Below are 72,089 nucleotides of genomic sequence, written 5' to 3'. Positions count from 1 at the left end.
TCTCTCCAATTTTATAAAGGCTTGGAGAGGTGGAAAGCTGTAGAAAAAAGTGTGAAGCCTGCAGAGATTGGTTCATGAGATTTAAGGAAAGAATCATCCCCATAACATAAAAGCGTGAGGTGAAGCAGCAAGTGCTGATGTAGAAGCTGCACCAAGTTCTTCAGATCTATATAAGATAATTAATGCAGGTGGCTACACTAAGCAACATATTTTCAATGTAGATCAAACAGTCTTATATACTGGAAGAAGATGCCATCTAGGACTCTCATGGCTTGAGAGGAGAAGTCAGTGCCTGTTTAGAGCTTCAAAGGATAGGCTGACTCTCTTATATGAGGCTATCACAGCTTGTGACTTTGAGTTGAAGCCAGTGCTCATTTACCATTCTGAAAATCCCAAATCCCTTAAGAATTATGATAAATCTACTCTCTGTCTCCTATAAATGGAATAACAAAACCAGGACAACAAGATTTACTGAATATTTTTCAGCCCACTGTGGAAACCTACTACTCTGAAAAAAAGATCCCTTTTGAAATACTACTGATCATTGGTGATGTACCTGCTCACCCAAGAGCTCTGATGGAGATGCACAATGAGATTGATGTTGCTTTCATGCCTGTGAATATAACATCCACTCTGCAGCTCATGGATTAAAGAGTGATTTTGACTTTTAAGTCTTACTCTTTAAGACATACATTTTATAAGGCTTTAGCCGCCATAGATAGTATCCCTTTGATGGATTTGAGCTAAGTAAATTAGCTCAGTAAACTTAGCTAAGTAAATGAGCTAAGTGAAAACCCTCCTTCTGAAAAGGATTTAGCATTCTACATGCCATTAACAACATTCATGATTCATAGAAAGAAGTCAAAATATCAAAATTAACTGGTGCTTGGAAGAAGTCAGTTCCAACCTGGGTAACTTTGAGGGGCTTGAGACATCAGTGGAAGAACTAAGTGCAGCTGAGGTGGTAATACCCAGAGAACTAGAATTAGAAGTGGACCCTGAAGATGGTACTGAACTGCTGCAATCTCATCGTGAAACTAAAGATGAGGATTTGCTTCTATGAGTGGACAAAAAAAGCAGTTTCTTGAGAGATGGAATCTATTCCTGAAGAAGGTGCTGTGAAGATTGTTGAGATTACAACAAAAGACTTAAAATATTATATAAACTTAATTGAAAAGGCAGTGACAGAGTCTGAGAGATGCCTCCAATTTGGAAAGTTCTGTCGGTAAAATGGTATCAAATAATATTGAATGCTACAAAAAAGTTGCTTATGAGAGAGAGATAAATTCATGCAACAAATGTCATGGTTTCATTTGAAGAAATTTCTACAGTCTCCCCAATCTTTAGCAACCAGCACTCTGATCAGCCAGCAGCCATAAACATTAAGGCAAGACCCTACACCAGAAAAAAAAGATTACAACTTGCTGAAGGCTCCAATGGAGCATTTATTAGCAATAAAATATTTTAATTAAGATATATTTATTTTTAAATATATAATACATTATTTTAATAAACTAAAGGTTAGTGTAATTGTAACTTTTATATGCACTAGGAAATCAAAAAACATATTTGACTTTTTTATTACAATATTCACTTTACTGTGGTGGTCTGGAACTGAACCCTAAATATCTCTGAGGTATGCCTGTACAAAACCACAAACTTTATGAATAAAGGGATAGCCTAAAATTTCTTGTATCCCTACCTGGGTTTGAAGCCCAATTGTGGCTCAACAAAACTTGATCTTTTAAGGAAGATGTCAATATACGGTCTGGAGTTCTGGGATTTTGTGAATACACGTTTCCTCCTGATATGAAGTGCAGACTGTAGAAAGCAGCCACTTTGAGGTGATCATTTTTCAGTCTGTGTTTTTCCTGCCTTGGATATGGAAAATGAAAGGCTTGGAACCCTGTCAAGTCACGCTCTGTGTAGGTGCTTCTCAGTTCCCAGGTTTGCATTTATAGAAATAAGTTCTAAAGAAACATTGAAATTGAGCAAGATCAAGTATTCACTTATGGGTTTATGGAAAATTGCTTTTTATGTTTTCCTCTTCAGTGGCTTGTTGAATATCTCAAGCTGCCTCACTTGGGGATATTTGTGCATTAAGTCAAAAATATTTTATAATTCATATTTCTACCTATTCTCCTGGCCTTCATCACACAGACAAACTTATTTGCATTTTCTATAATTCCTCTTTTTGCTTTCTACTGTTTCAGAAAATTGCAACATCCTTTCTTTTGAGTCTTGCAGCCTGTGTCTGTTTTAAGTCAGGTATATAATTATGCCCAGAGTAGAAAAAAATTGCAGCGGCTCACATGGGAGATGCCTTTCTATACCTCATTAGCATCTTCCCCTACATTTCAAATGCTTGAATTGAGAGCCAGAATGAATAGTAGGTGTCTAAAGGATTTGATGACAAAGCCTTAGTACCAAGTATCAAGTACAAGCCTCTCTTCCAGGAGTTATTCTTAGCTTGATGATTTTTTATATAAACATTGGCATAACTGTGAGGAAAGATTCCCCTACTGTAGAAGATGTTTTTCTAGAAGAAGTCATTTTCCTTTAGAAGCAATATTAATTCTTCCAGACCAAAGAAAGGACTTAAACATTTCAAACTTTTAGCTTGTAAGCAGAAACCTATTATTCTGAACATTTTTGAAGCATTCATAGCTATTTGAGGAAATTATTTATATACTGTAAAAGTCTAAATAATTAAATGCTCTGATAAAAACTATTTCCCTTTACCTCTTTGTCTCCATATTAGTGGAAGGCCAAATATTAAGCTGTCCTCTGGCATTATCCCAAAGAGTCTCTTGCTAAGTTTGATGGTGAAATTCAGTCCATTGTCACTTCAGGGCCAGAGAAAAGAGGATACTGTGCTCTGCACAGTAGCCTTTTTTCTGCTTCCAGTGTCCTGCTATATCTTGAAGGAAGTATGTAATGCTACAGACATGCATTAAAGAATCCATGCACTTATTAATTCAACATGCAATATCTATATGCCCCCAGTATGTGGGGTGCTGAGTTAACTCTTAATATTTAAGAATTAAGAGTATAACTGGTCAAAATAGCAAGATGGTGGTGGAGTTGGTGGAAGTTACATTTATGGCCTCCCAGGACCAAACTAAAATATAGATGAATCCAAGTGAACAACCAACTGAAGACTAGTCTTAAAACCAAGGATTTACAGAAGAAGCCACAAGAAGACTGACATATTTAAAAGCTGGGCCCACACCCATGTGCAATTGTGGAAAATCCAGAGGGACATGTCAGTTGCACATGTTCACCCTGAGGAGTGTGGGGTCTCAACCTCACACTGGGCTCCCTAGCCCAGAGCACTGGAGCTAGGAAGAGGAGCCCATATAACATCTGGCTGTGAAAATCAGCAGGGATTCTCTTTGCCAGAGAGAGAGAGAGAGGAGTCTGTCAGAAACTTAGGCACACTTTTAAAAGACCAGTGCAGAAAAACTTGTCCACAGCTACTTACTTGGGGTTCAGCAAAGGGAGGGTGGTTCAGAGAAGAGTAGAGTTGAGTGAGGAGAGACTAGGTTGTGTGGTTCCAGGGAGAGAGCTGATACAACAGCCACCAGAGTTCCTGTGCTGAGTCCCTTTCCCAGACATTTTATAGATGCCATCTTTCTATGGTCAAACACTCCCTCTTACAGGGCATCAGTCCAGGGGAATGTACCAGCCCCAAACTCCCAACTTCCTGTTGCTCTGTCCTGTGGAGATCATGACCTGTTGAAGAGTGAGCTGCCAGGGCATGGGTGTTACAGATCTCTGTGGAGCATGGACAGAGGGTGTGTTAGATACTGAATTGTGTGGTTTTGGGATGGGGGCCATTTCCACCTTTTCCCTTGAGTATGACTGGCACACTACCCATGATATATCCACCAGCTCCACCTCCTGGTTCCCAGAGGCCACACCCTGCTGAACTTGGGTTTGTCAGGAGGTCTAAGAAGAAACCAAGTCAGAAGAACCACAGAATTGTGTGGTTCTAGGACAAAGCCAATTTCCTTTGCACAAATGACTAATGCAGAGCCTACCTTTCAGATGCTTAAATCTTAGTCTGTTAGGATCTGAGAAATTCTGCTACCCTGCTCCTGATGACTCTCTGAGACCCTGCCACACCACAGATAACTGCTATGTCTTAGCTGCCCTGATGTAATCTGGAACTTCTGCTGAGTGGCCTCAAACCCAGCATAGGAACCAATCTGAACCTGTATCAACCTGGTGAACATCACTCACCCCTACAAGGTGATTCACTGAGAAATTACCTCACTTGAGTATTATCAGGAGCTCTTTCAATAACTGAGTTCAACAGACAGTGGATGCAGGTGGAGGTGAACCTCATGGTGTCTTGGGCATTTTGCTAAACAGTTCCTCCACTGGTGCTGGTGGAAGCTGGCTTTGGTGCACAGCTTGGCCCTTCTCATGCACATGGAGGCACAGCAGAGCAGCAACAAACTGTGGATTTCTTTGTAGGTTTAAATGGGTTGCTCAGGGCCAGTCAAAGGCAGCGTCTAATATTGACCTGAACCAGAGTGTTTCCCAAGAGGCCCCAGAACCAACAAATACAGTGGCAAACTTCAGTCAAAATCAGAGCACAGTCTAATTAGCTCCACAAGAGGCACATCCAAAAAAAAAAAGATGTTGGCAGGCATCACACCCTGCCAAGGTGAATTTCACTTCACATGGTCAGCGCCCTCACAGCAGTTCATACCTTGTGGTCAGGGTGAATCTTCAAAGCCAGCCAGTCTAGGGGTTGACCCCATGCACACACAGGCCAACAGAAATCAAGACTCAACTACTACAACAAGAGGGCCCACACAATGGATATTCCCAGAGCACCTCAGATGACCAAGGACACTGCAGGACTAGGTCTCACAAGACACCTAATACATAAAACCATCTAACCAAGACTGGAAGCTTAGCAGATCTATCTAATACACAGAAACAAACACAGATGGGCAGCCAAAATGGGGAGACAAAATCAGCATGCCCAAAATCAGAGAGTAGAAAACATCTCCAGAAAAAACATACTAAAAGAAATGAAACCAAGCAATTGACCAGATACAGAGTTAAAAAAAATGGTTTAAGGATGCTCAGGGAATTTAGTGATACCTTTAAAGGCATTAAAAAGGCCATGGAAACCATAAAGCACTGTCAGAAATGAAAATACAATATCTGAAATAAAGAATATACTAGAAGAAATAAAAGATTAGATAAAGCAGAGGATTAAATCAGTGATTTGGAGGACAGAGTAGCAGAAATAATCAGAGCAGCAAATGAAAAAAAAATAGGATAGTTTAAGGAACCTTTGAGACAACACGAAGCATAAAAACATCTGCATCATAGAGGTACCAAAAAAAGGAAGGGAAAGAGTAAGAGACTGAGAACCTATCAGAAGAAATAATGACTGAAAACATCCATAAACTGGTGAATAAAAGAGACACACAAGTCTAGGAAGTGCAAAGTGTCCCAAATAAGATGAACTGAAAGAGGCCCAAACCAAGACACATCATAATTGAAATGGCAAAGTTTAAAGACTAAGAGAGAATAAAAAAAAAGCAAGAAGCAGTTACATCCAAGGAAGCTCCCATAAAACTGTTAGCTGCTTTTGCAAGAGAAACATTTCAGACCAGAAGAAATGAGCATGAAATATTCAAAGTGATGAAAAGCAAGGACCTACAAGCAAGACCACTTTACCTAGCATGTCTATCATTTAAAATTATAAAAATAATATTAAAGAGCTTTCCAGACAAGAAGAGCTAAAGGAATTTATCACCACCAAACCAGTTTATTAAAAAAATGCTAAAGAGTATTTACTTCTTTTTTATAATACCCAAGGATATATTTGTTAATGAGTAAGAGAGAGAGAGAGAGAGAGAGAGAGAGAGAGAGAGAGAGAGAGAGAGAGAGATGGATGTGAGAAGGAAACATTGATTGGTTGTCTCCCAATGCACCCTGATGTGGGGTCAAGCTTGTAACCTAGGTGTGTGCCCTGACTGAGAATAGAACCCACCACCTTTTGGTGTATGGCATGACACTTCAACCTAATGATCCACTCAGTCAAGGCAAAGGGTGTTCTTTAAGAAGGAGGGGGAAAAGAGAAATATAGTTATAAAATATATGGCAATAAACACATCTATTAATAATCACTTTAAATGTAAATGACTTAAATGCTCCAATCAAAAGAAACAGGGTATCTGAATGGATAAGAAATAAGACCCATACATATGTATGTATGGCCTTATCCTGCTGTGTACAGGAGACACAGCTCAGAACAAAAGACATGCCAAGACTGAAAGTGAAGGAATGGAGAAAGATATTTCATAAAAATGGAAATGAAAAAATAAAGATGGGATAGTTATACATATATCAGACAAAATAGACTTTGAAACAAAATCTATAATAAGAGACAAAGAAGGACACTGCATAATGATAAAGGGATGAATCCAACAAGAGAATATAAATCTTATAAACATTTATACATGCTACACAGGTGCATCTAAATATATAAAGCACATTTTGAAGGACATAAATGGAGAGATCAAGATTAATACAGTCAAAGTGTGTAATTTTAGCACCCCATTGATATCAATAAAGAGATCTTCCAGACAGAAAATCAACTAGGAAACAGTGGGATTAATTGACATGCTATATCAGATGGATTTAATTGATATCTTCAGGGCATTTTACCCCAAAACAGAATATACATTATTTTCAAGTGCCTTTGGAACATTCTCAAGGATAGACCACATGTTAGGACACAAAACAAATCTCAATAAATTTTAGACTATTGAAATTATATCAAGCATCTTTCCTGACCACAATGGTATAAAACTAAAAATCAATTATTAAAAAAATACAAACACACAGATGTTAAATAACATTTTACTAAATAATGAGTGAGTTAAAAAAATAAGATCAAATAAGAAATCAAAAATACATTGAAACAAATAAAAATGGGAACATAAGAACACAAAATCTATGGGACACAGAGAGAGGATTCCTAAAAGGAACAAAGTGCATGACATTGCAGGCCTACCTCAAGAAAGAAGAAAATACCAAATAATCTAAACTCACACTAAAGAAACTAAAAAAAGAAAGAACAATAACCAAAGCCCAAAGTAGAAGAGATAATAAATATCAGAGCAGAAATAAATGAATGAGTCTAAAACTATACAAAAGATCAGTAAAGTCAAGAAATTGTTCTTTGAAAATATGAAGAACTTAGATAAACATTTAGCCAGCCTTATTAGGAAATAAAAGGAGAGAGGACTCAAATAAAATCAGAAATATTAAAGAGGAATTAACATCTGACACTGCAGAAATATGAAGAAGTATAATAAAACATCACTAACAAATATGTGCCTACAAATAGGACAATCTAGAAGAAATGGATAAATTTATAGGAACATATAGTCTCCCAACACTGAGTTAAGAAGGAACAGAAAATCTGAACAGAGTGATTACAACTAATGAAATTGAAGCAGTAATCACAAAACTTCCAACAAACAAAAGTCCTAAACTGGATGGTTACACAGTTAAATTTTAGCAAACTTCAAGGTAGAACTAACACCTATCACTCTGGAACTAATCCAAAATATTTAAACAAAAGAAGCCTTCTGAGCTCATTTTATGAGGTTAGTATTATCCTAATTAAAACAAACTAAAATTATAGGCTAATATTTCTGAAGAACATAGAGACAAAAATCCTGAAAAAATTATAGCAAACCAAATCCAAAAATACATTTAAAAGATTATACACAATGATCAAGTGGAATTTATTCCAGGGATGTAAGGTAGTACAATATCCACAAATCAACTAACATGATATAACAGATAAACAAAATGAAAGATAAAAATCATATCACCATATCAATAGATGGAGTAAAAGCATTTGAGAAAATCCAGCACCAATTTATAATAAAAAATTCTCAGGAAAGTGGGAATAAAGAGAGCATATTTTAATATAATAAAAGCCAAATATGACAAACCCACAGTTAACATCATGCTTAGTTGGGAAAACAAAAGATTTCCCTTAAGAATAGAAACAAGACAGGGTGGTCCACTTTCACCACTTTTACACAACATAGTACAGCCAGAGCAATCAGACAACAAGAAGAAACAAAAGGAATCCATATTGGAAGCAAAATGTCAATATTTGCAGATGACAAGATACTGTACATACAGAAGCCTAAAGATCCCACCAAGAAACTACTAGAACCAATAAATGAATTCAGGAAAGTTGCAGGATAAAAAATAAATACACCAATAATGAACTATCAGAAAGGGAAACTAAGAAGATAATTAAATTAACAATTGCATCAAAAAATACCCAGGGAGGTGAATGACCTATACTTGGAAAATTACAAGATACTGAAGGAAGAAATTGAAGGAGAGGCAAACAAATAGATGCATATACTGTGCTCATAGACAGGAAAAAATGTGCATCTTTAAAATGCCCATACTACCCAAAACAATCTATAGATTCCACATAATTCCTATCAAAATATCTATGACATACATCATAAATCTAGAAAAATTAATTTAAAATCTCTACAAAACCACAGAAGATGATGAATAGCCATAGTGCTCTTGAGAGAAAAAAGATCAAAGCAGGAGGAATCACATGCTTGGTATCAAACTATAATAAAAGATAATAGTTATCAAGAAAATCATGGTATGAGCATAATAACAGACACATAATTCAGTGGAACAGAATTTAAAGCTTAGAAATAAAGTCATGCCTATATGATCATTAATATCTAAGGAGGCAAGAATATACAATTAAGACAGTCTATTCAATAAATGGTATCGGAAAGATTATACAGATACATGCAGAAAATAAAACTAGACCTACATTGCACACCATATACAAAAATAAACTCAAAATTGGTTAAAGATTTAAATGTAAGATTTGAAACCATAAAAATCCTGGAAGAAAACATAGACAGTAAAATCTCTGACATTTCTCTTTTCTACTAATGTTATTTCTGATATAACTCCTTGGGCAAGAGAAACAAAAGAAAAAAATAAGGAAATGTCACTATATCAAACTAAAATGTCTTTACACAGCAAAGGAAGCTATCAACAAAATGAAAAGATGACTCATGGAATGGGAGAAGATATTTACCAATGATATATCTGATAAGGGCTTAATTTCCAAAATTTATAAAGAACTCATACAACTCAAAATAAAAAAAAAACAATCCAATTTTAAAAATGGACAGAAGACATGGATAGACATTTCTCCAAAGAGGACATGCAGATGGCCAAGAGACATTTGAAAAGATGTTCAACATCAGTCATCAGGAAAATGTAAATTAAAACCCAATGAGATATCACCTCACACCTGTCAGAATGGCTGTCATCAATACATTAACAAACAAGGGCTGGTGAGGATGTTGAGAAAAGGGAACCCTCTAGCACTGTTGGTGGAAATGTGTTGGGAATCGCCCTGATTCTGATCAGGGCGATCAGTGCATTATTATGCACTGGTATCAGAAGCTGAAACCCCCGCCTAGGCTAAGGCTAAGGGAACGCCCTTGGAACCGCAAGCCAGCAAGGAGACAAAAGCTTATCTCCCTGGCAGGAATGCTGCTTCTGCTGCTTTATTCATAATTGAACCCCAAAAAGCTTAGTCGGTTAGCCAAAGACGGGTAAGATTCCCCACGGGGGGAACGACCTAAGACAGGCACGATCACTTTGGGAGGCCCCCCAAAAGAAGGACTTGGGGGGCTGCAGCAAAAGGGGGTGATGGACCCTCGCTCCTTGGCTTTGAAATAGCCTGAGTTCTCATCATCTGGAAGAAAAATCTCATCTCTTGGTTACCTTGGTTCCCGTGCTCCACCTAAGCCTGAAACAATGACAGGGTGGTGCAGCTCTGTGCTGAAAAGGGCAGATTCCCTGGGTGATCAGGCCTAAGAAAGAACATGTAAATTACTGTGAAACCTTCTTTGTTAGGAATGCTCTCAGTTGAATGAGAAGGGTCCTAGGAGGAAGTTAGTTTGTTCCTCAAAGTCTTACAGCTCTTTTACCCCAACTCAAAATAGACCCTCAGATTTCCTTGCTTTCTGCCTTACTTCCCCCTAATGAGTACTGTACTTTACCTGAATTATTATGCAAAATGAGCCCAATAAAAGCAGGTATGGACTTTAAATCGGTGCGCTCCCCACTAGGGGGGATGGCCATTCCGTCCCTACTTCTCCACAGAAACTAGTTTGTCTTTGTGCATGTTTTTTTCTCGCGTGTTTTTCGGTGAGCCATCCGCAGCATTCCATGGTCACTGCTGGCCGGTGACCCACGCAACAGAAATGCAGACTGCTGCAGCCACTGTGGAAAGCAGTAGGGAGGTTCCTCAAAAAATTAAAAATGAAACTGCCCAATGCTCCAGCAATCCCACTTCTAGGTATATATTCAAAGAAACCCAAATACCAATTTGAGATAATATTTGCACGCAATATTTACTCCAACAGTATTTACAATTACTAAGCTATGGAAGCAACCCAAGTGTCCATCAATACACAAGTGGATAACAAAGCTCTGGTACATATATACAATTAAATATTACTAGGCCATTTAAAAAAAACAACACTAAAATCTTAACCATTTTTTACAGCATGGATGAACCTAGAGGGTATTATGCTAAGTGAAATAAATCAGTCAGAGAAAAACAAATACCAAATGATTTAACTTATATGTGGAATCTAAAGACTAGCATAAACAAACAAAGTAGAAAAAGACTCACAGATACAGAGAACAGACTGATGGTTGCCAGAGTGTAAGGGAGTTGGGAGGACTGGGTGAAAATGGTGAAGGGATTGAAATGTACAGATTGATAGTGACAAAGTAATCATGTGAATGTAAAGTACAGTATAGGAAATGTAGTCAGTAATATTTTAATAACTATGTATTGTACCAGGTGGTTTGTCTAACCATTATGCTGCACATCTGAACCTAATACAAAATAATATTGAGCATAAACTGTCACTGAAAATAAAAGGTACAGCTGTTCAAGGCAAATGTGTATATAAGTAAATCCACATTCTGAAGTGTTATACATTCTGTAATAGAATACGTGTAGTCACAATGGGGAGAAACAGATGAGCTCTGGCTTGATGAACCATGCCTGAGATAAGAGAGCACTTAGCATTTCCTATGTTGGTCTCACCAATGGATTAAAATAGAAAGGGAAAATTTCTTAATGCTTCTTAGCAAAGCCTTGAAACTCCTATATCCCACCTTGTTGACCTCTTAGTGCTGGTGGTATAGGAGCACCTGCTGCTGCTGCTGAGGACTGGGTAGTGTAGAAATAGGACCTGAACAAAGTCTGGTTCCCTTTAAGAGTCCATATGACTTCTGCATCACAGATATTGATATGAATAAATTAATAAATGAATGAATAACATGGGTATTTTTTCTTTAGCTTTGTTACTGTCTCATTGTGTGACCTCCTTGGGTTTCCTTTTTAATAGTTGTAAAAATAGGGGCTGATATGAAAGGTCAAGAGAGAAAACTAATGAAATATTTTGAAATATGTCAAGTTCTTGATAAAACTATACACGTAAGGAATACTATTAATCACTGTATTTTGGGAAAATGTGACAGTGAAGGCAGGAAGGAAGGAAAGAAAGAAAGAAAGAAGGAAGGAAGAAAATGAGGAAGGAAGAAAGGAAAGAAAGAAGGAAGGAATAGAAAGATGAGAGGGAATGGGAGGGAAGAAAGAAGGGAAGGAAAGGAAAAAGAGAAGGATAAAATGAAACACATATTTTGTGGATGCAACAAACAAATTTACACTGACCACAGAAGTCCTGGGGAGAAAAAGGGATGGCATGGCCACTCTCTGAGAGAGAGAGTGCCTCAACCCTTGCCTGGACAGGCTTTTATTGAGTTTTCTATAGTGTACATCAAAGAAGGGTTTCATTATGCTCAGGTTTGCTTTAGGTGATTACTTTTTACAGATAACAAAGGAAAGGAGGTTACTGATTACTTCTTACAGATTAACAAGGAAAAATGTTGCAAATGCAAGGGAATGATATGAGTGATTGGTCTGGTTACACTCCAGCCTTGGGAGAATTAGCACAGACTTTAGGAAGCTACTTTAAAAATACGCAGTAAACATTTGCAGCTTCAATTCAGGGTGAGGGAGTTTTAGCAAGAGCAAGCCTCAAATCAGCCTAGGTATAATGCAGGCCTAGTTTCCCATGGGAAAGCCAATCCATGGGTTTGGCTTCTCGAGTGCCAACTCTTGCCTATCAGTTTTCTGATAGTGCTGGGCTACATTTGCCATTCCATGAGGGTAAGTTCCCTATTTTTCTCCCTTGTTTTTAGTTAGGACTGCCATAGATCCCACAAAGCTTGCTACTTGCTGGTCTCTTACGTGACCCTGGGAAAATAATTTGCAAATTCATCAAAGTACACAAAGCATTTTTAGAATCAGTAAACAACCAGTGGCTCCAAAGACCCACACTCAGGTTAAGTACAACAAACCAATTTGGGGGATTTAGCCAGAAGAGGTTGTCACAAAGGGTTTGGAAAACCTCCTGTTTGGTTAAGCATTGAATGTCCTGCAACTGCTGATGCAGCTGCAGCTGTAATTTATCTATTTGTCCCTTTAAGTTGGTAGAAAAAGTCCCTTTTAGATGATGTTGAATGTCACTCCAGGAGTGCTGGCTGGAGTTCCACTGGAGCACAGTGACACACAGCTTGGAGAAGTCTGGACAGGGAGAGTCCAATGGGATGGAGGTGGGCTGCCACCAGGAAAGCCTTTTCTGTGATATGGCTTCACCCCCTTCACTGGTGGTGGCTCCAAAGATCCTTCTGGAGAGGAAGCACAAGCATACCCTCTTCCCCAAGTTAATAGCTCAACTGGGCCTTCCCATCTTCCTTTCCCTAATGGGTCTTTGTACAAGACCAAGGGGTGAGGGCCTCGGGCCTGTTTTGCACAAGGTGTTTGTCTATGGGTGACTTTAAATTATCTTCACAATTTAAAAATTTTTATGTATATATTGCTAGGATGGTTAAATTCCTGGGGGATGTTTCCTGACTCCCCCTTTTTTGTTTGCTTAATAATGTTTTAAAGGTTTGGTGTGCTCTTTCAACAATTGCTTGACGTGTAGGATGATAGGGGATACCTGTTTTATGCTAAATTCCCCATTTTTCTAAGAAAGCCTGAGTAGTTTGTGCAACGTATCCTGGGCCATTATTAGTCTTGATTTCTTGCGAATGGCGTAAGTGGCTGAAGGCCTCCAGTTTTAACATTCTTGGCTGATTCCCTAGTGAGGGGAGTGGCCTGTGGAGTACCTGAGTGTCTGCTTGGAAGGACAAGGCCCCCTGCTGTTTCTGCATGCTGCAATGAGTTTGAGCAGTAAGTTAATTACTCTGTTGTTCTCAGGACCTGGTAGTTCTTAGGTCTAGGATTAACTTCTGTTTGTCAAATTCAAGGTTGCAACCCTCTGGGGTTAATGCTGACAGTAGGGTGATTTGCATTCCCCATTGTGAGGAGATCTCTGCCCCCAGATATGAAGTGGGGCAGGGAGGATGCAAAGCTGAATTCATCCAACTTTCCCTTCAGACCAAAACATTTGAGTCTACATACCTTTTCTAGGTTGAGAAATGCCCCCTATTCCAGTTATGGAAATGCAAACAAGATAGAAATCCCTTTCTTGAAATTAAGCACACCAGCAGCCTCCCAAAGTGCGGGGTCTGCTGTCTCTTACCTCAGGGATGACCTAGCTGGAACTCCCCTTTATGACGTGCTGTCTGTGCCAGTTCTAAGTCTACTGCTAGGTGTTGAACAAGCCAAGGTGCCCCATGGAACTGAGGCCCCAGGGATGACTCGGGAAGCCAGGACCCACGCCTGGCACCAGGTGCGGGGGAAGGTTGCTCCCGAGTGCACAGGGAGGAAGGGAGGCGAGGGGGTCCAACCTTCCTTCCGCCACTGTCCCTCCTTGGCAGAGACCTGGTCCCTCCTTGCTTCAAGCGCAAGCATACCCGCATTCCGGCTGGGCTCACTGGGCAGGGCCGTGATGCTTGCTGCAGCTGAGGCGATCCTCAGAGAATGGTCTAGCAGGCGACCAGAGTCTTTGCCGCTGCCATCCCATAGGCCCCTTCTCTCTGCCTAAGCTTTCCTGATTATGAGGGCTTCTCTGCCCTGCTTTTCCCCATATTTCTAAATCTAAAGATGCCTTATCAGGGAGACATCGAGCAGCCTTAAAAAGCTGAATTAGCTTAAAACATTGCTCCTGTTCCTTGGAGAGCTTGTTCCCCATGGTAGAGGATTCGTAGAAACCTTTAAGGACATTTTTTCACAAATAAAAGAACCTGTTCTGAAATTTCTCTTGCCGCAAGCACGGTGGTTACAAAACCAGTTTCAGTTTCATTTTTCACTTTGTCTGCACCTTTAAATCCTACTTCTTCCAGGTGAAAAGAATGTAGTGGGTTAAAATGTGCTCTTGGTAGAAGTCAGGGAGGAGTACTGGACATTCCGGGTACCATAACCCTGCTTGTGGGTCTTGGGTCCTCCCCAAGCGTTTAGGACTGCGAGGGGGAGCTCCAAGCGCTAGGTGACCAGCCTTTATATCGCACTTTCCCGAATGAGCCAGAAGTTAGGTAAGTTGTTTCGGAGGTCCCTATAAGGCCCCTGCACGTCTCAGGAATTGATCCCAGACACCCTCGCAAGGTTCCAACTCACTTGAGAACACCCAATTTCTGGAGCCAAGGGGAGGAAGTACCTTTTGTCTTCAGAGCTTGGCACATGCCAAAAGCTCATAGAAAACCTGTGACTAACACTAAATTCTTATGGAAAGCAATCTTCAGAGTCTGGTTGAAACTGACACACTCAGTCACTATCTGCTTTTCCTTATGCAGGCAGATGGAGGGAAAAGGAAAAACCGAAAAGACCACAGGAGGCGGCTTGAAAGAAAGAATTTGCTGAGATGCTTATAAATAGCCCTGTAACTAGTTGCTGGTTTTAAAGCCGATTAAAGGGAAAGTCTTTGCTCTTTCTCCCAAGCCTAAATGTAGTTGGGGGCTGTGCCGCAGGGATGGACTTGTATTTTTTACAGCTCGACTCTCGTTGCATGGACTTCTGCTTGTGGCTGGTGGGAAACCTAGTGTTCCGTTCCAGTCTACGTCCTAGATAATCCTCTTACGGGTGCCTTCTAGCAGCCAGCACCCTTGTGGCTATTAATGGCTTCACCCGTTCCCATGAGATTGCGGCAGATGCTTGGGAGAGAGAGCAAGGCTCCTGCTTACTAAAGGGGGTGCAGATGCAAAGTGGCTGCAAGAGAGGACAACTTTGGAAGAAATCCCTTTTCCTCTGAAATCCAACACACCCTACGACCTTACCGAAAAGCACTCTGCGTCGTCTGCCCTTAGTCGGAGCTGATGCGCGCACTCCAACCAAATTGGTGTGTTGTCCACAACTGTAGCTTGTAGCCCTGGGTCCCTGTTCCTGGCGCCACTTAAACCCTCAAATTCAGGCTGTGGTCTCTGAATAATACCTAGGTATACAGGAGGTACTAGGAGAAAGAGGGAATCTGGTCAAGAAAGGTCTCATTAGCCTCAAGGGTTATAACCTGCTAGGTTGGTTCAGCGTCACTATTAATGACTAGAATTGATCTTTGCAGATCCTAAATTTGTAGCAGTTAAGGGGAATGCCTTTGGGTAAATAACACAAAACCAACTTTCACTGGTTCTTAAAATTGTTGTTTATGCTTTCTTCATAGCTTCAGAGATAAAAAGTATACTGTTCATAAAAAAACTACTAGCTGGAACATAGAGAATACCAAATGTTACACTAAAAGCAATTATTTTCATCATAGATAAAACAGAAACTTTTATCGCAGATATTCACACTGCATAACAAGACCTCAAAGGAAAAATTTAAAAATGCTATATGGGCTAGCGTTGCTTGAGCAGATGCTGTGCACTGAAAATTGTAATAGATGTTCAGGGGAGTGGTATGAGGATTTGGGAATGGGCAGGAATATGAGATCTTCAAAGAGTAGATAAATAGTTCTTGTTCTCAGTGCACTGTACTGTTTAGAAAGGATTGCACAGTATGTAGAGAATAAAAGCAAACAGTAAATGCTATGTGATATAGTGAAGAAGCTCTGGGATTCAGCAAGAGTGTGTTCTCATTCTGACTCACTATATGGATGTACAACCTTACCAAATCATGTAAACTTTCTGTCTAACAGGCCCTCTGGTCAATGAAGAGATTAAAGTAGTCTCTGAGGTTCCTGACAGGCCACACACCTTATATAAAATAAGTACATGTTTATTTAGTACCAAGAGAATATTTAGTTATAATAATAATATTAAAATATGTAATTTATTATTTTGTGCTAAAATCTTTACATATTACCTTGGTTCATTCTCATGTAATCTTATAAAATTGGTATTTTCTACCTAATTTTTAAATAAAAAGATTCAGAAAGATCCAATATTCTGCTCTTAAGCATTGCACTGTAACAATAACACAAGCTAACATTTATATAGAACTTGTCACATGCCCTGAATAACCCAAGCATTTTACATATATTAATTCATTCAATTTTCACAACATGCCTTATGAGGTAACTACTGTACTATTACAATTTCCATAATACTGCTGAGGAAACTGATTCATGGTAATTTTAAATCACTGACTTGATAAATGATAGATATGAGATTATAATTCAGGTGGTCTGGCTTCAGATTTCAAGTTCTTAACCAATAGGCAGTTCCATCCTTTTTTCTGTGCATAATTGTGAAAGAGTATGGCAGCTTTAGTACAATAATATAATGACATTATGTTTTACATAATGGCTTGAGTGCTGGCCTGACTACCAAGGAGTCATAGGTTCGATTCCCAGTCAGGGCACATGCCTGGGTTACAGGCCAGGTCCCCTCTAGGGGGCACATGAGAAGCAACCACATATTGATGTTTCTCTCCCTCTCTCATCCTCCCTTGTCCTCTCTCTAAAAATAAATAAGTAAAATCTTTTTTTTTTAAAAAAAGACAATATGCCAAGAAATTTTAGGACATTTCATATGATTGAAGGTTACAATGTGTTTGTCCCCCATAGTTGTGGATTTTATAATATCCCTTAAAATAATGATTTCTCCTAAATATTATCCTATTGCTGCATCTTTTACTGCCCTGTCTTTTCATTTTCTTTTGTTACATAAGTAATAAATTCCTGCCAACACACTCCCTGTCTCCAGTCTTGATCTCTTCTCCCTCACTCTTCTTACTCTTCTCAGCATTACCTTTCTCTGGTACCACTCTGATCTGGTCATGCCTGCTGCTCTGCATGGAGTGCTCTGCTCTGACAGCCCCTTTTCTGAAGCAAGCCCCAATGCTATAGTGTAGACCAGGGGTCCCCCACTACTGGGCAGTGGACCAGTCCCTGTTGGTGGCTTGTTAGGAACCAGGTGCTGAGCAGGTGAGTGACAGGCGAGTGAACAAACTTCATCTGTATTTACACCTGCTCCCCAATGCTCACATTACTGCCTGAGCTCCATCTTCTGTCAGATCCACGGCAGCATTTGATTCTCATAGGAGTGTGAACTCTACTGTGAACTGTGAATGTGAGGGATCTAGGTTGCATAGTCCTTATGAGAGTCTACTGCCTGATGATGTGAGGTGGAGCTGAGGCAGTGATGCTAGTGCTGGGGACCAGTTGCAAGTACAAATTATCATTAGCAGAGAGGTTTAACTGCACAGAGACTATAATAAGTCAATTGCTTGTAGACTCACATCAGAACCTTATCAGTGAGTAGCAAGTGACAATTAAGTGACATCTGATGGCAGACTATGAAGCCATCCTCCCCCCTGTCCCCATCCATGGTAAAATTGTCTTCCACAGAACCTGTCCCTGGTGCCAAAAAGGTTGGGGACCACTTGTGTAGAGAACAGAGCCTCTTTTCATTTCCCTCCTGCTTCTTTATATTTGTCTAAATTCACCACAGTACTGTATGATACCACTTATATTTGGAATCTAAAAGGCCAAACATATACTGTATTGTGTGTTTACCACCCTGAGTCAAATCTCTGTCAATCACCATTTATTTCCCCATACCATCCTTCAACCCCCATCCCCAGTAATCATCCCAGTGTTGTCTGTGTCCATGAGTTTTTTTCTCTTTTTGCTCAATCACTTCCCCCACCCAGGATCTCACCCCTGACAGCTGTCATCCTGCTCTCTATCTATGAATCTGTCTCTATTTTGCTTGTTCAGTTCATTAGATTCCACATATAAGTGAAATCATATGGTATTTGTCTTTCATTGACTGGCTTATTTCGCTTATCATAAGGCTCTCCAGGTGTATCCATGCTGTTGCAAAAGAGTACATTATGTAAATGCATTATAAGTGTCACCTCAATAAATTCAATAAAAAGGAAAAAATAAAACAAAAAGTCAAACTCAGAAACAGAGAGTAGACTGGTGGTTGCCACCAGTTGAATGAGGGTTGAATTAGAGGGGGATATGGAGAGACATTGGCCAAAGGGTACAAACTTCTAGTTAGGAGTTGAATAAGTTCTGGGATGTAATGTACAATTAACAATATTGTATTGTTTATGGTAAGTTCTTGATGTCTTCAATAGGTTCTGTGACTTTAAGTGAAATTGTGTATAATGAAACCAGTTTTATCATAGGTCAATTGATATGAGATGTTAAGTTCCTAGGGCATCTCATCAACATGACAAAATGATGTTGAGCAAAATGATGTCGAGTGCAAAGATGTAAGGGCCTGAAGTACTTGAAAGTTGCTAAAGGAATAGAACTCAAATGTTCTTACAATTGAGAAATGGTCACTATGTTAGGATAGAGCTATGTTAATAATCTTATTATGGTATTAATTTCACAATATATAATATCTCAAATCATCACATAATATACCTTAAATATGCACAGTGCTTATGTCAATTACACCTGAATAAAGATTGAACAAAGAAATATAATTAACCATTCTAGCCCTATCAAATTAAATGGAATTCTTAACACTCACTATACCATTTAGTGCTTTAGTGTCTTTTCATAACTGGCACTCTCTTTCCTTCTCTACAAAATACATGCTCCTTTTTTTCTGCCTCACCAACTCTCTGTCCATGTTTCAAGACTCAACTCAAGGATCAACCCTTCTGTGAAGCCTTTCCTGACCCCCCGCCCCCAGGACAGCTCTGGAGTGTTCATCAGCATTCCCATAGTCCTTTCAGAGGCAAGGGCTTGTCTTTTTACCTCAGTATCTTAATGTTTAATATAGTGCCTGGCATGTAGAAAGTTCTAAAATCAGATTAATAAAAATGCATCGAATGACATGGCAGTATTAGTTCTCCCCAGGCCATTTGGGAATGAATACAATAAAAGTTAAAACCATGTTTTCTGGCACCAACTCCCTTTGGTTTTTCTCAGTCTATATCACTAGGTCAGAATCTTATTACTTAGATCCCTGATGTGGTCCCCTAACAGGTTTCCTTGACAGAGTTTCTCTCCACCAAAACACACTACATTCAATCCATAAGCATATTCATCTCCCTAAAATGAATATTTATACCACTTTTTTGGTGTAAAACTTTAATGTCTATTTTTTCTACCCAATAAAGTTCAAACTCTTTAGTATATATGACAGGCATATATATATGTATATATATGTGAAATATATATATATATATATATATATATATATATATATATATATTTCACAATTTGACCATTGCCTTATTTTACTGGTTTATTTAACACTTCTTCCCAAGAAACCTTCTGTTGTCACCATCTCTGTGGCTAATGATGGTTGATAGTGACTTATAACTTCCATGTCTCTGTGTTTGCTGGTGTCAGGCTTTTTTATTTGGAATATCTGCCATTGTCATTTCCATCCTTGCCACCACAACTCTCTCTCCATATCCATTACTTGCTCTTACTTTTCTTTTGTGCACCTTGTGCTTTGTATTTGTACCACACCACTGAAAAGTAATTCCACCATTCTAATCTTCTCTCCAACACTGATTTATTCCACCCACTTTGAGTTTGTCACATTGCATTATCTTGAAAAAGGCAGAACATTTGAGTTTTAATTTATCTTAATTATTTAAAATAAAAATGATTTTGAACATTTTTGATAGAAATGGTGATACATACCTATTTAACCTTTGTTATCATATGATGAAGATCAAATATGGAGTATTTTTTTGAAAGTGATATAAACTGTTAAGGAACCTCTTGTTTTGTTTTATTTTATCTTTTATAGTGGTTTTTGAGTCTTCCAAAAGCCAGACCTGCAGTATATACAGTGGTACTTTCCCTTTGTGTCTTGAACAGTTGAAATATGATGCTTTGCTCCTTACAGGTACTCAGGAAATGTCTATGGACTGAATGATGAATAATCTCCACAGGAAAGAGAGTGAGCCAGTTAGTTGTCCTTGTAGGATTTGTTTGTTAACAAATGTGGAATCACGGAGATTCTCTGATACTCTCAAGCTTCTCTTTTCTCTACCTCCCCAGCACACTCACATTCACATCTGCCTGTTTCCAGATCTTCCCAACTGTCACTGCTGTAGGAAGTAAATAGCAGAATCATAATCACCTGGCATTCATTTTACTTTGGTCCTTGTGCTTGTGCTTGGGTGAGCCACTGGAGCCTTTGCCCAAGCCTTACATCTGGAATATGTTCTGGACCTAAGCATATATTTTTGGTTATAATAAAGATGACAAAGGCCAGTGACTTATTCCACAAAGGTATGAGGAAAGAGTAATACAGGTGGAGTTAGAAGTTTGAGACACATAGCTTTATGGCTCTTGGCTTTTAGTATTTTATAAAAATCATCATCCAAAACATGTACTCTGAAAAAGTATTTAGTGGGAAATCCAAGATGGTGGAGGAGTGAGTGGAAGTTACACTAACCTCCTCCCAGAACCAATCTGGAATTACAACTAAATTGTGGAGAAATCACCTGGAATGAACAACTGAACAATAGTGAGAGGGAAGACGTAACCACAGACAGACAGAAGAATCAGCTTCAGCACAACCTGCCTGATAGGGAGTGTAATGTGTACATGAGAGGGCTGGCTGGGTGCCATAAGGTGGCAAGTGAAGCTCCAGAGGGATATTTAAGTGACCATTTGGATCCTGCTGAGAAGAGTGGGGTCTAAACCCTAAGCTGGGATCCCCAGCCTAGAGCACCAGAGCCCCAAAAGTACACCTAGCAGTGAAAAGCAGCAGGGGTTCTCTCTGCCAGAGATATATGGCTGGAGATGCAAAGAGCCTTTTAAAGGGCCAATGCATGCATTTTCATTTTATAGCCACTTACCCTGGGCTCCAGCACAGTATGGGGCAGAGTGGACTAGAGACTCCTGAGGAGAGACTGGGGATGGAGGCTTTAGGGAAAGAACTGAGAGAGTAGTCACAGGGACTCAGTGCTAAGTCATCCCCCATATGGCAACAGCCATCCTGCTCACCCATTGGAGCAACAGCAGCCTCAGGGGAAACAATAGCCCTACCCCTAGGAGGGATTCTGCCTGCCCTATGGTGCTTAAGCCTGACTGCTGAGTGCAGAGTGACTAGATTAACAACTGAAGGAGGCAGTCATGGATAGTAGATCCCTGGAAGTTTCAAACAAGCTGCCTATGGCCAGATGGGGTCACCATCTGACATCACCAGAGGCTGATCCAGAAAGAAAAAAAAGTGGTAAATACTAAATGCTACTGAGACAAAATCCACTGTGGTCTTCTCCATGATTTCTGTTATTTTCTTTCCTGCATAGCTTTTTAACATTCATTTCTTCTTAAATTTTAAGGAGAAGTCACTCTATTTTTAACTGTATCAAGTCACTAGATTTTTAACTATAGTTAATTTCAATTCACATATTTTGCCCCTCCTTTCTCTTACCCGATTTTACCTTTTTTTCTCTCTTACTAATTTTGTTTTGTCTCTTGCTACAACTTGTTTAGATTCTGTACTCATTATTTCTCCCCCATCTGGCCTCTCAAAACCAATTTTCTTGTCAATGATCATCACATCCTTTTTCCTGCTCTTAAAATACCCATGTTGTCTCACCACCTTTAGCAATCTTTGCTTGTTTATTGTGGATAGGGTAGTTGTTGTTGCATTCTTTCAATTTTATCTCCAGATCTTCACTAATTTTATGTTTCAAATCTCAGATTTTACCAATCCCCTCTCCTACTCTTTTTTTATCTGAAATTTCAGTTTTGCTCTGTCTTAACCTGTTTTTTTCTTTTTTTCTCTTTTACCCTGTCCTTTCCCCCTTTTTTCTTTTCCTTTTCATCTCAATTTTTAATTTTCCCTCTCTTAGACTGGTTTTCATTCCTCACTCTTAGTATTCCCTCTCCATCACCTCAAAATCACTTCCCTTTCCTCTAGACATCTCTTAAGCTTTTCTTTCTTTCTTTTTTCCCTCTTATTCCCATGATACCTGCAGTAATTTTATCTTATATTTGTTGATAGTGCTGTGGTGGATCTTTCTCTCTAATTTGGTTCCTATTTTTTAAAAATATATTTTATTGATTATGCTTACAGTTGTCCCATTTTCCCCCTTCACTCCCCTCCCCCCTGCTCACCCCCTCCCACCCACATTCCCCCCTTTAGCTCATGTCCATGTGTCACAAGTTCTTTCACTTCTATGTTTCCCACACCATTCCTGCCCTCCCCCTATTTTCTACCTATCATCTATGCTACTTATTCTCTATATCTTTTCCCCCTCTCTCCTCTTCCCACTTCCCTGTTGCTAACCCTCCATGTGATCTCCATTTCTGTGGTTCCGCTCCTGTTGTCTTTGTTTGCTTAGTTTGCTTTTGTTTTAGGTGTGTTTGCTACTAACTGTGAGTTTGATGTCTTTTTTTTACTGTTCATATTTTCTATCTTCTTTTTCTTAGATAAGTCCCTTTAACATTTCATGTAATAAGGGCTTGGTGATGATGAACTCCTTTAACTTGGCCTTATCTGAGAAGCACTTTATTTCCCCTTCCATTCTAAATGAAAGCTTTGCTGGATAGAGTATTCTTGGATGTAGGTCCTTGCCTTTCATGACTTGGAATACTTCTATCCAGCCCCTTCTTGCCTGCAAGGTCTCTTTTGAGAAATCAGCCGACATTCTGATGGGAACTCCTTTGTAGGTAACTGTCCCCTTATCTCTGGCTGCTTCTAGAATTCTCTCCTTCATTTTTATCTTGGGTAATGTAATTATGATGTGCCTTGGCATGTTCCTCCTTGGGTCCAACCTCTTTGGGACTCTCTGAGCTTCCTAGACTTCCTGGAAGTCTATTTCCCTTGCCATATTGGGGAAGTTGTCCTTTATTATTTGTTCAAATAACTTTTCCACTTGTTGTGTTTCCTCTTCCCCTTCTGGTGCCCCTATAATTCGGATATTGGAATGTTTAAAGGTGTCCTGGAGGTCCCTAAGCCTCTCTTCATTTTTTTTTGAATTCTTGTTTCTTCATTCTTTTGTTGGGTTGTGCCTTTCCTCCTTCTAGTCTCTTCCAGTGATTTGAAACCCAGTTTTATTTCCATCACTATTGGTTCCATGTGCATTTTTCTTCATTTCACTTATTGTAATCTGCATTTTTTCATCTAATTTATGACTAAAGTCCACCAATTCTGTGAGCATCCTGATCACCAGTGCTTTGAACTGTGCATCTGATAGGTTGGCTATTTCTTGGTCGCTTAAAAAAATTGGCTCTGGGGCTTTTAACTCTATTTGAGCCATCTTTTTTATTTTATTTTATTTTTTTCCTTTGGTCTGGTTGTTCCTGTTACATATGAGGGGTGAAGCCTTAGGTGTTCACTAGAGCGGGCCACCTCAGTCACTGAGTTGTGACGTTGTTTGTGGGGGTGGGGTCCAAGAGGGAACAATGGCGTCCACTCCGCTCTCACCAGGACTCCAGTTCCCCTTGCCACTTCCCACAAGCAAATTGGTTCCCTCTGGTGCTGGCTCCCGGGCAGGTGGGCTAGTGCACTCTCTCAGACTCTGTGGGTTTCCCCTAGGAGCCTCCTGTGAGGCTGAGAGAATCTCCCGGCCTCAACTTCCACAGGTGTTTTCAATTGGTGCCTTCAGGCTTTGTTTCCCGGTGCTGGGTCCCTGGGATGCACAGTCTGTGTTGCACTGCCTGTTTTTGCTTAGTTCTGCACGAATGTGTGGCTGTGGACAGCCAGCTGCCTTGCACGCCTCACTGGGTCTGCTTGTTGCCTCCCCTGCCCAGGGTCTGCCACCGGTTCATCAGCTGCCGTCTGTACCCTGCGTGCACGCGTCCTCCGGCCACCAATTTTTCCTGCTCGTACCCCTCGACCCCTCTGCATAGCTCTCTGATTCCACCCTTCCTTACCGGACTGGATGTATGGTATTCAGACTTTCATTCGGTTCATTTCTCTCTGTTCTGGTTGTTTTTTGTTTGTAAATTCTTGTTGTCCTTAGTTTTGGTTGTGTGAGGAGGTACAGTGCGACCACCTATGCCTCCATCTTGGATCCTCCTCCTGGTTCCTATTTTTAATTATTTATTCACTTTTTCTCCATTTTATTTCTCTCACTATTTCATATCATTTCATTTCATTTCATTTCATTTCATTTTCTGTGCAAACCTAATACACTTCCCTTCTCTTACTCCATTCTGCCTTCTTCATTCCCTTTTTTATTTATGATGTAAATTTTACTTTCTCCTTTACTATTGCTCTGATTCCCTACTCTTATTAGTGCTCCTCCCTCTACCCTCTCAAAATCATTTTGCTTTCAGTAGGTCAACTCATATTTGCTTTCCTTTATTAACAATAGTCTTAATCTCTTCACACCCTAGTCAATACTGGTTCATTTTCATTGATAATGGGATTACAGGTGGGAGTTACTTTTGTTGGTGGGGGTTTCTTTTCTGGGATATGTGTTTTTTTTTGGCAGCACCTGCACAACAGCATATAAGACATGGTAGGTGGAGTGACACCCATTCAACCAGCTGGAGGGAAGAACCCACCAAAGAAAGACCCAACATCAATCAAAACCCAATTACATCCAGAGAGCTAACATAAAAAGTATAAAGGGCATCCCAAGAGCATCAAGTTCAAGAAATCAAAAAGACTGCACTACTAAATCCTACAGGTCTCCTACCATAGAAGTTCACACCACAAAGACAAGGAGGCAAACAGACCAACTTAAGGAGCAGAAGCAAACAAAAAGAGTCTCCCCAAAAATGAGAAGACAAACAACCCCTAATTCAAAGGAAAAGAGGAATCTTCAGGGTGCTAAATGAAATAGAGGCAAGAAAGCTATCAGATATTGAGTTCAAAGCAGTGGTTATAAGGGAGCTCAATGAGCTCAGTGAGAATTACCCAAAACTAGAGAGAAGCTACAAGGAATTTATTGTAAACTACATCAGCATAAAAAAGGACATAGAAACTATTAACAAGGGCCAGGAAGAAATGAAGAATACATTTTTTGATTTCAAGAACATAGTAGAAGGAATCAAAAGCAGGCTAGATGAAGAAGAGGGTCAAATCAACAAGCTGGAGAACAAGGTGGAAAAAAATTCCCAGAAACAGCAAGAAGAAAAAAGACCTAAAAAATTATGAGGACGTAAGGGAACTGCAAGACACCATGAAACATGTTAATATGCATATATTAGGAATACCAGAAGGAGAAGAAGAGGAGCAAGATAGAAAACTTGCTTGAAAAGATAATGATGGAAAACTTCCCTAATCTGATGAGAAAAAAGTCACACAAGTCTAGGAAGCACAGAGGGTCCCAATCAAGAGGAACCCAAAGATGTCCATTCCAAGACACATTGTAATTAAAATGGCAAAAGTCAAAGACAAAGAGAGAATCTTCAAGACAGCAAGGGAAGAGTAGGAAGTAACATAAAATGGAGCTCCGATAAAGCTAGCAGCTGACTTCTTAACAGAAACACTATAAGCCAGAAGGGAATGGCAAGAAATATTCCAAATAATGAAAATCAAAGACCTGCAACCAAGATTACTCTATCCAGCAAGGCTCTCATTTAAAATGGAACACTAACTAAGGAGTTTCCTGAACAAAAGAAGGCTCAAAGAATACACCTCCACCAAACCAGTATTGGAAGATATGCTAAAGGGACTGTTTTAAGAAGATGAAGAAAAAGAGTGATAGAGAGAAGAACACAGCTACAAAATGGAAAAATGACAATAAATAAGTACCCATCAATAATAACCTTAAATGTAAATGGATTAAATGCACCAATCAAAAGGCATAGGGTAGCTGAATGGATAAGAAAATATGACCCACACATATGCTGCCTACAAGATACACAACTCAGAACAAAAGACCTACACAGATGGAAAGTGAAGTGATAGAGAAACAAGTACTCCAACAAATGAGCAGGAAAAAAAGCCAAGGGAGTAATACTTCTATCAGACAAAATGGACTTCAAACAAGGGCCATAAAAAGAGACACAGAAGGAAACTTCATAATACTTATGGGAAGAATCCATTAAGAAGACATAAACATTGTAACCATATATGACCCAACATAGGAGCACCCAAGTATATAAGGAAAATCTGGAGGGCTTCAAGGAAGATATAGACAGCAACACACTCTTACTAGGTGATTTTAACATCACACTGTCAACAATGGATAGATCTTCAAAACAAAATATGAACAAAGATATTGTGGCACTGAACAATGCACTAGATGAAGTGGATTTAACTGATATAGAATCTTTCATCCCAAAGAAGCAAAATACACATTCATTTCAAATGTACATGGAACATTTTCAAAGATACACCACATGATAGGACACAAAACAAGCCTCAACAAATTCAAGAAAATTGATCAATTGTATCAAGCATTTTCTTAGACCACCAGGAATTGAAAGTAGAAACCAACCTCAAGTGAAAAAACTCAAAACATTCAAATTTATGGAAATTGAATAGTATTGTATTAAACAATGTCCTAAGGATGAGATCAAGGAAGAAATCAAAAAGTCTCTGGAAACAAATGAGAATGAATATCCAAAAGTGCAAAACCTATGGGACACAATGAAGGCAGTCCTGAGAGGGAAGTTCATAGCAATACAGGCCTACCTAAAAAAGATAGAAACATTTCAAAAAGCAGCCTAACCCTACATCTACAAAAACTGGAGGAACAACAACAAAGTACAGAGTCAGTGCAGTAAGGAAATAATCAAGATCAGAGCAGAATTAAATGACATGGAGTCTAAAAGAACAATTCAAAGGATCAGTAAGTCCAGGAGCTTGTTCTTTGAAAAGATAAACAGAATTGACAAACCTTTAACCATACTCATAAGAAAAAAAGAGAGAGGATCCAAATAAATAAAATCAGAAATGAAAGAAGAGAAATTACAACTGAGACCACAGAAATACAAATAATTGTCAGAAATTACTATGAACAACTCTATGCCAGCAAATTTGAAAACCTATGTGAAATGGACAAATTTCTAGAAACATATAATTTTCCAAAACTGAATAAAAAGAAGCAGAAAGGCTGAACATACTGATGATAGCTGATGAAATTGAAGTGGTAATCAAAAATTTTGTTACACAAAAGTCCTGGACCTGATGGTTTCACAGGAGAATTTTATAAAACATTTAAGGAGAGCTAACCCATTTCCTTCTCAAACTACTCCAAAAAATCCAAGAAGAAGGAAGACTCTCAAACTCTTTTTATGAGGCTAGCATCATCCTAATCCCCAAACCAGATAAAGACACAACAAAGGAAGAAAACTGCAGGGCAATATTGCTAAAGAACATAAATGCTATAATCCCCAACAAAATATTGGCAAACCACATTCAGCAATACATTAAAAAGATCATACACCATGACCAAGTGGGATTTACCCCAGGGATGCCAGAAGGTAAAATATTCACAAATCAATAAATGTAACACATCACATAAACAAAAGGAAAGACAAAAATCACATGATCATATCAATAGATACAGAAAAACATTTGATAAATTACAGCACCAATTTGTGATCAAAACACTCAGCAAAGTTGGACTAGAGGGAGCATACTTCAACATAATAAAGTCCATATATGTGAAGCCTACAGCCAACATCAAATTCAATGGGCAAAGCTAAACATTTTCCCAAGATTAGGAGCAAGACAAGGGTGTCCACTTCACCACTTCTACTCAACATAGTATTAGAAGTTCTAGCTACAGTGATCAGACAAAAACAACAACAACACAATTTCTTATTATATGAAATGATAAAGGGACTTATCTAAAAAATAAGAAAAAATGTGAACAGTAAAATGACAACAAACTCACAACGATCAACAATCGAACCTAAATAAACACAAAAAGAAAAATAAACTAAGGAAACAACTAGAACAGGAACAGAATCACAGAAATGTAGATAACCTGGAGGCTTACCAGTTGGGGAGGGAAGAGGTAGAAAAAGGGAAAAGGTACAGGGAATAAGAAGCATAAATTGTAGGTGGAAAATAGACAGGGGGAGGTTAAAAATAGTATAGGAACTGTAGAAGCCAAAGAACTTATATGTATGACCCATGGACATGAAATAAAGGGTGGAGAGATGTGGGTGGAAGGGGTTTGCAGGGAGGTGGGGGATAAAGAGGGGGGGGGAATGGGACAACTCTAACAGCATAATCAATAAAGTATATTTGAAAAATTGGAAAAAGAAATAAAAGGCATCCAAATTGGAAAGGAGGAAATAAAACTGTCATTGTTTGCAGATGACATGATAGTGTACATAGAAAATGCTAAAGATTTCACCAAAAAATTACTCGACTTAATAAGAGAATTTGGCAAAATGGTGGGATACAAAGTCAACATTCAGAAATCAAAGGCATTTTTGAACACCAATAATGAAATATCAGAAACAGAAATTAGGACAAAAATCCCATTTGCTATAGCAAAAAAAAAAATAAATAAATAAATTACCTAGGAATAAACCTAACCAAGGAGGTAAAAGACCTGTACTCATAACTACAGAACTCTGAAGAAAGAAATTAAGGAAGACACAAATAAATGGAAGCAAACGCCATGTTCATGGATTGGAAGAATTAACATCATCTAAATGTCCATGCTACTCAAAGCAATTTGTAGATTCAATGCAATCTCTATAAAAATACCAATGACTGCCCTGGCTGGTGTGGCTCAATGGATTGAATGGTGGCCTGTGAACCAAAGGGTCACCAGTTCAATGCCCAGTCAGGGCACATGCCTGGGAATGTGCCCTGTATGCCAGGTCTCTTCAAGGGGCATTCAATAGGCAACCACACATTAATGTTTCTCTTCCTCTCTTTCTCCCTCCCTTCCCCTTTCTCTAAAAATAAATAAATAAAATCTTTTAAAACTTACCAAAACACATTTCACAGATATAGAATAAATATTTCAAAAATTTATATGGAACCATAAATGACCCCAAGTATCCTCAACAATTTTGAGAAAAAAGAACAAATAGGAGGGGTCACAATATCTGATATCAAACTATACTACAAGTATGCCAGTCTGTTACTGACATAAAAACAGACACATAGATCAGTGGAACAGAATAGAGAGCCCTCAAATAAACCCACATCTCTATGGTCAATTAATATTCAACAAAGAAGAGCATAAACTGGAGTAAAAATAGCCTGTTCAACAAATGGTGTTGAGAGATCTGGACAGCCACATGCAAAAAAATGAAACTCCATCTCCAACTTACATCATACACAAAAATAAACTCAAGATGGATAAAAGACTTACATATAAGTCATGATACCATAAAAGTCCTAGAGGAGAACATAGGCATGAAAATTTTACATATTCCATGCAGCAATATTTTCACTGACATTTCCCTAGAGCAAAGGATTAAAGGAAAGAATAAACAAATGTGACTTCATTAAATTAAAAAGCTTCTGCATGACTAAAGAAAATAATAGCAAAATGAAAAAGGAACCAACTGTGTGGCAAAATGTATTTGCCAGTGATACTTTGGACAAGGGTTTGATCTCTGAAATACATAAAGAACTCACACAACTCTACTCCAGGAAGACAACAATCCAATTAAAAAATGGGCAAAGGACCCGAACAAACACTTCTCCAAGAAGGACACAGAGAGCCCAGAGACATAGATGTTCAGCGTCACTAGTCATCAGAGGAATGCAGATTAAAACCACAATGAGATACCACTTCACACCAGTCAGAATGGCCATCATAAACAAATCAATAAACAACAGTGTTGGTGAGGATGCAGAGAAAAGGGAACCCTAGTGCACTGTCGGTGGGAATGCAGACTGGTGCATCCATTGTGGAAAAAACAGCATGGAATTTGCTCAAAAAGTTATAAATGGAACTGTCTTTTGAACCAGAAATTCCACTGCTGGAATTATACCCTAAGAATCCTGAAACACCAATTCAAAATAACATATGCACCCCATGTACAATAGCCAAGTGCAAGAAACAGCATAAGCACCTAATAGTAAATGAGTGGATCAAAAAATTTTGGCACATTTACACAGTGGAATACTATGCATCAGAAAGAAGGAGCTCCTACCCTTCTCAACAGCATGGATGGAACTGAACAGCATTATTTGAAATGAAATAAGCCAGGCAGTGAAAGACAAATACCATATGATCTCACCTATAAGTGGAACCTAATCAACAAACCAAACAATTGAGGAAAATAGAACCAGAGTCATGGAAATAAAGAAGAAACTGACAGATTCTAGAAGGGAAGGGAGGAGGGGATAACACGGGAAAAAAGGGAAAAGATCAAATCAAGGAACATGATAAAGGACACATGGATAAAGACAACAGGGGGAGGATTTAATGTGGAAGGTGGGGTTGGGCAGGGGAGAGTAATGGGGGGGGATGAGGACAACTGTAATTGAACAACAGTTAATTAAAAAACTGTAATTACAAAAAGAACAAAAAGCCCATGACAAAGCATGTACTCTAACAGATACTACTGCAAAGATTAAAGAGTTCTTGACATGATTATGAAAGAGAACAGGTCCTTAGAATAAAGGACCCATGATGCGTCTGGTACTATCAGTGAAGCTGAGATCCAGGTTAAGTGTTACCTTTGAGGAGTACCCGAGGCAGGTGTCTGGGTGTCACATCTGTGCTGTGCCAAGCCATGTTGCAATCCAGATCAAAAAGAGAAATCAGTAATATTGATTCCACCTTTAAAATTATATTTTGTTCATCATGAATTTTTCCGTTTTTTATTATAATGCTTTAAAATCTTATCTTGTTTATTTAGCTTTTGACCCATATTACATCTATACCCAAAGCAAGTACCTTACTCATCTAACATTATTCCCAGCCTTTATTCACTTGATTTTAATGTGTATGTCTGTGTGTGTACTGGTAACAAATAAAATACATTTAAAAATTGTCTCAATTATAGAAAAAGTGCTTGCTTTCCAGACTGCACATTATTAAATGATCATTATTATTATAATATCAACATTTAGTGGCTAATTGTTTTTTTATTCCTACAAGATGTTTTCTAGAATATTGTGGTGGTGTTGCCCTTCTTGTAATTTAAAACCTAGCAGGATGTATTCAGGGAACACTTAGATGCAGTTGACAATGTTCTAGATGCTCTGAGTGGTAGGCTTACATGCTTTATAGTCTATTTCTCCTGGCAACCCTGACTGATAATACAGTTTCTTTTAAAACTAAACTTTATTTTTTAAAGTACTTCTGGTTCACAACAAAACTGTCTGAAAGCACAGAGTTCCCATATTCCTCACCCTGATTACCTCTCTTCCTGCCCACATCCCCTGCTACCAACATCCCCCACCAGAGTGGTACATTTATCACAATCAATGGACCTACATTGAAATATCATTATCACCCAAAGTCCATAGTTTAACTAAGGTTTACTCTTGGTATTGAATATTCTATGGGTTTGGAAAAATGTATAATGACATGTGTTCACCAGTATAGTATCATATATGATAGTTTCATTGCCTTAAAAGTCCTTTATGCTCCACATAGTCCTCCCTCCCCACAACCCTGTAATAACTGACCCTTTTACTGTCTCCATAGCTTTGCCTTTCCCATAATGTCACACAGTTGGAATCATATAATATATAGCCTTTCAGATTGGCTTCTTTAACCTAGCAATTTATTTAAGGTTCCTTCCTGTCTTTCCATGGTTTGATAATTTATTTTTTACCTGTAAATAATATTTCATTGTCTGGATGCTATTATATTTATTTTCATCTGAGGAAAACAAGACTCAGTGAGATAAAGTACCTACAACAAAGTCAAAATGAACAGAGAGAGGAAATTTGAAATCCAAATTCCCTGATGCTGTTTCAAGTGCTGTTTCCATGAATCTACAGGTGCTTCAGATGAGAAAGTAGTGAACATGTCCAAATATTTATGGATACTAAAATAAAGTGCTTTAATTGAGGCCTCAGATGAATGGAGCAGTCTTTAAACTTCATTTTTAGATATGGCTTGATTGGGACAAGCTGTCATTTATTCTTTGGTTATTCCAGAAATGTTTCATGGAATGTACAGTTATTCAGAGGCATTTTAAAGGCTTCTTAAATGATGAAAGTTAGACTGGGACTTACAGATTTCCCAAGCATATGATGAAAATTGAGAAATGTAGAAGAACATGCAAACTAGTTAACTTCTTGAGAAACTCCCCCCACACAGCACATGTATAGTTGTATAGACCAGCTATCAAATTAGCACAACTAAAAGATGACACAAACTGAATTTTCAATAGATTCAAGTTTATGTTTTCCTTATTGTGATATTTTCCTTCCTCAATGTATCTACAATAGATACTGACAATAGCTTGCATTTTTAAAGCACTTACTATGTGTCAAGCCTGGTGCTAACTACTTTCATGCATTGACTTATTTAATTCTCCCCATATGTCTAAAAAGTAGCTTCAATTTTCCCACCCACTCTTCAGATAAGGAAATTCCATATATGAATAGAAGTCACTTGCTCTGGAGTGAACCTTACATCCATGTTGGTCTGATGTCAGAGCCCAGACTCTACTCACTACATCTAGTATTATTAGGTATCAAAAGTGTATTAAACTGGTGTTAATTTTTTCAGCATATTTGAGTATCCTCTTTAGACTTTTGAGAAAAGTCATGCAGAAAAACTTGGCATTACTGAAAAATACTAAATCTACCATTCAACAGTGATGTTCTAAGGACCCTCAAGTTGCCCAAATGTAGACTAGATATTTGTGACCAGGAAAAGGAGATGTATGTTTTATAGCTTTGATGTATCTGCATTTATGTGTAGTTACACCAGATAAACAGTCAGTCCTTCAAATAGAGAAGAAAACTTATATTGTAAGTTGACAAATTGGCTATGTCTCATATATTACACCAATACTCCTTAATAAATACAAGAGAAGCCAACATTTGTTGAACACTGTGGCAAGGATTTTATTCCCTCAACAATGAGGCATTGCTGTGTTCATTTTACAGGTAAGAAAACCCAAGCTCAGAAAAGTGGTTTGCTCAATTACCAAAGAGCCAGCAAATGGTACAAATAGGATTTCCAGTCACATCTGTTTGGTTCCAAAGTGTTTACTCTTTCTAGCATAATGTAATGCTTTTTATTAAGCTCAGTTTCCAAGATAAATGTGGTTTCTGCTTTTTATATGTTGGCCATGTTGAATGTGCTGTTACTTAGATGCCTTGTGAAGGCATGGTATGGTAATGGTAATTAAAATGGATAGGAGGAGAGAAGGTTTCAGGAGCATGTTGTAAGTTTAGTGTTGGTTCTGAAATATGCAGGTGCTCTTTAAAGGAAACACTCAGAGTTATCAGTTCAATTCTCTGAACTGCATATTCATTGTCTCTCTCTTTCTCTCTCAAACATAATTCCTTTGTGATTTAAAATTAATCACTTGTGGCCCACTTTGGAAGTGGTAATAAGACATGACTTACAGATATATATATATAAATACTGAGTTGACAGCTAAATGGATTGGAATGTTTCTTGGAGCAGTTCTCAGTTTGTCATTTACTCTATTTAAATTCAAGGTCCTTGGGCCTCATCTGTTTTCTGAGCTGAGGAAGCTCTAACTTGAGAATCGAGAGAGGAATGCCAGTTACTCTCCATGTCCACTTCTCTGCAAGCTTGGATTTGAAGAAATGAGCCACAGAAAATAGATGGTAAAACACTAAACCTGTTTCTAATCAGAATTGGCACTTGCAAAAATGAATTCAGTAGATACCAGTTATGTAAATAGAACACTGAGCTGCAGTCAGGGACTGGGCTCTGGACCTGGCTTCTCAAGTAACCTAAATGGTAATTCAGAAGCATCCAATGAGTGCTAATGTGTAGAAAAACAGATGCAGCAGGTGATAAATAACTATCTATAATATATACATATATTTTATGTATATTTAAATTCTAAAGTTGTTATGGCAGAAATGGAATCAAATTATTTTAGATCAGAAGAAATCACAGAGACCTGATTAGTCTAATTTCCCCAGAGTGTAAATAAGAAAATTTGTCAATAATCATTGCCGTTGAGAATTAGTATGAAACAATTTTTGTTACCACGTGTTTTTCTTACAAAAATCATTACCATGTTATTCTAGCAAACACTGGTAGGTTTCTGAAGTAAAACAATGTTGTTATTTTTTTAACAACATTATATCAAATTAGGTAACAATTACATATGGGCCATGAATTTAATAAATGAAGCATAATTTTCTATACAATTCATGATTTAATTGTCTCTTCATGGTTCTTTGTACTGAGAAAGGGACTTTTCATTTCTCACTTTGTTCTTAAGACTAACAACAGACTCTGTAATCTTCAACCTCTTTAGTACCAAGGAGCTCTTCTTGATTTACTTCCAGGTTTTTGTCTGTGGCTTTGTTTTGGGGAAGTGTTTCCAGAATCTTTTTTTCTGAGAAGCTATTTGTCCATCACTCTTCTATGTCTGCTTCAGTCTTATTCTCCTCCCATTCTTCAGTTTTCCAAGACTTATGGTATAAAACTATTAGCAGATATATTGCAGAATCATAATTCTGCCTCTTTAAAGGACACCTGCTTTTATGGTAAGCACATCTGGGGTCTTACAGTATCATCTCCTACAGCTTTAATGTTTGTTTTTTTTCAGATGATCATCTAAATTCAAACTGGAACATTTTACCCTTGAAGTTACTACTTATGATTTGGGGTTTTGAATAAATGGTCCTGATGCATATCTGATAGTCAGATATGTCAATTTCTATTTTTTTAATCTTCACTTAAGGATATGTTTTTTTTTTATTTTTTGAGAGAGAGGAAGGAGAAGGCAGAGACAGACAGACAGACAGACATTGATGTGAGGGAGAAGCATTGATTAGTTGCCTTCCATATGTGCCTGATCCAGGGATAGACCCCACATCCTTTTGCTGTATGGGATGATGCTCCAACCAGCTGAACCACCCAGCCAGGGCTCCACTGTGTCAATTCCAATTAGAAAATGTTTCTTGCATTTTTCGTTACTGTGTAGTACAGCTGGTCACTCAGTGCAGAGATATGTAAGAGCTTCACAATGTTTTTAAATTGCTACAGGAGTCAGTTGCAGAAAATTGGGGATGTTGAAAAGTTCTAGATTTCCCTCCTTTGCTATGGGCACCTGAATTTTACTGGATAACTCATTTGAACAGGAAGAGGTAATGCAAAGGGTCTGAGTGCTGCTGCAACAGGTAAACACTGTCCAGTACTGGTCAATGACCATTTCCTATGTCCTAGGAGGTAGCACCTTTCTTCTCACTGACCTTTCAGATTTGGAAATTCTTTCTGCTGTACTGGGCTTGATCTCCTTGTGGCAGTCACTTTGTGCTTGTGACCAGCCACACAGAATTGGAGACAGCGTGCAGGGTCCTGGGTCCTGGGCTGTAGGGCTAGCCGTGTGGGGAGTGAAGAGGCTGTCTAGCTATGAATATAGAAAGCCCCTTCATATTCTTTTTCTACAAGGTGGGCTAAAAATAATTATAGTATTTACTCAGGAGTCCTGACCTACCTACAAATTAGCTATGTGGCTTTCTGCAGATTTGGACATTAGTTTTCTTCTGCAGAATGAGAGGAGGTTGGAGACTTTGAATTCCTTTGCCAGTGATTTTGTAAATACACCTCTGATTGGGGTGTGCTTCAGTTGAATCTTCTTGATGCTTAGTCAATATGTCTAAGCATCAATTATACTTAGACATATCTATTGCTTTCCATAATTGTGGTCATATGTTTATATAGCTCTCAATAGTTATAGAGCTTCATTACATACTATATATCATTTTGTCTCTCAATAACCCGGATGAAGGGAGGCAGCATCAAACATGGGCTTCAGTCACTCAACTTCTTCATCTGTGGGCTACCCCCAGGATTTCCCCCACTGCTGGTAACATCCCTACCTGGGGCCACCGGTGGGAGGAAGGGAAGGGGTGCTGGAGCTGATTTGCCCCATTTGCTGCAGTATAGGTTTTTCAAGATGATGGCAGAATAGACGGATCTTGCACTTACCTCATCCCAGGACCAAAATGGAAATAAAAGTAAACTGAGGAACAATTACCCTTAATAACCAACTAAAGACCAGCTGAAGAGGAGTCTTATAACCAAGGATTTGCAGAAGAAGCCATGTTGAGACTACACTTGAGACTCACAATCAGCCAGCCTGAGGGTCTATCCCATACAACAACAGGCCAATAGAAATATAAACTCAATTACAACAGGAGGGCCCATATAACCCACACAAGGGACATTCCTAGAGCATCCAGCTTAGGAAATAGAGCTAACTGTATAGGAGACTATTTGGCATGACATGGGTCCAGCTCCCAGTGGAAAGCGAGGTCTGATGCACAGGACCCATGCCCATGGATAGGTTCTCCTATGGGGAATCAGGCCTGCATTGTGCCTAGGCTGCTTTGAGATTTGCTTTTGCTAAAACTCCCTCACCCTGAATTGAGCAAATGCTTACAGTAACTTCCTAAAATCTGTGCTAAGCCTTCCTAGAACGAGTGTAACCAGTTCAACCACTTTTCCCTTTTCATTTGCAAATATCCTTCTTCTGTGATGTGATTAACAGCATCCTCTCCTTTGTTTTCTGTAAAAGGTAACCACCTAAAGCCAACCTGTGCATAGTAAATGAGGACCATGATGTAATGTGTCCCAAAAAGCAATAAAAGCTTGTCAAGGCAAGGGGTGAGGCTTTTCTCCTCTTGAGAGAGAAGCTACGCCATCCCTTTTCCTCCACAGGACTCAGTAGTCTGTGTGAATTTGTCTCATCTCATCCATACTGCCGTGGACACCATGAGCCAGGATCCAGGTCATAACTATACCACTGGGTCCCACAGACACCTACTACATATGACCATCCCATGAAGACTAGGAATCATAGCAGATCTATGTAATACCTAGAAACAAATACTAAAGAGACAGTCGAAATGGGGAAACAAAAAATAGACCCCAAATGAAAGAACTGGAGGGATATCCAGAAAAAGAGCTAAATTAAATGGAGGCAAACAATCTATGAGATATGGAGTTCAAAATAATTATTATAAGGATGCTCAATAAATCTACTGTAAACTACAACAGCATGAAAAAGGACATAGAAACCACAACCATATGAAAGAACCAGTTATAAATAAAGAATACCACAACTGACATCAAGAATACATGGGAGGAATAAACAGTAGCATGAAGCAAAGTATAGAATCAACAGAGGACAAGGTAGAAAGAAACATCCAATCAGAGCAGGAATTAAAAGAATGAGGATAGCCCTGGTTGGTGTGGCTCAGTAGGTTGAGTGCTGGTTCAATTCCCAAACTGAAAACTGAAAGATTGCTTGTTCAATTCCTAATCAGGGAATTGGGTTTTGGTCCAGGTTCTCAATTGGGGAAAGGTGAGAGGCAAGCCATTGATGTATCTATTGCACATTGATGTTTCTCTCTCTCTCTTCACCTTTCCCTAAAAGTAAATAAATAAAATCTTTTAAAAAAGAATGAAGATAGTTTAAGGGAACTTTGGGACTACATGAAGTGTGACAATATCCACATCATAGGGGTACCATAAGGAGAAGAGAGAAAGCAAGGGATTGGCAACCCTTTGAATAAGTAATAACTTTTCTAACCTGGTGAAGGAATAAGACACACAAGTCCAGAAAACACAGAACATCCCAAACACAATGTATACAAAATGGCCCACAAAAAGACTTATCAAAATTAAAATGGCAAAGATCAAAGACAAAGAGAAATCTTGAAAACATCAAGAAAAAATCAAATAATTACCTTCAAGGGAGCTCCCATAAAACTATGAACTGATCTCTCAATATATATATTTCAAGCCAGAAGGAACTGGCATGAAATATTCAAAGTGATAAAAAAGCAAAGACCTACAACCAAGACTAGCTTACCAGCAAGGTTATTATTTAAAATTGGAGGAGTAGCAAAGAGCTTCCCAGACAAGAAAGACCTAAAGGGGTTTGTAATCACCAAACCAGTATTTCAAGAAAGTTACAAGACCTATTTAAGAAGTAGTAGAAAAGAACAACAATAAAAAGAAAGAGATAAATGATAAGATGGCAATAAGCATGTATCTATCAATAATCACTTTAAGAATAAATGGTTCAAATGCTCCAATCAAAAGACATAGAGTAGCTGAATGGATAAGAAAACAAAACAAGACCCATACATATGATGTCTACAGGATATCCACCTAAGAATGAAAGATACACAGAGACTAAAAGCTATAAAAAAGGTATTTTATGCAAATAGAAATAAAAAAAAGCTGAGGTAGCAATCCTTATATCTGACAAAATGCCTTTAAAACAAAGGCTATAGTAAGAGACAAAAGAGGACACTGCATAATGATGAAGGGATCAATTATAAGAGGATATAGCCACTGTAGATATTTAATAGTAGGTGATTTTAACACCCTATTGACATAAATGGATTGATCTTCCAGACAGAAAATCAACAAGGAAAGAATGGCCTTAAATGACACCCTAGATCAGATGGATTCGATGTTTTCAGAACATTTTAACCGAAAGCAGCAGAATATACATTCTTGTCAAGTGTACATGCAGTATTTTCTAAGATAGAATGCATGTTAGGATAAAAAAATCTTGATAAATTTAAGAAAATTGAAATCATATCAAACATTTCTCTGACCTTAATGGTATGAAATGAAAAATCAATCGCAGGAAAAAAAAAAAACCCCTGAAAATCGCACAAAGTCCTGGAGGCTAAACAACATGTTACTGAACAATGAATGAGTTAACAATGAGATCAAGGAAGAAATGAAAAGTTACCTTGAAAAAAATGAAAATGAAGACACAAGAACCCAAAATGTATGGGACACAGCAAAAGCAGTACTGAGAGAAAATATGATAACATTATAGGCTCACCTCGGGAAACAGGAAAAAACTCAAATAAACTAATTTTACACTTAAAGGAACTGGAAAAAAAGCAACAAACAAAGCCCGAAGTGAATAGAAGGAAGGAAATAATAAATATCAGAGCAAAAACAAATGAAATAGTCCCCAAAAACTAATCCAAAGATCAATGAAACAAAGATCTGGTTCTTTGAAAAGCTAAACAAGATTTACAAACCTTTAAACAGATTCATCAACAAAAAAAGAGACAAGACCTAAATAAATAGAAATGGAAATGAGAAAGAAATAACAATAGATACCAAAGAAATAAAAAAATATTATAATATTATGAACAACTGTATGCCAGTAAGTTGGACAATCTGGAAAAAATAATTAAATTCGTAGAAACATACAGTCTTCCAAAAATTAATTAAGAAGGATCAGAGAATGTGAATAAACAGATTACAGCTAGTGAAATTGAAGCAATAATCAAAAAACTCCCAACTAATAAAAGTCCTGGACTGGATACTTCACAGCTGAATTATAACAAACATTCCAAGAATAGCTAATGCTTATCTTTCCTAAAATATTTCAAAAATTAAAGAGGAGGAAAAACTCACAATCTCATTTTACAAGGCTAGTATCCCAATTTCAAAACCAGATAAAGACACAACAAAGAAAATCACAGGCCAATATCCCTGATGAACATAGATGCTAAAATCCTCAACAAAATGTTAGCTAACCAGATCCAGCAATACTTTAAAAAGATCATACACCATGATCAAATGAGATTTATTTCAGGGGCGGGGGGCCGCAATGTTGGTAGAATATCTACAAAACAGTAAATGTGATGCACCACAAACAAAATGAAAGATAAAAATCACATGATCATATCAATAGATGCAGAAAAATCATCTGATAAAATCCAGCACTAATTTATAATAAAACCTCTCAGCAAAGTGGGTGTAGAGGAAACATAATTCACCATAATAAAGTTTATATATGACAGACCTCAGATAGCATCATACTCAGACAAGAAAAAGTAAAAGCTTTTCCCTTCAGATCAAGAACAAGATAGGGATCTGCTTTTACCACTCTTACTCAACATAGAACTGGAAGTACTAGCCACAGCAATGACAAAAGAAGAAGAAACAAAAAGCATCTGAATTGGAAAGGAGGAAGTAAAACTGTCATTTTTTTTGGAGATGACATGATATTGTACATAGAAAACCTTAAAGATTCCACCAAATATCTATTAAAGTTAGTAAATGAATTCAGCAAAATAGCAGGATACAAAATTAATATTCAGAATCAGTGGCATTTCTATACACCAATAATGAACTATCAGAAAGAGAAACTAGGAAAACAATTTCATTAATTATTGCAACAAAAAATAAGCTACCTATGAACAAATTTAGCCAAAGAGGTAAAAACCCTGTACTTAGAAAATGATAGTACATTGGACTTCCAGTCAAGATGGAGGTGTAGGTAAACATGCTCCACTTCCATGCACAACTATAGCAAAAATACTACTAGACTGAAAAACAAATTTCACCCAGAATTGTCAGAAAATCAAGCTGTGTGGAAGCCTGACAGCCAAGGATTTAAAGAAGCCACATCCATCCACACAGGTAGGAATGACAGATGTGGAAAGGTACAGAGAGGCATGGAGAGGCATGGAGACAGCGAGTGGCACAGAGAGGCACACAGAGATGGGAACAGGCTGTCCCACATCCACATGTAGTGGATAAAAAAAATGGAAGAGATACCTTGGGAACAAGGGATCCCAGTCCCAGTCCAGACCATTCAGCCCAGGGTTCTAACATCAAGAAGATAAGCCCCATAGTTTCTGGCTGTAAAAACCAGTACAGGTTGGGGCAGCAGAAGAAACTGCATCCTCTTAAAGGGCCTGCAACAGATTTGGAACTCATGCAGACCCACTGCCTTTGAGATTCAGCACCAGCACAACAGCTGGAAGGGCACCAGTGGCATATGGGGAATATGAGAGGTGTGAGTGGAGAGACAGCTTCCTCCTGGGAAGAATTCCAAAGGCCAGACAGCAGCATTGTCTACCCTGTGATCCCTCCCCTGCACAGAGCAACAGAGTGGTGACATGGATTACTCTCCTCTGGCGATTACCTAACACTTTCCCCCATACAACTTAACAGATGTGGTAAGACTGGAAGTCAAAGCTGCTAAAACTAACACACAGAAATAAACACAGGGAGACTTTCAAATGAGGAGACAAAGAAGTATGGCCCAAATGAAAGAACTCCAGAAATATAACTAAATGAAATGGGAATAAGCAACCTATCAGATGTGCAGTTCAAAACACTGGTTGTCAGGATGCTGTAGGAAATCAATGCATATTTCAGTGGCATAAAAAAGACCCAGGCTGAAATGAAGGTTGCATTAAGTGATATAAAGAAAAATTTACTGGGAACTAACAGTTGAGAGGATGAACTCGAATATCAAATCAATGATTTGAAATACAAGGAAGGAAAAAACATTCAATAAGAACAACAGGAAGAAAAAAAATCAAACAAATGAACAACAAAAGAGGATAGTGTTAGGAACATCTGGGGCATCTTTTAACATACAAACATCTGAATCATAGGGGTGCCAGAATAAGAAGAGGAAAAATAAGGAATTGAAAACTTGTTTGAAAAAAATAATTAAAGAAACTTCCTTAAATTGGTGAAGGAAATAGACACACAAGTCCAGGAAGTACAGAGCCAAACAAGATGGACCCAAAGAGGACCATACCAAGACACATCATAATTAATAAAAATGCCAAAGGTTAAAGATAAAGAGAAAATCTTTTTTTTACTATATTGTATTGATTGTGCTATTAAGTTGTCCCATTTCCCCCCTTTATTCTCCTCCATCCTGCACACCCCCTCCCACCCACATTCCTACCCCCCTTAATTCATGTTCATGGGTTGTACATATAACTTCTTTGGATTCTACATTTCCTATACTATTCTTAACCTTCCCCTGTCTATTTTGTACCTGCCATTTTTGCTACTTATTCCCTTTACCTTTTCCCCCATTTCCCTCCTTCCCCATTGATAACTCTCCATGTGATCTCCATTTCTGTGATTCGCTCCTTCTTCCAGTGTTTCCTTAACTTGTTTTTGTTTTCAGGTATGGTTGTTGATAGTTGTGAGTTTGTTGTCATTTTACTGTTCATATTTTTTATCTTTTTTTTAGATAAGTCCCTTAAACATTTCATATAATAAGGGCTTGGTGATAATGAACTCCTTTAACTTGACCTTATCTGAGAAGCACTTTATCTACCCTCTCATTCTAAATAATAGCTTTTGCTGGATAGAGTAATCTTGGATGTATGTCCTTTCCTTTCATGACTTTGAATACTTCTTTCCAGTTGCTTCTTGTCTGCAAGGTTTCTTTTGAGAAATTAGCCGACAGTCTTATGGGAACTCCTTTGTAGGTAATTGTCTCCTTTCCTCTTGCTGCTTTTAAGATTCTCTGCTCTTCTTTACTCTTGGCTAATGTAATTATGATGTGCCTTGATGTGTGCTTCCTTGGGTCCAAATTCTTTAGGACTCTGAGCTTCCTGGACTTCCTAGAAGTCTATTTCCTTTTCCAGATTAGGGAAGTTCTCCTTCATTATTTTTTCAGATAAGTTTTCAATCTCTTGCTCTTCCTCTTCTCCTTCTGGTGCCCCTATAATTTGGATGTTGGAACATTTAAAGTTGTCCTAGAGGTTTCTAAGCCTCTCCTCATGTTTTCGAATTCTTGTTTCTTCATTCTGTTTTGGTTGAATGTTTACTTCTTCCTTCTGCTCCACATCATTGATTTGAGTCTCGGTTTCCTTCCCTTCACTGTTGGTTTCCTGTGCATTTTCCTTTCATTCATTTTTCCTAGCCTTCAGTTTTTCCTCCATTTTGCAATCATACTCAACCATTTCTGTAGGCATCCTGATTACCAGTGTTTTGAACTGTGCACCTGATAGGCTGGCTCTCTCTTCATTGCTTAGTTGTATTTTTTCTGGAGCTTTGATCTGTTCTTTTATTTGGACCATACATTTTTTTTTATCTTGGTGGAGCCTGATATGTAGTAGTAAGGGGTGGAGCCTTATATACTCACGGTGGGGGGGCAACCCACATCACCACATTGTGGGGAGGGGTCTGAGAGGGAACAATGCTGCTTGCCTAACTCTCTGCCACCTTTCATATACTTCTTCTCCTACCCACCCACAAGCAAATCAGGACCTTCTGGTGCTGATTCCTGGGTGAGTAGGTTTGTGTATGTTTTAGGAGCTGAGCATCTCTTCAGTGAACTGTCCTGTGAGACTGGGAGTTTCTCCTGCTGCTTCCACCCCCATGGTTTTTTTCAGTCAACAATTTTGAGGCTCTATTTCCCTGGTCTGAAGCCCTGGTTTATGCAATCTGTCTAGTGTCCCAGTTGTTCCTCTTGGTTTACCCACACATGAATGTGGGACCTCCTGCTCTGCCAGCTGCCACCTCACTGAGTCTTCCAACTGCTGCCATGATGTGAATCCTCTCCACCCTGCTGCCAGTCTCGGCCACCCCTCCTACCAGTCTGGATAAACATTTCTTCCTTGGTCATCAGACTTCCATACAGTTAGATTTTCTGTCAGTTCTGGTTGTGTTTTGTTTTTAAATTGGTTGTTGTCCTTCTTTTGGTTGTTCAAGGAGGCACAGTATATCTATCTATGCCTCCATCTTTGCCAGAAATCCCCAAGAACTTAAAGAGAGAGTTTTAAAAGCAACAAGAGAAAAGCAGAGAGTTACTTACAAATGAGTTCCCATAAGACTGTCAGCTGATATCTCAAAAGAAACTTTGCAGGCTAGAAGGGACTGGCAAGAAGTATTCAAAGTGATGTAAAGCAAGGATTTACAATCTAGATTACTCTGACCAGCAAAGCTATCATTTGGAAGGGAAGGGCAGATAAAGTGCTTCCCAGATAAGGTGAAGTTAAAGGAATTCATCATCACCAAGCCATCACTATATGAAATGCTAAAGGGATATGAAAAAGAAGAAGATCAAAATGATGAACAGTAAAAAGGCAATAAATTCATAACTATCAATAATTGAATCCAAATAACAAACTAAGCAAACAAGAAGAACAGAAACAGAGTCATAGATATGGAGATCATTTGGAGGATTATCAATTGGGAGAGGGAAGGGGGAAAATGGGAGAAAAGGTGCAGTGTTTAAGAAGCACTTTTGGCAGGTACTTCTTAAGGTACAGTATAGGCAAGGGGATGATAAGAACAGTATAGGAAATGTAGTAGCCAAAGAACTGATATGCATGATCCATGGACATGAACTAAGCAGGGGGATTGCTGGAGGGAATGTGGGTATGAGGTGGAGGGGGGCAAAGGAGAAAATTGGGATAACTGTCATAGTATAATCAATAAAGTATATTTAAAAAGAAAACTATAGTACACTGAAGAAAGAAACTGAGGAAGATACAAATGAGTAGAAGCATGTAGCATGTTCATGGATTGGAAGGATTGATATCATTAAAATATCCATACTACCTAAAACAATCTATAAATTTATATCAATTTCTATTATATTACCAATGGCATTCCAAAAACTGATATGGAACCAAAAAAAAAAAGACCCTGAAAAAGACCTCAGCAATTTTGAGAAAGAAGAACAAATTTGGAGGGATAGCAGTATTTGACTTCAAACTATAATGTAAGGGCCATTCATTTTAACCAAAACAGCCTGGTACTGGCACAAAAATGGAAATGCAGGTCAAGGAAACAGAACATCGTTCAATTCTGTAGTCAGTTGGTATTTGACAAAGGAGGCATGAGCATACAATGCAGTATAAACAGTCTCTTCGATAAGTGGTTTGGAAAAATAGGATGGTAAATGCAAAACAAAACTGAAACTAGACCACCAAATTACAGCATACACAAGTATAAACTCTAAATGGACAAAAGACTTAAATGTTAAGTCATGAAACCACAAAAATCCTAGAAGAAAAGATAGGCAATAAAATCTCAGACATTTCTCATAGCAACATTTTTTGCTGACATGTCTCTTAGGGCAAGGGAAAAGAAGGAAAACAAACAAAAGGGACTACATCAAACTAAAAAACTCATGCACAATGTAAGAAACCATCAGTAAAATGAAAAGGCATCCCACTGAATAGGAAAACATATTTGCCAGTGATACATCTGGTAAGAGGTTAATTTCCAATATTTATAAATCACTTATAAAACTAAACACCAAGAAGACAAAAGAATCCAATTAAAAATTATCAAAGGCTTGAATAGACCCTTCTCCAAAGAGGACATACTGAAGGCCAATAGACATATGAAAATATGCTCAATGTCATTAATCATCAGAGAGATGCAAATTAAAACCACCAGATATCACCTCACACCTGTCAGAAAGGCTATCATCAGTAAATTAACAAACAAGCATTAGTGAGGATGCAGAGAAAAAGGAACCCCTGTGCACTGTTGGTGGGAATGCAGGCTGATGCAACCACTGTAGGAAACAGTATGGAGTTACCTCAAAGGAATGGAACTGCCTTATGACTCAGCCATCCCACTTTTGTGAGTATATCCTATAATCCAGAAACACCAATTTGAAATAATATAGGCACCCCTATGTTTATACCAGCGTTATGTACAATAGGCACTGGAAGTAGCCCAAGTGAACATCAGTAGATGAGTGGATAAAAAAGCTGTGGTACATTTATACAATGGAATACTACACAACCATAAAAAGAAGGAAACCCAGCCTATTGAGACAGCATGAATGGAAATGGAGAGCATTATGCTAAGTGAAATAGGCCAGTGAAAGACAATACCATATGATCTCACTTATATGTGAAATCTAATGAACACAATAAACTGACAAACAACATAAAGGCAGAGGCATAGATACATGAAACATACTGACAGCTATCTGAGGGAAGGGCAGGGGGGACTGGATGAAAGAAGGTAAAGGGATTAGCCAAAGAATATATATGCATGACCCATGGACACAGAAAATAGTGTGGTAATGGCCAAAGGAAAAGGGGGTAAAGTTGGTTGAAGTGGGCAAAAAGAGAGAAATCTGTTAGTGTTGACAATAAAAATGAAGAAAAAAAATTTTTCATCTGTAAAATGTGCATAATGGTAGTATCTATCTCCTTAGTTGGTGGTGAGAAAATAATGTTTCATGTAACATCATTAGCTTGGAGTTTACCATATTAGCAATGTTGAACATGTGTTAGCTGCTTTTTGGAGGCTTGCTTCAGATGTCACACATTCCTGATGACAGAGCTGGACTAGAATCTGGGAATTCTAACTCAAAGAGTCCTGTTCTTACTAATATACTACTATTTTTGAGTGTCTTGGAGGAAAACTAGAAGGACAGTTTTTGCATGTGTGGGAAGGGAGTGAATCACTTACTTTAATCCTGGGTCTATACATGCCCAACATATTCACTCATGTGTTTTTAGTCAGTCACCTAAGCCTGAGTTAGGCACTGTGCTGAGTATTGGCCATAGTAAAATCTAATTGTGGCATAGTGTTTTTACTCAGAGAACTCATATCTAGTGGGTGAGACAGATATGTAAAAATTAATGTGCCAGGCATTTGATACATTTTTGGCAAATAGTAAAAGCAAGTACAAGGTGTTCTGTTATGCAAAAGGAAGGAAGCACTTAAATGCCCAGAGACATTGGCAAAATTATGCCTGAGCTAGGTAGACAAAATGATGAAGAAAGGACATTATAAATAGCAGGAATGGTGTGTACAGAGGAAAGAATTGTGAGAAAACAGGACACAACCAGGGCATTCAGATACTTCCGTATGACTGGTGTCCAGTGAGAATCTCTGGAAAAGGATAGGAATCAGATTGCAAAGAGATTGTATGTCATATTATGGAATACATGTTTTTATTTAAAAAATATTTTAAAATATTTGAATTATAGTTTATGTTCCATATTATTCTGTATTAGTTTCATACATACAGCAAAGTGGTTAAAAAGTTATGCGCTTTACAGAATGGTCCCCTGCTCTTTCAAGTATCCACCTGGCCAATCCATAGTTACCTCGATATTACTGAACTGTATTCCCCATGCTATAACTTACATCCCATGATTATTCTCTAACTACTAATTTGTACTGCTTAATCCCTTCATCTTTTTCACCCAGTTTTACTACCCTAACCCCTCTGACAGCTGTCAGTCTGTTTTCTGTATCTATGAGACTGTTTCTATTTCATTTGTTAGTTTACTTTGTTAATTAGATTACACATATAAGTGAAAACATATGCTACTTGACTTTCTCTGACTGACTTACATGAGGATTGGAGGACACTATCCCCAGAAACAGACTTTAGATCTTTCTATCTTTTAAGCAAGAGAAACTGAGAATACGATTTAAACCATAACAGGTGCCGTGAGAAAGAGACCTAGATATGTGAGGTATTTGGGAGACATTTTGGAGTAGGCTACTGGAAGTGGAGAGTAACTGAGAGGGAGAAAGCTGGGGCGACTTCCAGGTTTCTGCTTGTGTGATAGGGGAGATGGTTGTTCATTATTAGCACCAGAAGTCTAGTGGGGCTTTGAAACCATTGATCTGGTGTTCTGAAGAGAGACCTGGGATGGCAAACGGAATATGAATGATAAAGTAGATAGGAGTTGAAGACTCAGCTGTGGAATAGATGGATGGCCCTGAGAAGATGAGCATGAGAAGTTTTTCTTTGCCTGTGTTTGCAAAGATTAGGAGGTTTTACTACTTGAGTGAGAATCTCTGGATAAAGCTCCTCTAAGAACCACAGTTCCAGGCATTTCACTGGGTTTACACATTTATCTGACTGGCGAATCCTGTGTAATTAGGAAGTTATTAAGCAGCCAATAGGTGATCTCAGCTTTCTCCTTCCAACTGCTCACTCTCTGCCATGTCATTGCTCATCAGCTGCTGAATCAAGTCAAGGTGAGGAGAGGGAAGACAAAAGTCCACTTGGCTGCATGTAAAAGGCCCCAAGTTTATTAGGACTAGAGATGAATCTATTCAACTATTGGCTATCATGATATTGCAGTGCTATTTTTGAATTTGTGTTGCCTTTCCAAGACATTATGGATGGTGAAAAATTGACAGCCTTAACTGAGGTCAATATTTTTCTTTGTGTGAGACATAGTTTTTAAAATTTAGATTTAAAAAAAATATTTTAACTACTACCACTCCCTAGGTCCTTTCTCTAGAAACCTACTTACAGAGTGAGTAGCTCCCTGATATTTTACTCAGAAGAATTTCTCTTGTCAGTTCAGAATTTTATCAGCAATTCTTGTGCTAAGAGGAGTCAGGAAATGAGGCACTTCTCACATTGTCCTGGAAGCTGCTCGTGAATAATAGCCTACATCACCTCTATTGTCTGCCCAAAACATAAGCAACCAGACAGGAAGGCAGAGGAGAAAATAAAGGTTGCTGAATGAGCCAGTAGAGCTGATAGAGTGTAAAGAAGTAAAAAAATGAAAGGTAGAAAAGATGGTTGTGTAAGGGGAAATGTTTAAGTAGATTAATTACTCAACAGAGAGAGAATAAACCAGATTTCCTGGTTTAAAGACAAGGAGAACAACAGGAAAGTATTCTGAAATCTTCAGCATGAGATTAAGGACATCTCTACTAAAGAGTGAGGTAGCTAAATAAGTTAGGGGTCATGATTTTAGGCTGATGGATAATAGACTAAGGGGCTTACTGGGCTTCCACTGCTCCTTACTATTACTCTCTGTGATTCATGCTGCCTCTTTTTGCTGTGAGAGAGAACTGGCCATCTACATACTTTCTCTGTTATTGAGCTGATTTCAAGGAACTACAACTGGCGTTTTTGGTTTGTGGGGCTGAGCAGGCAAGAGAAGGTACTAAGCAAGACTAGAAAGTCAAAGTGATCAAACTAATTCCAAACCGGCGGCCTAATAGGAAGTGTCTTGGGGAAAAAATGATTGCATTGCTTTGTGGGAAGGCTGTGTATTGTGTACGTTGCTGCATACAGATATGATATTGGGTGCAGCCAAGAGGGGTCCAGAACTCAGGGTGTCCAGGAAATATTAGAAAGATATAAAGGATGTCCTCCCCCTACCTCCCCACAGGTGTGAGTTGGGGGTAAGAGACACATGGAGCAGGAACATGCAGGGCTGTTTTGTATAGACACAGCTTTGCAGCTAATCTCTGGCATGGTTATTTAACATATGTATAACGTTTAACTAGTTGCATAGGTATGTTAAATAGCTGTGGCCATGCTGTAAACCAGGGGGATGGAAGGGACTTCCACTCAAGATGTAACGACAGGGCAGGTCCCCCGGGTTACAGTGCCTGCGTGAGAGTTTGGAGAAGATTGGCTCCATGACATGGGGACACACCTGCCCAGACTCATGATGGCAGCCCAGTAAACTTGGAATAATACAGGAATGCTGGCAGGTGTAACTGATTGTAGGAGGAGTCGGAAATGGGGATACAGAGGAAGATTGGTGCGGAGATTTAAACCCAGACACAGCAGCCATTGGGAGGAGAACCACTCGGCTTTGCCAGAGTGGGGATCCCTGTAGCCATGTGAGAGAGTACCATGCAGTTTTGCCAGAGTGGGGACCCCCACAGCTTTGGTAGAAGAGGACCACACGGCTTTGGAGTGTTCCCTTTGGCTACATGGCCTAGGAAGCAGTAGAGACTTTGCCTGGAAGAAGGGTGAAAGAACTCTTGTCAGTAGGCCAGGAAAAGGCACCACATGGCTTTGGATTAGCTGGAGATCCTGAAAGGCGACACAGCTGATGGTGCTGGCAGCCTGAATCACAGACATCTACTTCTTTTCCTGAGATACGGCACCCCAGTTTAGGGCAGAGGGAGAAGGAAGCACTGTGTGCATCTGTGGGTATCCTAAAGGACTTTGATATTTTAATGAAGACATTAGGTTACTACTTTAAGCCTGTATAGCTTTAAATAAACATTTCCTTTCCTTTTCACAAATCTCTGGCATTGAGAGACATCTTTCCTTTGGCAGCAGGCATAACAAACCTAGTGGGGTATCCTTTAGGTAATAGTATATGGTACCCCCCTTGGCCCTTGTTCTGTAACAGGTAGACAATATATATGAAAACATCTAATTTGAAAGGATAGCACCTGCCTACCAGAGAGCTCATCTAAGACTCTCAAGAGAGGGGAAACATTTAAAATGAAAGTTGGTAGGGCTTTTATGCTGTGCTGGCTGAGTATTTTGAAGTGAGAGTAAGAAACAAAGAATACACCAACTTAGGAGTTCACAGGGTGTAACGAAGTCTACAAGAGGGCATACCACACTGCGTACCCAGAGAAAACCAAGCTCTTTGTGCTGGGGCACAAGTCCAGGGATGTGATAGATACTTCATGCACTGAGGCTCAGTCAGTCATTCCTGTCCCTGGGCCTGGCTGCTTCTGGACACTATGAGATAACTCTTGGGGGCTTGGGGGAAGCTGTCGAGTCTGGTCTTTTATTTCAGCATTTTTAGAGGTGGTGACACCAGATTTGATGGGCTTCAGAAAGGCAAGCTTTATGTTCCTATGTTTCTTATTAAAGTTTATTAGAACTAATTAGAAAGATGCTCTTTAACCCTAACTAGAAATGAGAGAGTTGGGGCATTTTTGTTTATTTTTATTGTATTTTTTCCATTATCATTTATCTCCCTTATACTCCTCTCCACCCCCTCTGTCCCACAATTACCATACTGTTGTCCATGTCCATGAGTCCTTTTTCCTTTTTGCTCAATTCCTCCACTCCCTAACCTCCCCCACTGCTAGCTGTCATCTGCTTTCTATGTACGAATCTGTCTCTGTTTTGCCGTTATTTCAGTTTGTTCATTAGGTTCCACTGTGAAATTATATGGTATTTGTCTTTATCTGACTGGCTTATTTCACATAGTGTAATGTTCTCCAGGTCTATCCATGCTGTCTCAAAGGGAAAAATATCTTCTTTTTTATGGCCAAGTAGTATTCCATTGTGTAAATGTCCCTTAGTTGTTTTATCCACTCTGATGGACACTTGGGCTGCTTCCATATCTTGGTGATTGTAAATAACACTGCAGTGAACACAGGGGTGCTTATGTTCTTTAGAATTAGTGTCTGAGGTTTCTGTGAATAAAGTCCCAGAAGTGGAATTGCTGGGTCATAAGGCAGTAACATTTTTTAATTTTCTGAGTTCTGTCCATACTGCTTTCCACAGTGGCTGCACCAGTCTACATTCCCACCAACAGTGCATGAGGGTTCTCTTTTCTCCACATCCTTGCTAATACTTGTTTGCTCATTTATTGATGATAGTCATTCTCACAGGTGTGAGGTGATATATGTTGGGGTTTAGTGATACATTTCTCTGATGTTGGGTCATGTTGAGCGTCTTTTGACATGTCTATTGTCCATTTGTATATCCTCTTTGAAAAGTATCTATTCAGGTCCTTTGCCCATTTTTAATTGAATTGTTTGTTTGTTTAGTATTGAGTAGCAGGAGTTCTTTATAAATTTTGGATATTAAGTCCTTATCAGATATAACATTGGCAAACATATTCTTCCATTCAGTGCATTGTCTTTTATTTTGTTGATAGTTTCCTTTCCTGTGCAAAAATTTTAGTTTGATGTAGTTTCATTTGTTTATGTTTTCCTTTGTTTTCCTTGACTGGGAAGATATAACAAATAATATTACTAAGAGAAATATTGCTGCTTATTGACTTTAGAAAGACAGCATATAATTGTACTGCCTATATTGTCTTCTAGTAATTTTATGTTTTTGGATCTTACAATTAGGTCTTTAATCCACTTTGAATTTATCTTGTATATGGTGTAATAAGGTAGTTTAATTTCATTTTTTGCTTGTATCTGTCCAATTTTTCTAATACCATTTATTAAATAAGCTATCTTTATCACATATCATTGTTTTCTCTCTCAAATATTAATTGACTGTGTAGGTGTGGGTTTATTTCTGGGCTTTATATTCTGTTCCATTGATCTATGTGTCTGTTTTTATGCAAGTATCACACTGCTTTGAAAACTATTGCCTTGTAGTATAGTTTGATATCAGGTGGTGTGATACCTCTAAGTTTGTTCTTCTTTCCAAAATTACCGTGGCTATGTGGGAGCTTATATGGTTCCATATAAATTTTTGGATTATTAGTTTCAGTTCTGTGAAATATGCAATTAGTATTTTGATAGGTTTGCATTGAACCTATAGATTGCTTTGGGTAGTATGGACATTTTTATCATGTAAATTCTGCCTATCTATGAACACAGTTTATGCTTCCCTTTATTTGTATGTTTTTATACTTCTTTCTTCAGTGCCTTATAATTTTTTAAGTACAGTTTGTTTGCCTTCTTGGTTAAATTTATTTCTAGGTGTTTTAGTTTTTATGATGCAATTATAAATAAGATTTTTTATTAGTTTCTCTTTCTGATAGTTCATTATTGGTATATAAAAATGCAAACAATTTCTCTACATTTATTTTTATCCTGCTACTTTGCTGAATTTATCGATCAGTTCTAATAAATTTTTAGCAAAATCTTTAGGATTCTCTCTATATAGTATCATGTCATCTGCAATATAATGACAGTTTTACTTTCTCCTTTTCAATTTGAATGCCTCTTATTTAGTTAGTTTTAATGTGACTGCTGAGGCAAGGAATTCCAGCACTATGTTCAGTATGAGTGGTGGATATGAACATCCATGTTTGTTCCCACTCTTAATGCTTTAAGTTGTTTCCCCATTTAGGATGATGTTGGCTGTGGGTTTGTCATGTGCCAAGCTTGCCTCCACAGAATAAATCCCACTTGATCATGGTATATGATCTTTTTAATTTATTGCTGGATTTGGTGTGCTAAAATTTTGTTGAGAATTTCTGCATCTATGTTCATCAGGGGTATTGGCCTATGATGTTTTCCATCATACTGTCTTTTTCTAGTTTTGGAGTTAGGATAATGTTGGACTCATAAAGTAAGCTTAAGAGTCTTCTTTCCTCTAAAATTTTTTGGAATAGTTTCAGAAGGTTAGTTTATTTGAATATTTGCTAAAAATCACCTGTGAATCCATCTTGTCCAAGACTTAAGATTGTTGGAAGTTTTCAATTACTGCTTTGGTTTTATTAGTTGTAATTTGTCTGTTCCGATTTTCTGTTTCTTCTTCACTCAGTTTGGGAGATTTTATGTTTTCTACGAATTTATGCATTTCTTCCAGATTGTCCTATTTGTTAGCATATAGTTGTAATATTTTCTGATAATTCTTTGTGTTTCTTTAGTGTCATTTGTTAATTCTACTCTTTTACTTATGAAATTATTTATTTGTATCCTCTTTCTTTTTTCTTGATAAACCTGGTTAAAGGTTTATCAAAGTTCTTTGTATTTTCAAGAACTACCTCTTGGTTTTGTTGATTTATTGTATTGTTTTTTTAACACTATATTTCATTTCTTTCTGCTCTGAATTTATTATTTCCATGCTTCTGCTCACTTTGTGCTTTGTTTTTTGTTCTTCTTCTAGTTCTTTTACATGTAAGTTTAGATTGTTTATTTGAGTTTTTTAATTCTTTCTTGAAATAGGCTTGTAATGCTATGATTTTCTCTCTTAGGACTTATTTTGCTGTGTCCCACAGATTTTGGATTGCTGTGTTGTTATTTTTATTTGTCTCAAAGTATCTTTTGATTTTTTTCTTTCACTTCATTCATTGTTTAGTACTATGTTATTTAGCCTCCATATGTTTGTGTGTTATTCAGGTTTTTTTCATTCAGTAGCTTTCTAGTTTTATATCATTGCGATCAGAGAAGATGCTTAATATGATTTCAGTCTTCTTATATTTATGGAGACTTGCTTTGTTTCCTAACATGTGGTCTGTCCTGGAAAATGTTCCATGTGCACTTGAAAATGATCTATATTGGTATAATAATTGTTTTGACTCTATAACTGGTAGATTTCTTGTCTCCATTTTATTTAGGAGATTCTTTTTCAGGAGATTTTTCTTATTCTTTAATTTGAGGCATATTTGTTTGTCTCCCCATTTTGGTTGCTTCTCTGTGTTTGCTTCTGTGTATTATGTGGATCTTGGTAGGTTAGCCTTATGTAGTAGGTGTCCTGTGGGACTCAGTGGCGGAGTCTCCTTGATCACTTGAGCTGGGTACTCCAGGAATGTCCCTTGTGTGAGTTATGTGTACCCTTCTTTTGCACTTGATTCTTGATTGTGGTTGGCCCATCCATGAATGAAGTCAATTCCTAGGCTGACTGACTTTGGGGATTGACCTGACCATAGTGCACAAGGTACTGTGTGGGTACTGGCCACAGGAAGTGGAATTCACCTCAGCAGGGTCTCGTGACAGCCAAGATCTTCTTTTAAATGTGCTGGTTGTAGAGCCAATTGGGTCCTGCTCTGATTTTCTCTGAAGTCCACCACAGGGTGTGCTGGTTATGGAACATTTTGGGAGGGACTTTGGTGCAAGTCAATGACAAATGCTGCCTTTGTCTGGCCCTGAGCAACCTATTTGGAACTACAAAGGAATGCACAGTTAGTGGTCTTCTAGGCTTGGGTGTGCATGGGAATGGCCAAGCTGTGCACCAAGGGCAGATCAGCAAAAGGCCCAAGGTATCTGAGATCCATCTTCATATACCTCCACCTGTTTGCTGCTTTCAGTGAGTCACCAGGTAGAAGTATGTGGTGTTTACCAGATTGATACAAGTTCAAACTTGGTATCATTGCTGGATCTGAAGCCACTCAGGAAAAGTCCAGGGGTACAGTAAAGTCAACTGCCACCTGCCACGTGCTTGGAGAAAGGCTGAGTCTCAGGGAATCACCAAGGGAAGACCAGCAGAATTTATTAGGCCTAAAGAGACTAAGACTTGGTTGTGTGAAGGAAGGGCTCTGCACTGTTTGGGCATGTGAGGAAAAATGACCCCATCCTAGAGCCACACAGCTCAGTCTGTCCTGGATCCACCCAGTCCTCCTGGAGAGTGCAAGCTTGAGTGGGACTGGTTTGCTGAGAGTCCGGAGGGTGGGATTAGTAGTGCCTTTTGAGGAGCTGTTGCGAAGATGCGAGGAATGCACCTCAGAGCCACAAAGCTCAATCTTTGACACCTTAGAGAATCCACCAAACCTCTATAGCCTGGGCCCAGTAGCTGACTCCTCCATAGGGCATGAGCTCTACAGGATGGGGCAAAGTGGGGTGGGAAATGTGGGGCAATTGCTTTCCCATAAACTGATGCCATCTGAAGGTGAACGTTTGACACACAAAAGATGGCATCTGTGGTGTGGGAGAAGGACTCAGCACAGAGACCCTACCAGCTGTTCCTTTAGTTCTTTCTCCAAAGCCACACAACCAGGTTTCCCCTCACATGGCTCTAATCTGCTCAAGCCATTCTCCTTTGCTGGAGCCCAGGATGAGTGTCTGTGAATGAGATTTTTTTTTTCACTATTCCTTCTTTAAAAGTGCATCTGTGTTTCCAGCAGGCAGAATTCTCTCTGATTTTCAAAGCCAGATGTTATGTGGACTACTCGCTTCTAAGGGAGAACCTTTGTACTGAGATATTCCTCCAGTTTCTCAGCCACTATATGTGGGTGTGGGGCAAGTCCTTTTTGCATCTTTGGTTTTTCTACCATTCTAGATGTGGCATCTACTGTAAATCCTTGGTTGTAAGACTTCTGTTCAGCTAGTCTTTAGTTGGTTATTCAGGTTCATTGTTCTATATTTTACTTGTAATTCCAGTTTGGTCCTGGAAGAAGGTGAGTGTAACTTCCACCTACTCAGCTGCCATCTTAGATCTCTGTGTCTTGAATTGACTTTTGAGGAATGCACTGGAATTAAATTGGTAGAAATAAGAGAGTTAGTGAGAAACATATTAACTTTCTGCAGACTATATAGGATTTTTATAGGTTTCCTGCAGACTGTATAGGATTTCCTTTTTTCCCCAGAGGCTGAACCTGTCCAAGTTGTAAGGACCATCCCATCTACCTTATAATCTATAGTCTTCATACTTCCACATCCACCAAGGCTTCTATCATTTATATTGACATAGCTTTATCCTGGCCATTCTCCAATCTGCACCCCATCTATGGTTGCCCATGTTGCCTCTCCTTCCTCATGGTGAAGAACTAGACTGGCATTTACTTTCCCCTTTATTCCTTAAAAGAAGAGCTGGTAAGTTTATAAAGTCAGGATTCTTGCATTGTCAAGCACGGTGCTCTCCAATAGTTACATGACTTCTGGTGGGCAATATGAGTAATTTCTTCAACTTGTGGACAGCTTTCTTTGAGCCACATTCATGATATTTTTTAACTCAAGGTAATGTTGCTTCTTATATAGCATGCTTCATGTGAGCTAAAGTGTCACTTCCTCAGGGATATCTCTCCTGTAGATCCATGTGATCTTTTTTTCTTCTTAACTGTGGTTCAACAATCCTGATTTGTAATTATGTAATTTGTCCATTTGGTTACCAGGTTAGTGTTTTACTCTCTCACTAGAATGTAAGCTACATGAGTCAGGAACATAATTTGCTTTGTTCACTGCTATATACTGAGACTCTAGTCTATGCACAAAAATAAATGTTTGATGGTTGGATGAATACATTTTAAATTAAAGCATGAGGGGGTAGAGATGTACATTCTTAGAAATTAGGACACCTAACCTCTCCTTGGGTATCTTAGCATGGGCAGGGAGGTTTTCTGGCTGCTGGCTCTGAAATTACCTGTAGGATATCCAAGAAAGTACTTGAGAGAGAATGCTTGCTGTCACAGTCTAGAGAAAAGACATCCCTGTGCCCTCTGAATGAACTCAGTAGGCCCTTGAAAATGTCATCCCTGCTGTTTTAGAGGTGTTGCCTTGTCTGTGATTACGCACTGCATGCCTCCAGCATTGTCACAGGAATTTATTTTATTGCAACATGTATTTTCTATTAGGGATGGGAAAATAAACTCAGAAAATCAAATTTATGTTTAGAATATTTCCAAATGGAAATAAATTTCCATTATTTTATGTTTTCAGTTTCTTAGTGACTTTTGACCTGGGGATTTCAGGATATCATTTCAATTAATCTTTGTAACAGCTCTATGGAGTAAATATCTCTGCTTTCAGATGCCCATTTGATAGAGGAGAGATGGAAGGCTGTATCAGAGCAAACAGGTAATAGAGCTGGTGTTCGCTCAAGTCATAAAGCTTGTATTCTCTAATACGTATTTGGATGCTACTTCCATATCTGATTCATATATACAGGGTGGGGCCCAAATAGGTTTACAGTTTACATGGAAATTAATACAGTAATTAATATACAGTCATGCAGAATAAACTGTGTTTTGTGGATTCACAAATGTAAATCTACTTGTGCCTCTCCCTGTACAGTTCATATGTATTTCTTATTTAATGGTACAACTTCATGAAGTGAATACAATTATGCCCATCTTACAAGTGATGGCACTGAGGCTCAGAGAGGTTAGGAAACTTTCTCAAGATTACACAGCTAGTTATTATCATAAGAGGACACTAGCTTTGATTAGCTTACTTACCTACAGACCTGAGCCACTGAACATTACTCTTTCGACACAATCCAAGAAATGCCCTGTATGGACCATTCAATGTGGCAGCATTGTGGGACTAGTTAATTGCATGCCATGCAAATTGTCCATCAAAACTGCAGTTGAAAGCTGACAAGTTTTTTCTATTATTATGCAACAGCCTTTTTGTCCTTATACTTTGGAAAGGGGACTGTTCTTTCTTTTGACAACCCTGCATCAGTAAATTAATCTGTTTTGTCCAAGTGGAAAGCCATAATTTCCAGTACTACCACACTTCTGGTAAATGAGCTACTTCAGTTTTCATCCTTCCACTTGAATTGCTTCTGCAATGTACAGGGAGAAGGTGAATTGAGGCAGTATCCCCTTATGTTTATCTCAGTCAAAATCTATCTTTGTACCAATAATAAAAAAGGGAAATTTAGGTGATCCAAGCCAGTTCTCTATAATAAATTCATTACTTATTTGTTTGGGGATATATAATCTATAGTTAAGATCTGTAAACCAGATGCCCAAATGAATTTTGTGCTTATTGGCCTTGACCCACTCTGTCCATGCATTGCTTATGTGTTGTCCCAGTAGTTGAGCCCAGCATCCCTCTTGTTCACACCCCCATATTCTATCTTCTTATCTGAGATACTTTAGCTTCCATCTTCATCTGGTTCTTTTAGGATGAACTCAAGCTTGGTTTGATCTCTTCAATCATTAATTTGTAAGGGTTCTTTCTATATCGGGAATATGAATTTCTCCTAAAGATTTTTGTTCGATTAACCCTTTTGACCTCTGCCTTCCACAATTGCCATAAAGTGAAATTGTGTGCCCTAATTTCAACACCTCTGAATTTAATGTTTTCTTTTTAGCCATTAAAGCCAAATCTGAGACCCAGTTAGTTTTTAAACATATTTATTTTTAATTTTTAAATTAACCTTTGACATACAATATTGTATTAGCTACAGGTGTACAACCTTGTGATTAGATATCATGACTTATGAGTGATTGCACCCATAAATCTGGTACCCATCTGACACCACATATAATTGTTTCAAGATTATTGACTATATTCCCCATGCTGTACTTTACATCCCCGTGACTATTATGTAACTACCAATTTGTAGTTCCAAATTCCTTTACCATTTTTACTCATCCTCTCAAAACCCCTCCCCTCTGGCAATCTTCAAAATGTTCTGTGTACCTATGAGGCTATTTCTGTTCTGCTTGTTCATTTGTTTTTTATGTCTTACACATAAGTGAAACCTTATGGCATCTGTCTTTCTTTGACTTTTTCATTTATATTAATACCCTTTGGTCCATCCACATTGTTGCAGATGGCAAGAATTCATTCTTTATGGCTGAATGATGTTCCATTGTATATATGTACCATTTCTTTATCCTTCCTCTATTGATGAACACTTGGGTTGCTTCCTATATAAAATGCTGTAATTAATCATAGGAATGTATATGTCTTTTTGATTTGGTGTTTTGAAGGGTTTTTTTGCATAAACATGCAGAAGCATGGTTGCTGGGTCTTTTTTTGTCTCTTGTTATAGCATTTTTTAAAGTCTATTTTGCCTAGTATAAGTACTGCTATCCTAGCTCCTTTAGTTATTTGTTTCCATTTTCATAAAATATTTTTCACCCCTTTGCTTTCAGTCTGTATGTGTCTTTCAATCTGAAGCCTTTGCAGACAGCATATGTAAGTATCTTGTTTTGTTATCCATTAAGTCTCTGAATGTCTTTTGGTTGGAGCATTTAAACCATTTACATTTAAAATAATTGTTGATATATATGCATTAATTGCCATTTTATTTCTCATATTTTTTATCTTTTTTTGTTCTTCTTAAAGAAGACCCTTTAACATTTCATGTAATATTGGTTTGGTGGTGATGAACTTATTGTGAGGTACAGGGCACAGTAAGGTCAGATGCTGCTTGTTTGTGAGATTTTAGGAAAGTCCAAAGCAGGAGTCAAGAGAAACAATTTTTGTGGAAAAGGCACTGGAAACAGCTCAGATAGGCTGTCAAGTTGGGTGGGGTGGGGCTTCAGGGAATCACCAGGGTGGGGCAAACAGTGTGAGCCAGGTTGATGGAGTTTCAGATATGGCACCTGCCTGCTAACTCTGTGGAGGGAGGACTCCAAAAATGAATAATGACCTCTGCCTGCACTCTTGTCTGGGAGAAAGCTGTCCCTTCAGCTCTTGCCCTGATTCCAGACAATTCAGCTCCTCCTCTATGTCCCTTGTGCCTTTTGAGCTGCTGCCCAGTGCTAGAGTTCAGAGTGAGTGAGTCTGAGCAAGTCCATGTGTGGGCCTTTTAAGAGGAACTCCCTGTGACTTCAGAAGCCCTCTGTCTCACTCAGCCACAATCCCTGCTGGTTTTTACAGCCAGAAGTTATGGGGGCTTCTCTTCCCAGCACTGGAACCCTGGGCTAAGGGACCTGGTATGTGGCTGGGACCCCTCACTCTTTAGTGAAAACCTCTGCAGCAGAGATATCTCTCATGACTTTTATCTGCCACATATGGGTGTGGGACTAGAGTCTATACCCCTTCTACCTTCTTTATATTCTTAGTTGCAAGACTTTGGTTCAGCTACATTTCAGGTGGTTCTGAATGATGATTGTTACGTAGTTTCATTGTAATATTGATGTGGTTGTGGAGGATTCTAGTACTGTGTTTACCTGGGCTGCCATCTTGATTGGAAAGTCAAGACCCAGCTAATTTTATCAGATGTTTTTTATATCCCAAATCAGCAACACACCTTGCTCCAGTCCTTAATAATAGGATATTTTTGTCTCTCATTCTGATAGCAGAAGTTTTTAGTCTTGGAGAAGAGGAAACAGAGAAATTCACAGTTTCATTTACTAAAAGAATTTAAATACAAACATATGAATGGAATAGGTGGCCTAGAAACCCATTGACTATATATACTTTATCACATTTCAAATACAGATGGCCCTGGCCAGGTGGCTGCTCAGCTGGTTGAAGCATTGTCCCGTAAACCTAAATGATTGCAGGTTTGATTCCTTGGTCAGGTGCATGCAGGAGTCAACCGATCACTGTTTCTCTTTCACATTGATCTCTCACTCTCTCTCTCTTCCTCTCTCCCCAAAACCAAAAAACATATCTGGGGTGAGGATTAAAAAAATTTTAAAAATACAGATGGATGCTAGGCATATTGTCAACTGAACAGAAAAAAATACCCTCAAGTTTTATCTTTATTTCACAAAATGCACCAAAATAAATTTCAGGTAAATTGCATAGAAAGATTGATCACATAAAATAACTTGAAGATAATATATGCAAATATTTTATTTTGAGTGAAAGATACTTCAAAATATAAAAATATCTGATAATATCAAAAAGAAAATATAAATACCTCTGTATTTATAGAATACAAAATTTATGTAAACTAAAAAATTGTAAACAATTTAGAAAACACATATTTAATAGTTGACAAAGGGGATTGATTATATATGTGTGTATATGTGTGTATACATCTATTTGTGTGCATCTTATAAATCAGTAAGAAAAACTGTAGAGACACAGTAAAGAAAATGGGAAAAGTCACAAAGAGGTAATCGATGAAAGGAAGAGAACAAATTGTTAATGAATTTTTGTTCAATCAATCTTACTGGAATTAAAAGAAATATAAAATAAATAGCACTGATAATTAAGTAGTATATGCTAAAATAAATAAAACAAAACTCCAGGCCAGCAAGACTGCAGAGAAACAAGAATTTTCTTGAACAGCTGAAATGTAAATTAGCAAAATCTTTCTAGAAAGCAATTTAGCAAAACATAAAAGAAATGAAAACACTTTGATCCAACAATCCACAGGTGGCAAATACAAGGCCTGCAGGCCAAATCTGGCCCTCCACCTTGTTTCATCCAGCCCAGTACCTTGTTTCTGCCTGGCAGCAGCAACCAAGCTCTCACTTAACTACAAAGGAGTAGTTTACGTTTATACAGTCCTAAAAGTACATTTGGCCCTTTGAAGGCAACTGTGAGACTGATGTGGCCCACAGTGAAAATGAGTTTGACACCCCTGCAATAATCCTACTCCTGATCTGTACTAAGTAGTCAGATAGAAATGTAAAAATATGTCTACTACAAACTTTATATATGCTAATGTCCAATATTGGGGAAATAGTTAAATAACATATAGTATAGAATATTATATAATCTTTTAAAATATTTTTGAAAGTATTTAAATAGCTAAAATTTTCCTGATATGATGTTAAACCAACAGGGTAGAATACAAAATTTTGCATTATGCATTATGGTCCAAATATTGCAATTATAAAGTTACATAAATATATTAATATAGAAATACCCACATGTATGATTGGAGGAAAATACATTAAATATACAAATGGTGACATTCATTTATTATTATGAATAATTTTAGTTGTCATCTTTAGATTTTGTTTTCTAGAATTTTGGTAGCAAATGTGTTACTATTATAATTAGAAAAAGCAGTAAACATTATTAAAATATGTATTACATGAACTTTTATTGAGTATCTGTTAAACATCAGAGAAGCCAGACGAAGAGGAAGGTATCTTCCTTCCCTCCCTTGTAACTCAGGGCTCAAGGAGGCTTTTTGAGAAGCAGAGACTTGCATCTGCAGGGGCATCCCACTGCATTTACAGCCCCCACGAGGCCAGTGGAAATGAAGGAAGGGTTGTGGTTAGCAATGACTCAGATGAAAATACTGCTCAGCTCTGTTCCTCTCTGAGAAAATTCTGGATCCAGACATTTCTGATCGTGTGGACCTACTCTCCTAAAAGCTATCCCAGATGGAAAGCAAGTATTCTACTTTTTCAATTGCAGTTTTTTACAAAGCACATATCTCGCCCTGCATTGTTAGTTGCTTGTTTTGGCGGCAGTCTCTTACACCAGCCTGGGCGTTTTTATGGGGTGTGCACTCATTTTCTCTGTCCGAGTCATGCTCAGCATACTTGCTGAGTGAATGCATGAATCAGTGAACTTGGAAACTGAACTAGAAAAAAGAATGCAGACTTGCACCAACTTCACACTACTGTTTTTTGTTTCTGACTGTAAGTTTTACTTGACTATGTGGATTCTTTCTCTTTTTCTCTCAGAGTTTACTATAATGGACTCTGTTTGTTGACCATTCAGTTTCACTTTGTACTTAAAATCACAAATGATGAGGATCTAAGGAAAAAGAAAAAAGATGAGAGGCAATTGAGTACAGTGGTTAAGAGGGTGGGCTCAGGCATTACATATCCTGGTGTGAAAATTGGCTCCTCCCTGTGCTAGCTCTTTGATCTTGGGCAGGTAACTTGACCTATCTGTGCTTTAGTTTCTTCATCTGTCATACAGTGATAATAATAATATGTACCTTATCGGCTGCTGTGAGGGTTAAGTGGTTATTAGACATAATATACTTAGCACATTGTTTGCCACAGATATAAGTGTTATATAAGCAGTAACTATTATTTTTTGTTCCCTAAAAAGTAGCAGATATCCTCTTCAGTTAACCATAGCTATAGAATTGTTTTTTTTTTAGTTTCTATAATCCTCCCAGTGTTTTCTATACAAACCATGCAGAGAATGAACTTGATGTCTTCATAAAGCTTGAAACTTTGTAGTAACTATTTTAAGCTCTCTCATCCGTTTCTCCTTTAATTAGTTAATAGTCATAATGACAAAATAATAAAAAGTGTCCTTTAAAAATACTTCTGATATTGCAGATGTCAAACACCAATTAGCACAAAACTTTAGACCAAGATCTGTAGTATTCTTCTCATTTAACACTTTGCAATTATTTTATGATTGTCTTTGTTTCTAGACTATAAGCTTTTTGAAGGAATTTTTTCCTTACATCTCTTACCTATTTATATACCTCTTCATGAATATTTTACTGACATAAAAGTATTTATTAAATGGATAATTAGATCCTTTCTCCTTTCAAACATAGGGAACACTGAGTAGTGATATCCTTACTTCTTCATAAAGGTATCTATGACATATTGCTAGATTTCCTCTTGTGATTTCATCCTCATTTTCTATTCCTAAACAGTGGCAACAAAGAGAGAACCCACTGGGAGACTGCCTTGTGGTGATCACTGGATACCCCCTCCAGCAGCATGACTGCTGATCACTCAACTACACAGTCATATACCCAGTGAGGTTCTGAACTAGATGACTAATACCTTTTGTCTTACACTGAGTAATGAGCTAAACTTTTAAAACTATTATTGTTATTTGATGATGATGATGATACCCTTCTCTTATGTAAGGCTAAACAGCTTATAGAGGGTCCTATATACATTCTCTCATTTAATCATACAATAGGCTTGCATTTTTATTGCTATTTTATATGTGGAAATTTTAGGACTGGGAGGAGAAAGGGTTACTTTAGGACATGCCATATACTTTGCAGACATTACCTCATTCAACCTCATAGTAGCCCTTAAATTAGGCAGTAATATTTCTATTTTACAAACAGAAATCTAAGGTCCAGAGATGTTAACATTGCTAACTGATATATGATACAATTGACATTCAAACTCTTGGTTTGTCTGGCAACAAAAATCTATGCTCTTTGCATTACATCGTAACCTTCATTTAGTAAAGTCTACTTATGACTGTAGTCACTGTTTTGACAAATAAAAATTGCACATGTAAATCACACAAAACATTATCTCTTGCCTTTAATAACGTTGATTTTTGGAGAAATTTAGATTTCTTCTCCTGATGATTTGATTTTGTGCACAAATTGTGAAATGGTTACCACAATCAAGCTAATGAACACATCTATTACCTCACATAGTTACCATTTTAATGCATGTATAGTAAGAACACTTACATTTACTTTTTTAGCAAACTTCAAATAAACAATGTAGTGTCATTAACTATAGTCACCAGGCTGTACATTACAGCCTGGGAACTTAACTCATACCTGGAGGTTTATACCCTTTGATCAACATGCCGTCCCTCCCCCCTCACCGCCCCCCAGTTCCTGGCAACCACTGCTTCCTCTGCTCTGAGCTCAGGAAGTCGTTGTCCACCCCTAGTGACACTCAGATCCGGACCTGCCATGATTCCAGAGGACATCAGCAGACAGCCTTTCTTTGCCTCGTCCTACCCATAAAGAACTCACACTTTGCTTTCCCAGTCTTCTGTTGCTGGGGTAAGCATGGAGAATGCAGACTTCCATTGTTGTCTCAAACCAAGGCAATGATTTGGGACAGGGCTGAACGTATTAGCATTCTTATTCTTTCCCTGGCTCATTGTTTCTAAACTCACTTCCTCTGTGCAGAATGCCCTAGAAAACTAAGAGCACAAATTTGGCAGCTGGGCTGGCTTAGGAAGCAGAGAGCGATGGCTGCTGCTGTTGCTGATTCTCTGACTTTCATTTCAAGGTTGTTTGCTACAAAATTTCAAAAAATGACCCATTTGATTAGATGTGTGGTGGTGTAAATACACTATGGAGAATCTTGTAAAGAAAGAATAACCTCGCTTCTGACAAAGCAATCTGACCTTTGTATCCTAATAATCCTGATTGGAAGGTAGAAACTCCAGTGCTCACTTTTGGGTCAAAGAGTCATTGCTCAACATGCTCAGAAAATTCATTTTCTTTGTGGGTTTTTCCTTTCAAGTCACGTTTTATTGCTGGGGTCACTCAGCGAATTAATAAGTATAGAAATGCACAAAGCTCTTTTCTTATTACATTCTATCGATCTGATTGCAGTGTCATTAATTGAAAGACTAGGAAAATGTGATGCATAGTTCAACTCAAGATTCTACATTCATTTTGGCCCAGATCTGTTGGCAGAAAGCTGCTTGACACTGACTGAAAGAAGCCTTTGGTCTGACATGAATTATTTTTTCTTTGTCAGTTCTTGTAAGAGCATTCAGTCCTAATGAGATTTAAAATGTAAAAAATTAAACAATTCCTACTTTTAAAGAAAAATCAAAACTCAGGATGCTTATTTCTAGAGTTTAAAAGAATTCATTTTGCAACTCTCTTCTATAGATTACATATATATGACATTTTAAAAATTCTGACAGAAACAAGTTCTGACACAAAAATAAGAAAGGGGGCATTTTGCTCTTCACTTTAAGAAATTTCACACAGAATATTGTAGTTGTGAAACATATTTTATTCATCACCATTATGTCTATCTCATTTGAGTGCTGTGTGGAATTTGAGAGGCTAGTATATGGTTAGGGATTGTTTGCTTTCGTTATTTTCTTCTGGGATTGTTTGACCTACTATCTCTTGAATTCCACCCCCCCCCCCACATTTAAATTAACTTAAGAATTTTGTACATATACAGATATGCCCATGTATTCATTTAGTAAGTGTACTCTAATATGAAAAATTTTATAAAATATTCTAATATTTTATGTGAGTGGGAAAATTCCTGGGCTCGGAAAAGAACATAGCAGATTATGTTTAATTTGTTGGCAAAGCTGAGCTTGTCTTCTTGCTTTCTAGTTATACTTTAATGAGCTGTATTATTTTTCTGTTGTATTTATTATTCTAAATATTTGAAGACTGAAGTGAATGGAAGAAATACTCAAATTACATGTAAATGACACAAAACAGTATCTCTTACCTTTAATAAGCATTGTTTTTTGGAGAAGTTTAGATATTTAGAACGCATTACTAATAATACATGTCCTGCCAAATACTTTGATCATATCTATGGTATATGAATTGCTTTTTTCTAGGTATGATTTCTTCTCTTGATCATGCTTTTGAGTGGTAGAGTAAGTCACTTGTGGAAGAATGGTAGTGAGCAAATTACCTTGCAGCATGACCTCATTGGAACACCTCTTGAAAATGTGTTGGATGCTTCTGAGGACAGCTACAAAAATTGTGGTTTAGGGTCCACTTGGAGGCCCTTTGGCTATTGAGAAATGTGGACTGCTTCCCCTATCATCAGCTCCTCTCAGGGCGGGGAAGTCTGCTTCACCTTGAGGAAGTGGACGCTGTGTATAAGTGCACAGGCAGCTTTACCCCTGATATTTTATCTAAAAATACATCCACAGAGAGGCAGGCATATGCTCCCGCCTTGACATGAAGGATCTTTCACCTGTGTTTCTTGCCACCACCATCTGAATTCTGGAGTAAGGAATCAAACTATTTCAGAAGCCCTGCCAGTTTTTTTGGTTTGCCATTGTCTCTGCTTGTTCGTTGCCTTTGAATAGGAGGACCCTTGATGCAGAGGTTTGGTCTGTGCGGGTGAGGTCCTGGACCCGACTGTGGTGCCTGCTCTGTTCTGGTGCGTTTGGGGAGGCGCGCCTCTCCTACCCTTCCCAGACGTAGAGCCCGGAACAGAGGCTGCCCTTGGCGTGGGCTGCTCTGCTGTCGCCACTGCGGTTGCTACTCCCTTCAGCAGTCGACAGGGCTGCGAGCCAGGCAGCCATTTAGCACCATTTCGTCTCTCCCTTTCATCATGATTAGGATTTTCCTCTTTCTTAACTGGCAGGGTTTGATGGGAGATTTTTGAACCTCCTCCTCTACTGCGGCTTTATCTTGAGAGGGAACTGTTGCGCGTGGGTCACCGGCCAGCAGTGACCACGGAACGCTGTGGATGGCTCGACGATAAACACGTGAGAGAAAACGACACATGCACAGAGACAAACTAGTTTCTGTGGAGAAGTAGGGACGAAATGGCCACCCCTTCTAGTGAGGAGCGCGCTGATTTACCGTCCATACCTGCTTTTATTAGGCTCATTTTGCATAATAATTCAGGTAAAGTACAGTACTCATTAGGGGGAAGTAAGGAACTATAGAAAACAAAGAACTCTGCCGGTCTATTGAGTTGGGGGGTCAAAGAGCTGTAAGACTGAGGAACAAAATAACTTCCTCCTAAGACCCTTCTCATTCAACTGAGAGCATTCTAAACAAAGAAGGTTTCACAGTAATTTACATATTCTTTCTTAGGCCTGATCACCCTGGGGAACCCGCACTTCTCAGTACCGAGCTGCACCACCCTGTCATTGTTTCAGGCTTAGGTGGAGCAAGGGAACTAAGGCAACCGAGAGATAAGGAGATTTTCTTCCAGACGCTGAGAACTCAGGCTATGTCAAAGCCAAGGAGCAAGGGTCCATCACCCCCTTTTGCTGCAGCCCCCCAAGTCCTTCTTTTGGGGGGCCCCCCAAAGTGATCGTGCCTGGCTTAGGTCGTTCCCCCCGTGGGGAATCTTACCCGTCTTTGGCTAACCGACCAAGCTTTTGGGGGTTCAGTCATGAATAAAGCAGCAGAAGCAGCATTCCTGCCCGGGAGATAAGCTTTTGTCTCCTTGCTGGTTTACAGTTCCAAGGGTGTTCCCTTAGCCTTAGCTAGGCGGGGGTTTCAGCCTCTGATACCAGTCAGGGCGGTTCCCAACAGGGAACTGCTCGTTTATGCTGATTTCTTACGCCTTTCTGGCCTCTGAAGGACTGATAGACTCACACCCTGGTCCGTGTAATTTAGGTTTTAGGCTCTCTTGTGGGGATTTTCTCTTTAAATGTTATCTCCAAATTTCTTAGCTTCTATAGTCACCACATAAGTTAAAGAGGGTAAAACTGTCATTTGAGCCATTTTGTCTAGGGAGCAAGAAAACAGAAGTTGCTTTTTGAAGAGCAAGTCCCCACATGAGGAATATGTAACAGGGAGAAATAAGGTGATACTTCTGTTCAGCCCCTGCTGCAGTGGAGCTATAAGGACATGTCTTCAGGTGAAACTTGCTGTCTTATTTACAGATCTAGAAAGACGTTAACCTTTAAGACAGTCTTCCTACCTTATTTGAGAACAATCTCAATCTAACAAGAAGTGTTGAGGAGAGAAATATAGCTTTTTCTCAAGCATGAGAAAAGAGGAACAAAAATCACAGATAATGTTATCCCTTTTAAATTCTAAAGTTAAAAGTAAGATCAGCTGTTACTAACATCTCCCTTTTTCTTCTTGTGCATTCAAGTTAACAATATTTTTATGTCCCTGAAAACTGAAAGGCAAAGCATTGCCTTTCAAAAGGGTTGATTTTTTGAGCTTTCTGTAAAATGGATAAAATAAAAGTTTATGTTTTTTCCTATGGTCAGTGCAGAATACATCCAATGCAAGTTACCTCAGATATTTTCAGTGTAAGCTGGTACGCACATATCCAATTACAACACACACACACACACACACACACACACACACTCCAAAACAAATCCACTGACAGGTACCAAAAATCCAGAATTGAATTTAAAACAAAGTAATTCATCTCCTATAGAGGAGGATTAATCTTATATACTTTCCTGTAGCTGAATACTTTCCTCTCCTTTTTCATCATTATTTTATTAGTTTCTTTCATAAAAGCCACTGAAATGGGCAGAGAACTAAACCATATAATTAATTTAAGCTCTAGTGGCAGTTGATTAAAATGAAGTATGGATCAAATATATCATAAACTCTTACTTGTTGCCCAGTGTTTCCTTTTATTTCAGTTAAATACATTTCATTTTATTCCCAATGATGCCAAAGGAACATGTATGTCTATTAACACTACCTAATTACGCTGCTGGATACACTAATAACCTATAAAGTTACATAGATTTGAGAAGTAAACAGAAAAATATTTTTTTTAAAAAACAGGAAAAAGTGCCCTTATTGGTAGCCAGCAAGTTGGGTGACTAGGTATTTGCATGTCTTTCTACCTTTGTTCGTTTAGAGCATCGAGGGTCTTGGCTGCTGTTCAGCCACTGCTGACATATTGATAGTTGTAGTAGCTGCTATAGGCTCCTTAGATTAGAAATGCATGCAGACATGGGTCTTGATTCAAACACTGAGGAATGCACACTCTCACTTATTTCAACAGACAGAAAGAGTTTTCATACTAATAGAGGTGTGATGGAGATAGCAGGACATAAAACAGGAGAGGGGTGGGGGGAGGGAGAGAGGGAGGGACAGAAAGAAGGAGAGGGAGAGGGAGAGAGAGAGAAAGAGAGATGGTTGGCAGCAAGTATACCCCTGCAAATAGTTCTAAAATGCATTTGCAAATGCAGAAGCCTTCAGAACCGTACAGCAACTCAGACACCCTTTTTATTTCTGCTCTGCAGGATGCCTCCATCCAGATTATGCGCAGAAACGGAAAAGGTGAGAACCCTGCCATTTTAGCTCAGAATTCATCTGATTTCCTTTTTTTCCCCCTGCCTCATATTCCTCAATCCATTGTTCCTGCATCTGGTGGCAGCCACCTCTGCTCCTGAATGCAAGTGTCACAGAAGGAGCGGAAAGAGGGTGTTGAGGAAAGGCATTGTCAAAGCCATGGTTGTCTATTGTTTCTTTGCTTTCACTGCTCTGCTTTTTTTCTTTTTTTTTTTTTTGAGGGTTTTCCTTACTAGTGGCCTCTCTGTCCAGGGGGAGGGAGAAAATTAGAAAATTGCAAGAGTTCATAGGGAAGTAGATTGGAGCCTTAAAAAAAAGAAAAAATACACACACACACACACACGTGCGCGCACACACACACACACACACACAGACACACACACACACAGACACACACACACACACAGTTTTGATAAACAGCTCCGCAATACAGTCCATTAGAAATCAGGAAACACAGCCAGAGTGGAGCATTCTGGTGGGAGAGCAGTAGGGGCTGGGGGAGTCTTTGGAGATTGTTTGCTCCAGATTAGATGCCAAAGGCAGTTTCTTTGCAAGGACTTCTGTGGTAAGATTTGTTTTCTGCTTCATTTTAAGTTTTAAAAAATCATGAGAAAAGTGTTGCTCATCTGTTAAGTTTTTTATTTGTTTATTTTTGTTCAGTTGTTCAACAACTAGATGGATATTTTCAGCAAGGCCAGTTCTGCTGTTTGTGATTTGCTCCATTGCTGCAATCAGCTTGAATCAGATGATCTTTTTCAGATCATTTAAGCTTGCATGTAATGTGTGTGGAAACCCTTCAATGGACATTACAAAAGTGGTTTTGAGCATTGTTTGTGTGGCTATGAATCTTGGGATTATGTTATCTTAAACCTTTACCATAGCTGTTCTTTTGGGTGACATTAATGCACAAATGATTATCTTCTTTGAAGAGGCCAACACCTCTGATAACTCAGTTTTTAGAGGTTACAGAGTCACATGTTCAAAATAAGTTTTTAAGAAAGTATGTCAAATGGGTTTTTGACATAAGCATGAAAATTCTGAGGATTTTTCCAACAACTTTAAATCTATATTTTTTCAAATAAATAAAAGTGATTAAAACTGATTCTATATAGAAAGAATAAGAGGGCAGATTAAATTTGAACCCCATATTCAAATAATTTTTACCCCCAAACATATTTGTAAATTTTATAAACTTAGTTTTAGCCTAGAAAAATTGCATACCTATAATTTGTTCTCCATAGTTTTCTCTCTTCTAAATATTGTATTGTCTAGTAATTATACAGAAAAAATATGCCAAAAAATCATTTGTTTTTCTTAAACCATGTAACTTCTGGCATGAGTTCAGGATTCTTCAACATTGCTAGAATTCACTAACATTCAATATTTCAATACTAGAATGTCTATGTATATGCAGAAGAAGAAATGCTTCTTCTTTCAAGAAGCTGTTCCATTTTATACCACATGCTGGTGAGTTGATGTTCAATATGAGTTCATGATCTCTTTCTTTTCCAAATAATGATTGTTGTCTGTTAATTATGGGTAGAATAAATTGTAGGTTTCACAAGAAAACACTCTACATTGGAAGTCTTCAATTTTTATGTATATGAACATCTACTTTGGCACCTTGCAAATTCCTTCACTGCCTCTCCATTCTCAATACTTAGATTTAGGAGACTTGGGCCCAGCCACTCTGCCTTCTTTTGTAGAGACATTCTTAAATATCTATACAAAGCAAACCTCTTGAAAAAATGCAGAGTAGGCCGTGATTTGAAAGAAAGTCTGAATTATATTGAGGCCACCCTGGTAGTACAATGTTTAATTTCCAACACACATCTATAGGAAATTTATGGTGACCCTAGGCCAGGAACTGTGAGCAAGAAAAGTTGATCCTTGATGCAGTTACTTATCTTTTGCCAAGGAACTGTCACTTGGGGTTGATTCAACAATCAAATTAAAACAAATGTTTCAAAAGCTTTTGTGTATGGAAGGTTCGTGTTGCTAGCTTCTTCACAGAATGTTGGATAGAGAGAAGTGGAGAGGTCCATCTTCTGACCAATTCTACTTTGGCAAAAAAGTGAAATCAGGGGGAAAATGGCTGAAATATTACAAGGCCACCTAACACTTTCACTTTGAAATGCTAAAGACAAAGAAGCTGATGAAAAGCTCGAGGTCTCTGTGATTGAAGTA

General features: G+C 38.4%; 1 pseudogene; it reads right to left on the bottom strand.

Annotated features, from left to right (window-relative positions):
• Positions 1-34,679: 34,679 nt before the first annotated feature.
• Positions 34,680-60,480, bottom strand: LOC123832511 (annotated as a pseudogene).
• Positions 60,481-72,089: the final 11,609 nt, after the last annotated feature.

This window comes from Phyllostomus hastatus, unplaced genomic scaffold (assembly GCF_019186645.2).
Source record: "Phyllostomus hastatus isolate PE091 unplaced genomic scaffold, TTU_PhHast_1.1 phas_scaffold_193, whole genome shotgun sequence".
NCBI lineage: Eukaryota > Metazoa > Chordata > Mammalia > Chiroptera > Phyllostomidae > Phyllostomus > Phyllostomus hastatus.
This window is presented reverse-complemented; position numbering and strand designations above follow the sequence as displayed.